We start from the raw sequence: 72,089 nt of genomic DNA, 5'->3' as shown, positions 1-72,089 counted from the left end.
GGTTTTCGGGGTGCCGTGCGCGGCTAGACTCCCAAAAAGTCCCACACATGTGGTATCCCCGTACTCAGGAGAAGCAGCAGAATATATTTAGGGGTGCAATTCCACATATAACTATGGCATGTGTGAGCAATATATCATTTAGTGACAACTTTTTGTAAACTTTTTTTTTTTTGTCATTATTCAATCACTTGGGACAAAAAAAAAATATTCAATGGGCTCAACATACCCCTCAGCAATTTCCTTGGGGTATCTACTTTCCAAAATGGGGTCATTTGGGGGGGTTTGTACTGCCCTGCCATTTTAGCACCTCAAGAAATGAGATAGGCAGTCATAAATTAAAAGCTGTGTAAATTCCAGAAAATGTACTCTAGTTTGTAGACGTTATAACTTTTGCACAAACCAATAAATATACTCTTATTGACATTTTTTTTTTACTAAAGACATGTGGCCTAAATGTATGACTAAAAATGAGTTTATTTGATTTTTCTTATAACAAAAAGTAGAAAATATCTTTTTTTTTCAACATTTTCAGTCTTTCCATTTATATCGTAAAAAATAAAAATTGCAGAGGCAATCAAATATCATCAAAAGAAAGCTCTATTTGTGGGAAGAAAAGGACGCAAATTTCGTTTGGGTACAACATTGTATGACCGCGCAATTACCAGTTAAAGCAGTGCAGTGCGAAATTTTAAAAAGACCTCTGGTCCTTAGGCTGTCAATTGGTCCGGGGCTTAAGTGGTTAAAGTGGAAAATAAAACGCTTAGGTGAGGATGATTTCATAATCCTGCCAGCGAGATCTTGGACATCTCCAAGATCCTAAATCTTTTGTGTATACTGTATGCTTTACCCACTTCAGTCCAGGAAGGATTTGCCCCCTTAGGACCAGGTCGGCAAGTGGTTAAGCACTGTGCCACAAGAAAGAGTCTAAAGTCTCATACACATGATCGGACTTTGTACAAACTTTCCCGTGGACTTTTGCACAAAGGGCGATGTCCACAAGTTTGTATTGCATACACACGATCTGACTTTTTGACAACAAACACGAACGTAGTGACGTCACAACGTACTGACGACGCTTCAAAAGAGGACGTTCAATTCTCTGCCGTCACCCTTCGTGCTCCGTCTGCTAATTTCGAGTTAGTAGACATTTGGTCGGTGCTGATTCGCGGTTTTCCGTTCCCTGCGTTTCTTGTTAGTTTCCGACCGTTTTGACTAACTAGCTATGTTGCGCAATCCTAGGAGAGAGCGTGCTATTTATGGGCTTGGAGTTGTTGCTGTGACTTTAGCCCAGTCTAGGAATAATCGGAGTAGTAGGGTGAGGAGTATTTGGGCCAAAACTTGGCTACTTAATCAAGACCAATTTAGCCATATGCCCTTATTGCGTGACCTGCGAGAGAATAATCCAAATGATTTTCGTAATTATCTCCGTATGACGGACTCCTGCTTTCAGCAACTATTGTCCTTGCTGTCCCCTTATATCATGAAGCAGGACACCTGCATGAGAGCTTCTATTTCAGCAGAACAAAGACTCATAGCCACCTTGCGTTATTTGGCGGCAGGGAGGAGTCTCCAGGATATTAAGTTTACCACTGGTATCTCTCCCCAGGCTCTGGGAGTCATTATTCCTGAGACATGTTGTGCCATCATCCAAGTCCTGCAGAAGGACTATATTCGTGTAAGTTTTTTGTTTTAATATCACCTTCCTGTTTTCCAATTCAATTTATATTTTTTGTATTCCATCCTTCCCATTTTTGTAATATGCTGTGAATGAATGTCCTCTTTGTCCTCATGCATACTGTAACCTCTTGTGGCCTACGTGCATATTTCCCCTCACTAACCTCCCCAGCATGTCACCCTGGGCCCATACACACCTAGCCTAGTACTAGGGATGCACCGAATGGGTTTTTTGGTTGCTGAAGCCGATACTGAAACAGCACCGATACCGAAATTGACTATTTTTTAAAAATATTTTTATACAGGAGATGGTCAGAGACTGGGTACATGCTACAGGAGATGGTCAGAGACTGGGTACATGCTACAGGAGGTGGTCAGAGACTGGGTACATGCTACAGGAAATGGTCAGAGACTGGGTACATGCTACAGGAGATGGTCAGAGACTGCGGACATGCTACAGGAGATCAATGCAGCCTCATCAGTGCACATCATATGCAGCCTCACTGTCCCCAGCAGCCTACCAGTGGCCATCATGTAGCCTGCCTGTGCCTCACCAGTGCATATAAACATACATATATAAAAACACATAAATAAACATACACACACACACATACACACAGAGAGGCATACAAACATGTATATATATATATATATATATATATATATATATATATATATATATATATATATAGACAGTCCTTTTAAAATTGGGAGCTGCAGCTCTGTACTTTAATCTCCATGCTGGGTACTGCACTGTAGGGGGAGGTAGAGAGCACAGCACACACTGCTAGATGCCTCTCCTTTGCTTTCACTTTCATAGTAAATGGCGTGTTCGAGCTCCTGCACAGCCGATTTCCACATCAGCTGAGGAGCCACCGCTGTGGAGAAGGAGACTTTACACTGAGACCCCACAGGCTGCCTGCAACATGGGTGAGGAGGGAGGGGAGGAGGAGAGAGTAAAAATGGAATTACACCCCCGTGATGGGCGGCACTAGGGGCGGGACCAAGGCCAGAAGCCCCCGCCCCATTTTCGCACCAGTATCGGTGAAAATTCTCTTTCGGCTTTTTGTCGAAAGGGCCATTTTCAGTCAATATGTTTCGTTGGCCGAAATTTCGGTGCATCCCTACCTAGTACTTAACACTGTATTTATTATGCTTCATTCCTTACCCTAAACACCACCTAAAATATGTGCCAATCTTATTCCTGCCCTTAAATTTATGCAGAGTGCAAGAGTCCCTTTTTTGTGTTGCACACACTTTTTTTACCACCCCCAAAAAAATCAAAAACAAAAACAAAAGAAAACAATAATAAAAATTGCAGAGTAAACCAATAAAACTACTCTCCCTGCAGATTTAGCTAAACACATACACTGTGTACCTTATTTTTTGAGTTAAGATTGCTGCATAAATACTTAAAATAATGTAGTGCAAGGGCCTGCCTGATTACCTTCAAAATGTACAAATTATACTTTGGTTATGATTAACTTATCATTATGAATGGCTCCCACCATCCCTATGCTGTGCCAGCTTCCTGGCTTTTTAACTTCCTCATATCGTTTACTCATAATTAAAAAATTTTTTGTTTACGATGTATGTCAAAATGTGTGTAGATTTTGACAATGTGCATTCTTCTTTTTGTTTTATACCACTTCTTACCTATCCACTGGCCTGACAATCTTGTAAAGATGGATAGGTTGGCCAAATTAAACTTACATTTGAATGCATTTAGTTCTCATGGAAGTGTTGACTTGTCCAAACCATCATACCCAACTCCCCTCTCCTAAGTTTTTTAGAATGTGCCACCAGAGGGGGGTGAGGGAACATATAATTGTAACTTTATATAATATAATAATTGTCATTTTAGTGGAAATAAATATTTAAATGTTACAATATTCTGTTGCCCCACAATGTTTGTGTCAAATATGTTTGCAATTTTATGTACTCGGGTATTAATTTTTTTTATTTGTTTGATTCCACAGTTTCCTTCAAACGCCCAGCAATGGCAGGATGTGGCGGCCCAGTTTGCCAGTTTATGGAATTTCCCCAACTGTGCAGGTGCCATTGATGGCAAGCATGTGAGGATAGTTCCACCGCCAAACTCGGGATCATATTATTTTAATTATAAAGGATTTTGCAGCATAGTTCTGCTGGCTGTGGTGTCAGCCAAATATGATTTTTTGTATGTTGATGTTGGGATGAATGGCCGTCACTCTGATGGAGTTGTGCTGATGCATACTGAATTTTATGACCGGCTGCAGAAAGGGACCTTACATTTGCCACCTGCTCAGGACAATATTGAGGGACTCAATTTTGTGTTGTGGCAGATGATGCCTTTTCTTTGGGGGAACATATTCTCAAACCCTTTCCAATGAGGAACCTAACTCCAGAACAAAGGGTTTTCAATTATCGGCTCTCTCGTGCCCGAAGGGTAGTTGAAAATGCCTTTGGCATTCTTTCAAGCAGATTTCATCTCTTTTTAACTGCCATAAACTTGGCAGAATATAAATTAAATCATGTGGTGTTATGCTGCTGCATTCTCCATAATTTTTTAAGGAGGAATGCTTCCAGCTATATTGCCTCAGGGCAAACTGATGAGGCTTTTTCCGGACAAGCTGAAGAGGCTGTGATGCCAGCTCTGGAAGGTGCACGTGCTGGTTTGGGCTCCCAGAATGGCCGTCTTGTCCGTGAACAATATATGGACTACTTTGTTGGCAGCAAAATGTGTTTGCTAACTTGTAAATATATTACTTATTCATAAAATAATATTTCTGTTCAACTACTGTTGTCTGTGTTTCTTATGTTTGCAAATAGCCATGATCTTTGTCCTTTTTGCCACTAGTTTAAAGCGGAGGTCCACCCTAAAGTGGACCATCCGCTCATTGGATTCCTCCCCCCCTCCGGCGCCACAATTGGCACCTTTCAGGGGGAGGGGGGTGCAGGTACCTGTACAGTACAGGTATCTGCACCCACTCCCGGGATAGCTCTCTGCGGAAAGGGGCATAGATTAACCCCTTTCCGAAAGTCCCCCGCTGCCTGCTGGGAAACACACGGATCCGAGAGGCAGCGGGTCCATCCTTATTGCGCAGCGCGACTCGCGCATGCGCAGTAGGGAACCCGGAAATGAAGCCGAAAGGCTCTACTTCCTGATTCCCATACCCAAGATGGCGGCGGCAGCACCCGAGAGACGATCGAGAGATCGGCTTCGGGTGCCGACATCGCGGGCGCGCTGGGCGGGTAAGTGTCACTATTTTAAAAGTCAGCAGCTGCAGTATTTGTAGCTGCTGGCTTTAAAAAAAAAAAAAAAAAAACGCGGACTCCCGGCGGACTCCCGCTTTAAACCAACCTGATGTGCAACATGAGGTGACAATCTCTCTTTGAGCTAACTTTTATATTGTGCTGTTTCTCAGCTACACACATTTTAGAGTACATGGTCAATGTAACTACAACAACTGAACAAATATACTGGTATTGAGCATTGACCCAGCGGGGTTGGGGGTTCCGGTGAGGTTGGGGGTACTGGCGGGGTTGGGGGTCCTGGCGGGGTTGATGTCTGAGTCTTTTCTCCCTTATGAGAATTAGACATGTGCAGAGTAAAATATTTTGTTTCGGAATTTCGTTTTCGGCTGAAAACTTAATTTATTTAGTTACTCCCGAAATTCGTTTTTATTTATTTCGTTTTTCGTTCAAAAATTGCATTCGTCCGAAAATCCACATGAATTATGTTCGAATCTGTCTTTGAAGGCTTATGGTGTCTGTCGAATGTATAAAGAAGATTCGACAGAGCTAGTATACAGCATACTTTAGAACCCCTGTTAAAGTCTATGGGACTCCAACATTCAAAATCTAAAGTGCTAATTTTAAAGACTAATTTGCAAGTTACTGTCCTAAAAAGTGTTTGGGGACCCGGGTCCTGCCCCAGGGAACATGTGTCAATGCAAAAAAAAGTTTTAAAAACGGCCTTTTTGTAATGATTAAAGTGAAACAATAAAAGTGTAATATTCCTTTAAATTTCGTAGGGGGGGGGGGTGTCTAACTGTCTATAGTATGCATGTGAAGGGGCTCATGTTTCTGGTGCTTAGAACTGTCCCTGCACAAAGTGTCATTTATGCAGGAAAAATAGTCCTTTAAAATCACTCGCAGCTATTATGAATTGTCGGCTCCGTAATACAGAGAACACTCATTGAAAGTCATTGATAAAAAATAAAAAAACATAAAAAAAAAGCATGGGGGTCCCCCAAATTCAATTACCAGGCCCTTCAGGTCTGGTATGGATATTAAGGGGAACCCCGCGTCAAATTTAAAAAAAAATTGACGTGGGGGTCCCCCTAAAAATCCATACCAGACCCTTTATCCGAGCACGCAACCTGGCAGGCCGCAGGAAAAGAGGGGGGGACGAGAGAGCGGCCCCCCCTCCCTCCTGAACCGTACCAGGCCACATGCCCTCAACATTGGGAGGATGCTTTGGGGGTCTGTGACCCCTCAAAGCACCTTGTCCCCATGTTGATGAGGACAAGGGCCTCATCCCCACAACCGTGGCCGGGGGTTGTGGAGGTCTGCGGGCGGGGGGCTTATCAGAATCTGAAAGCCCCCTTTAACAAGGGGACCCCTAGATCCCGCCCCCCCCTGTTTGAAATGGTAAGGGGGTACAAAAGTACCCCTACCATTTCACAAAGAAAGTGTAAAAAATTGAAATTAAATAAGACAAACACACGTTTGAAAAATATCTTTATTAAAAAAAAAAAAAAAAAAAAAAGATTCCAGCGGTGGTAATTGCTATCCAGCGACGGACGGTCATTTCTCCAGCGATGGCTCATCTCATCCAGCGCAGCGAATACATCCTTCTTCTGTCTCCGCGGAGGAGACACTGCAAGGATTCCGGCGGCCTGACGTTTCTTATATACGGAGGGCGGGGCCACCCGTCACCTGATCCCGCCCCCCTCTGATGCAAGGGGAAACCCGGGGTTCCCTGTGACGTATGGGTGACCCGCCACCCTCTGATGTAACGGAAACCTGCCTGTGTTACATCAGAGGGGTGTGGGTCACCCATACGTCAAAGGGAACCCCGGGTTTCCCCTTGCGTCAGAGGGGGGCGGGATCAGGTGACGGGTGGCCCCGCCCTCCGTATATAAGAAACGTCAGGCCGCCGGAATCCTTGCAGTGTCTCCTCCGCGGAGACAGAAGAAGGATGTATTCTCTGCGCTAGATGAGATGAGCCATCGCTGGAGAGATGACCGTCCGTCGCTGGATAGCAAGAGTGGATTACCGCTGCTGGAATCTTTTTTTTTTTTTTTTTTTTTTTTAATAAAGGAATTTTTCAAAAGTGTGTTTGTCTTATTTAACAATTTTTTACACTTTCTTTGTGAAATGGTAGGGGTACTTTGTACCCCCTTACCATTTCAAACAGGGGGGGGCCGGGATCTGGGGGTCCCCTTGTTAAAGGGGGCTTCCAGATTCTGATAAGCCCCCCGCCCACAGACCTCCACAACCACCGGCCACGGTTGTGAGGATGAGGCCCTTGTCCTCATCAACATGGGGACAAGGGGCTTTGAGGGGTCACAGACCCCCAAAGCATCCTCCCAATGTTGAGGGCATGTGGCCTGGTACGGTTCAGGAGGGAGGGGGGGCCGCTCTCTTGTCCCCCCCTCTTTTCCTGCGGCCTGCCAGGTTGCGTGCTCGGATAAAGGGTCTGGTATGGATTTTTAGGGGGACCCCCACGTCAATTTTTTTTTAATTAGACGCGGGGTTCCCCTTAATATCCATACCAAACCTGAAGGGTCTGGTTATGGATATTTAGGGGGAACCCCACGTCAAATTTTTTTCTTAAATTTGAGGCAGGGTTCCCCTTAATATCCATACCAGACCTGAAGGGCCTGGTAATTGAATTTGGGGGACCCCCACGCTTTATTTATTTATTTATTTATTTTTTTATCAATGACTTTCAATGAGTGTTCTCTGTATTATGGGAGCTGACAATTCATAATAGCTGCGAGTGATTTTAAAGGACTTTTTTTCCTGCATAAATGACACTTTGTGCAGGGACAGTTCTAAGCACCAGAAATATGAGCCCCTTCACAGGCATACTATAGACAACCCCCCCTACGAAATTTAAAGGAATATTACACTTTTATTGTTTCACTTTAATCATTATTAAAATTACTGCTCCCGAAAAAACGGCCGTTTTTAAAACTTTTTTTTGCATTGATACATGTCCCCTGGAGCAGGAACCCGGGTCCCCAAACACTTTTTAGGACAGTAACTTGCAGAATCTTTTCTCTCTGTCAAATCTTTTTTCTCTGTCGAATATTTTCTCTATATAATCTTGGACTAATAGAGGTAAGGTTAGGCACATTCGACCACAGGTTCTATAAACAGATTGTTATTGTCAGAGTCATGTCGAATCTCCTATTCTATATCGAACTGTTGTAACAATGAAAACGAAAATAAAGCATTTATTTATGTCGGATCTTTTGTTTTTCGGATTTTGTGCTTTCGTTATGGTTTGTCAAAACGAAAACGAAAATAGCTGAAATTCGGACGAAAATGCATTCGGACGAAAACGAATGCACATGTCTAATGAGAATCAAACAAAAGGTATACTTTAGCACACAGATATGAAACATTGCTTTGAGGTGGTGTACAATTGACTGTTAATGAAGAGATCCAAGTTGAAGACATAATTAAATTTCCCTTTTAACCATACTGAAATACATTTCAAAGACAGCTAAACAATAATGTTATGAACTTTACTCATTATGTCAAATGATCCAGACCAAAACAGTCATAACCCTGGATCAGCTAATAACATCGTATGCGCTAATGAACACCATACGAACAGTTTAACGGTTTGGTGCAAATATACGAACGGTATACGAATTCATACACATTGCTATGTATAATGGGAACGTATGACAGGTACTTACTTTTTTGGAGCGCCTTCTTTATTTTGAGGTACTGATCCGGCTCCCTCAATTTTATGTCGGACCAGCGTTTCCTCAATTGGTCTTTAGACCTTCGCACCCCAAACTTCTCCTCCAGAGTCTTCACCACTCGAGTAAGGATTTGGTCCTTGACTAAATTGGGATGCAGATATGGGCCATGCTTCCCATCATAGTCCTCCCTCCTCATAATGTCCACCATCTCCACCATTTCTTCAAAGGCCATGTTGGTGGCCTTGAATCTCCTCCTACATCGGGATTCCTCCTCACTGGATGTCTGTCTCTCCGCCATGTTTACTCCCACTGCGCAACGAAGGGAGAAGGGGTGGGGAATATTACAGAAAAAGAATGTCAGGGGCGGGCAACGCGAGCGTAGTTTCGCGTATACGCACTGTATGTTGAGCGTAACACGCGGACTATATCCGATCGGAATATATGATGATACCCTATATGCAATTGAAAAATTAAAGGAATTATTTTTTTGGCTAAATATGTGTATGGAAAGTTTATCACATACATGTATGTGTATATAATTAAAATAGTCCGGACATGAATAAAGACGATTAAAGTCAATAGTACACTAATGTTAAATATTAACAAAGCATGGCAGAATCTGTAATGTTACGGCCCAACGTCATGACGTTCGGAGAGCGGAGGTTTGCCGTATACGCCGTGTATAAAGCACGAACGTATGATGCAACGTAACGTTCAGCATAGGCAGGAGACGAACGCAAGCTGACGCAAGCTGAAGGTAGACCAGAAAGGAAATTACGTTTCTAAAACTTTTCGCTATCGCTGGTACTGTTAAATGACTTTTAAACATTAATTAAAGTACATGGGCACGATAAAAACGTCTGCTTTGTTAAAACATTCTTTTGCATTGATACATGTCCCCTGGGTCACAAAGTTTTTTTAGGACAATAGCTTGCATATTGTTGATTAAAATTATGACTTTGGAATTCTCACATAGGGTGTTCTGTGGGTTTATTACTTGTCACAAACAACCTAAATGGTTTGCTATTGGGTGATGTCAATGTTCAAGTCAAACTCATTTTCGGGTTGAACATACAGCCCGTCCCTACAGCTTAAATAAAGGCTCATATTTTGAGCAGCTTATAAGCTATACGCCACCCATTATGGTTTGTTTTTTTATTATATTTTGCAGAGATCAAAATGGCAAAGTCAAGTTTAAATTCTCACGAATTCCTTAGCCAATTTATCGAAAAATACAGGGAGCTCACTTGTCTGTGGCAAGTCAAACATAAAGACTATTGCAATAAAAGCAAGAGGATAGCAGCAATTGAGCAACTGCTGGAATTATCAAAAACTGTGTACCCCAGAGCAACCTACAGTTTAATAAAGACAAAAATTGGGCGCCTCACAAGCATGTATAACAGGGAACGAAAGAAGATAGAGGAATCCAAAAAGACTGGAGCAGCAGTTGAAGAGGTCTATGTTCCCAAGCTGTGGTATTTTAATAGCCTCCATTTTTTAAGGGATCAAACAGTACCACGTAGATCGCTCTCTACACTGCCCTCCACATCATCTGAGGCCACCGATACTGAGCCTGATCCTACACAGGATGAAGAGGAGGAGGAGCTCAGCTTGACTCAGGTATAGCATTGTTTAAAATCTTGGCTAAGAAAACAATATTTTTTCATATATATATATATATATATATATATGTGTGTGTGTGTGTGTGCGTGTGTGTGTGTGTGTGTGTGTGTATGTGTGTGTGTGTGTGTGTTGTTAATTAGATGCTAGTATGCCTAAAATAATTAGTTGTCTTAAAAAAGTGAGTTCCATATCAATAGACAAGTAGTGGCCAAAAAGGATTTGGACAAGAATGATAAATGCTGGAGTCATATTGATAGTCTTTACTAATTGGACACATTCCAAATTAAAAAAGTCATGATCTGAAAAGTGTTTGTGATGGATGACCAAACATTAAAATTATGTTTTTTTCACACATAGGCCCAGTAGCCAGACAACAGAGTGCAGAATCCCTCCCCTGCGTCCTCCCAAAAAAAGGGCCAGGAAGAGCCACCACCTGGATGTGGCCACAGCTGACTTTCTAAGTAGGGCTTCTTCCGTCATCACCACAGCACCCGATAGTGCTGAAGGGTTTGGCTGTTTTACTGCTAATAAACTCAGAGAAATTGATCCAGATCAAAGGGAGCTATGTGAGGGTATCATAATCCAGCTCTTCAGCAAGGCCAGGAAACGTGAGCTAAACAACAAATCTCATGTGTGTAATTTGGACCACACACCTTTACCTCCTCCACAACAAGCCTACCCACCTCAGCAAGCCTACCCACCTCAGCAAACCTACCCACCCCAGCAAGCCCACCCAACTCAGCAGCATGGTGGTCAGTGGCAAAATCAGCCCCAGGATGCACAACAAGGCCAGTGGTCTGGGGAGTTTAGAGGCTTCTGATTTAATAGGCTATAGTTTTGGTTTTCGGTGTATCATTTGCTCTTTTGGTTTATAATTTTTCATTTAGAATTGTGATGACAGAAAATATGTCTAAAATTATTTTCGAATTTGATTTATGTTGTGAATGCATAATAAAATAAAAATAGCCAAAAAAAATAATTGTTTTTTGATATCATTAGCACACAAGTCCTATGTAAAATATGTTTGTTAGTACTTCGTCAGTATCACCAGCAAATCATATTTATTATTATTAAGCCATTAAAAATTAAGACAATGTACGCTGCATTTAGAAAATTCTAAATTTGACACGTCACGAATGTGCTAACTAAATTACGAACGCTAGTTTTACAAGACCGACCTCTTCGTGCTGGTCCTTACTTCCAAGCATGCGTGTTTGTACTTCGGACTAAAGTCCGATGGTTTTGTGTACACACGATCAGACTTTGCTCCATCGGACTTCTGTTGTCAAAAAGTTTGTCTGTTCGCACAGCCAACAAAAGTCCGATGAAAACTAAAAAACTTTGTCCGATGGAGCGTACACACGGTCGGATGTTGCTCCAAAACAGCTAATTTGCATGTTTGTTGTCAAAAAGTCTGATCGTGTGTTCGGGCCTTTACAGATACATACAAACTTCTGTACAATAGTTTAGGGGATGCTAAAAATCTGTTTTGTATCTTAATGCAGACTTCTGGGAAAATCAGTAAGCCAATCACACCAGCAGGAAATTGCATTTCTGAGGGTAGCTATATTACATTTTACAGAAAATTACAGCATTGCACATTGAAAAGCAAAGTTCATTTGGTATAGTATAGGCTAGTGTGTGTGTGTGTGTGTGTGTGTGTGTGTGTGTGTGTGTGTGTGTGTGTGTGTGTGTGTGTGTATATGTGTGTATGTATATATATATATATATATATATATATATATATATATATACACACAGTGCCTTGAAAAAGTATTCATACTCCTTGAAATTTTCCAAATTTTGTCATGTTACAATCAAAAACGTAAATGTATTTTATTGGGATTTTATTTGATAGACCAACACACAGTGGCACAGAATTATGAAGTGGAGGGAAAATGGTAAATGTTTTTCAATTTTTTTTTTTTACAAATAATTCCTAAAAAGTGTGTCGTGTATTTGTATTCAGCCCCCTTTACTCTGATACCCCTAACTAAAATCTAGTGGAACCAATTGCCTTCAGAAGTCCTCTAATTAGTAAATAGAGCCCACCTGTGTGAAATTTATTCTCAGTATAAATACAGCTGTTCTGTGATTTGTTAGAGAACCTTAGTGAACAAACAGCACCATGAAGGCCAAGGAACACACCAGACAGGTCAGTTGTGGTTAACTGGCCGAGTGCTATACAGGTCCAAGGGAGAGGAACGCCTGTTTGAATGGACCCAGTTCTTGAAGGTCTGCCATGACACGCTCGCCATGATGAGTGAAGACTGTGTTTGTCTGTATTTCAGCAGTATCCTGTGGCGAGGTCTGGTAAGTGAGAAGATCCTAAGTATTATACTCATGGACTTCTCCATTTTGAGTAGATTGTGCTATACCTGTTGTCTCCACTAAATGCTATGATAGAACATGTTAAGGTTACATTAACATACTTCAGCTCCTGTCAGCACTGAAGTGCCAGATTGTAAGTTACTCTGGACCATAAGCTAAAGTAGGGATCTCCTACCTTCAGATATTGAGCCCCCCTGGAGAGCACCTTCCCCCCACCCCGTTTCGATCATACCACGACCTGATCCTACCACGCTATCCGATCGGCTCACGCCATTCGATCGGACCGCGCTTAGCGCGCGTGCGCAGGAAGTTTGCTTTTTTTGTAAAACAGGAGGTGGGAGGCGATCTTAGGACATCATGGGCATGGCCTAAGCAGCCAACATGCACAGGGCACAGTGCAGGGGCAGGGCTCCTTTCCTATGAAGTTTGTTTGATCTGCAACAAACAGGTTGACTGATGGAATAGAGACACAGAGCGTATCTGAGCACGTAAGCTATATGTTTGGTGGACACAGGCATATTTAAAAGGCAAAATCTACTCAGCATCAGGCTGAGAAAATTATTAGTGGCATAATACTAATTGCTGGACTAGTGCTCAGCAGTAGATGCGTGTGTCAGTACCTCTGCTTTGTGCTTAGGACTATGTCTTCCCGTAATACAAGGGGAAATTCTTCAGGGAGAAGTGCAAGGGAACTGAGGTCAGGGTCTGAGGATCCTAGTCATGCCTCCACAGTACTTTCTTCCCTTGAAAGACCTGAAATGACAAACCAAGCTGAGCCATCTAGGCCTTCTGGTGTCACAACTGCTTCCAACCTTCTAGCCTCTGCATAAGTCACTAAGGACAATTTGGCTTCAGCATTAGCTGTATTGGAAGGGAAGATAGCTAATATGATCGCATCTTCTTCCCAGTCTGGGACAAAACGCAGTAGATTCCACTCTCTTGCCACTGACCCTCTGGCTTTGGAGCAATAATAGGCAGGAGATAGTGTGTTACCTTTGGGGGGATCAGGAAGAAAGACAGTCTCCTCCTCTGAGGGCTCAGACTCAGAAGAGCCTGTCCCGGCCTCACAATCCTAAAGGTTACTGGTCCAGTCCCTCATGGAATTGGTCCACTCTGGGTTTAAGATGCCTCCAGCAGAGACAGCTGAGGCTTCTTTTTCCTCCCTGGGCTCTCTGAAACCCCTTCAGAATCCTCATGCTTCTCCTGTACATTCCTTACAGGAACAGCTAATGTATGCAGACTGGGATCACCCAGACGCACATTTTCTTCCTCCTAAAAGGTTTTCTATTCTTTACCCTCAAAAATTCATAAAAAAGTGAGGTTTGCCGGCAGTTGATGCAGCTATCTCCTGCGTTAATAAAAGTCTAACCTGCCCGGTGGACAATGTTCAGGTGTTTAAGGATCCAGCTGACAAAGGACTAGAATCCTTATTTAAAGCCTCCTTTTCCATGGTTGGAATAGTGGCACAACCTGCTATAGCAGCAATAGGTATCTGCCAGGCTCTTAAGGATGAGGTTAAGCAGGTCATTAAAGATGTACCTGCTTGAGGGGAAGAGGTTCATGACCTGTCTGAATTGCCCAGGGCCTTGTGTTTTGCGGTTGATGCTATCAAAGATTATATTCATCAGGCATCCCACCTAGCCCTCCTATTAGTGTACATGCGTAGAATTCTGTGGCTAAAACACTGGTCAGCTGAATCGCCATGTAAGAAGCTATTGGCTGGTTTTACCGTTCATGGACAACGGTTGTTTGGGGAGGATCTGGATAAGTATATCCAAAAAATTTCAAGTGGTAAAAGTACCCTTCTACCGATTAAAAGGACTAGTAAGCGTTCTTCATATAAAAGAGCCTCCTCTCCAGTATCAGGGCCATCAGTCTCCAGGCAATTGCAATAGCCTCCACCATCAGGGTCAAAAGGTAGGCCTCAAAGCCAAGCACAGGCCCCAAAAAAGTTCTGGGGGCAAAAGCATGCGAAGCAGAAAGCCTCCTTGGGGGCACCCCCAGGCTTTCTTCACTCCTTTTTCTATATGTATATGTTGTTCATTTCAAGCCCGTTGTTTGCCTCTCTTATATAATTCCACACATGCTCTTACGTATAACGTGATTCATTCTATGGTTTCATTCACTCCACTTCAAACCACTTCACCACATATTAATATATACGTGGTTTATCTCATTTTATGATTATTACGTTATATCTTTATAGATCAGCATTCTTGCTGCTGTATGTTTATATAAATTATGATTATTTCTTTTATATATATATATATATATATATATATATATATATATATATATATATATATATATACCTAAGGTCAAAATATGGATGTCTACATATACTTGGTCCATCATCATGTACACCTGTAACTGTTTTACATATTACACTTGATTAATTTTTTGTTTCTTTTGTGTTCCTTTTTATCCCATATTTAATCATTTAATTGATTATTACATTACATTATTTTCACATATCATTGTCTTTTTTACTTATATCAATCTTTTTTACTTAATAAATGATAAATTGTATTTCTTAGTTTTCACTTTTGGATTGCACATTTTTTACACATGGAAAAAATGTGTATGTATGTGGACCCTGACAACCACAGCCCAGGGCTGTTGAGAAGAGGCCCTTGTCCCTATCAACATGGGGACAAGGTGCTTTGGGGGTAGCAGAGCCTCCCCTGCCCCAAAACACCCACTCTCCTTGTTAAGGGCATGTGGCCTGTTATGGTTCAGGAAGGATGGGGGGGCACTTGCTTGTCCTCCCCCCTTTCTTGACCTGCTGGGCTGCACGCTCAGATAAGGGTCTGGTATGGATTTTGCTGGGCCCTATGCCTTTTTTTTTACATTTTGGCTTGGGGTTCACCTTAAAAATTCATACCAGACCCAAATGGCTTTTTTTTTTACTCAGCTGTCAGTGAGGAAATTAATTGACAGCTTATGACTTATTGGTTGTTAAGGATGCCCTGGCTGGCTTCCTGGCCCTGCCCCTTAACAACCAGCGTACACTGCGCCCTGATTGGGCAAAGCTTTGCCTAATCAGTGCTCAAAATGCACAGTGCAGCGCTCGGTGCACTGCAGGGTGTTCTTTGGGGGTGAACACCCGGCGAGCACCCTGCAAATTCGGGTGTTTAGCGAATGGCTGAACAGGCAAATGTTCAACTTGAACTCACACTTGGGCCGAACCGTTCAACCATCCCTAGCAGCCAGGCACTATAGCATTGTGTCCTAGGAGCAACCGAGTACCGGTAGACCTGCTTGCCTTATGGGAAAGGAGGCTGCTATGGCCAAATCACACAGAAGCTATAGTGCCTGACCACCTGCATTAGAGGTAAGCGTGATATCAGAAAACTCTGATCACTCAAAGCATCTTCTTAGTCAGTAGTGATGAGCCGAACAGCCCCCGGTTCGGTTCGTGGCAGACCATGCGAACATACGAAAAATTTGTGCAAACACATGAAATCCATTAAAATCTATGGGACTCAAACGTGAAAAATCAAAAGTGCTCATTAAGAAAGGCTACATGAATTGCAAAACAGCCAGAAGGCCAAACGCTGTGCTAAAAAAAGGATATGAACGTCCAAAAAAAATCTAATCAATAAAGCAGCCAGCACCTTGAGTTTAGAATACAAAAACCCCTAAAATAATGAAAATAAAAAATTTGTGCAGCACTAAACAAAACAATAAATAATTGAAATCAGATAATAAAATCTCAACTTACAAAAGACATTAAAAAATGTGAGCCACTGGAATGAATAAACATGTAATATCTATATAAATACAATTTGTTAGATTAGCACAGAATAGCACAAAAAAAGGCTAAATATGCTGAAATCACACTAGAAACAAATGTAAGTGATATAAATTGTACGTGATTAGCTGTAAAAAAGGAGAAAAAAATAAATAAAATGTATTGAATTTCAAAAAGTTGGTAAAAATAAACTAAAAGTGGAAAGCTAAGGCAAGAAAGTCAGTGAAAATGAAATCCCTTCTCCAAGCAGCAAGACACCCAAAAGTGGACAAATAATCTCCTTACCGACTCCAAAGACCAACAAACTGGTCTCATCAAGCCCAGGGAATTTGGTCTCTCAAAAACCTATGGTGGTGTATAGTTGATCCTGGATCAGTAATACTCAAAAGACATAAACCATAAAGAATCCCGTAGTGTAGTATTTGAGAAAAAATTTAATAAGCTCAAACAAATTGCACTTACAGAAAGAATCTTGTTATGCACAGTGTACCATTAGCGGCATCTCATGACACTCTCCCTGCTCGCTGTCCGCCGTAAACCAAAACCTATGAAGAGGAAAACGTGATGACATCAGTACACAAGCTTCTCCCTACGCAGCGTTTTGTCACAAAAGGACGTCATCTGGGGATTGGCTGATGTGTTTGAGTCGTTTTTTAATATGTCTTTTCTAAGTTGAGATTTTATTATCTGATTTCAATTATTTATTGTTTGTTTAGCGCTGAACTCATTTTAAATTTTAAAGGCTAATATGCAATTTATTGTTATAAAAAGTGTCATTTTTTCGGGGGGGGGGGGGGGGCAGTGATTTTAATAATGCTTAAAGTTAAACAATAAAATATAAATATTCCTTTAAATATCGTGCCTGGAGGGGTGTCTATAGTATGCCTGTAAAGTGGCACATTTTTCCTGTGTATATAACAGTCCCTTGACAAAATGTGACATTTCTAAAGGAATAAAAGTAATTTAAAACTGTTTGCAGCTGTGATGTAATGTTGCCCCCCCCCCCCCCCCCCAGCCCATTACCAGGCCCTTTGGGTCTGGTATGGATATTAAGGTGAAACCTGCACCCAAATAAAATAAAAAAAAAGGCGTGGGGCCCTACACCAACAAAAGTGTGATAACAACTTTTAATCACCCACATTTTCCTTAGGGACGGATGGGATTTTATTTCATGATTCCTACCCTGTGGATGGTATTTACTAATTATACACAATTTTGATGAGTATATATTTTTTCTATGTGTGACCTATTTTTCATACATTTATGTTCCGCAGTTCTTTCACCCCCTAGTGGATGCTGTTCATCGTGCCTGCTTTGTTTTGGTTGCCCCTTGTCTTCTCCTTCCCGGGAGTTTCGATTCACACCAGACGCTGCCCCCTGCCACCCATAGGTTTGACCAGGTGACATGGGGGCGTACAGTCTTGTGCGTATCTACGCCACACTCATGCCGCACCAGTGACGTCTTCAGTGAGTGCCGGTTAGCTACCATGGCATTTTTCATCCAGCTGATGTTGGTGGCCAGATGGCTCCCGCTCATCATCATACTCACGTGACGTTGGCGCATGTCTACCCTATTTGGCCAGCCGGCTTGGGCATCCCCCTTCACAGCTGACTAGATGACCGGTTTGCACTGCCTGCCTCATATCACGCATAGACTTGATATCCACTATTTAGGGGTACTTATATATATATACTATGGTTTCTTCATATATTTCCTTTTTTCACCATTGTTTCAATTATACTCATGCTGATCTTCTATGGTCATCATTGTATATGGTCACTTGCCCATCCCTCATTTCTCTTGGTCTATATATTTTCTTCACTTTGTATTGCTTTACTCTTATGCAACCTTCTTTGCACATCTTTTAGTTGGTTGTTTCATTGACTCCATCTGTGCACTGTCACGTCACTCTTTTTTCACTTTTCTTTTTCCATGCATTTAATTTCTTTGGTGCTTGGCAGTGCTACCATGTTTATCATGAAAAATACCTTCTATTTATCTTATACTGTAGATTCTACTTGCCGTTACTGGCATAATACTTCAATTACTCTATTTGTCTGCTGGCTGGGGGCTTCTCATTGTGGGCCAGGTGCTCTGGGTGGACTTTCTGTGCCTCAGCTCCCAGGGGAGGCTTGATGTGGCGACCCATGCATACGGGACAACTCATGCTCGGCATTCCTATGGGGTGTAAGTTCTGTGGACTTGACCATCTTTTTTCTATATAAATTTATATATAATATGTCTCATACTGTGGGCTTTTTAATTTAGAACACCTGCTATTATTCATTATTTACAGACATTATACATTCGCTCCTGATGAGTCGGTCAACCGATGAAATGCGTTGAGCTATTGAGGATTGCATCCCTCACATTTCCATCATTTTTTACAACCCTGTTATGATAATTAAGCTCTATATCATGTTTACTCGGATGTCATGTCTGTACATGTATTGAACACTCATTTGTCACATATAAATGCTCCCTGACATTCATGTATAACTAATAATAAAATTTCTACTCTTACATTGTTTTTGAGCCTGCCTCATTTAAAGACCCATACTCGTTTTTGTCTTTTGTTTTTAACTATGGGTGTACTGTGTTGACCACCAGAAAAGTATGGGCAAACAAACTATGGGTGCACAGCACTTTATACACAGCCTGAAGTATATTAGAAACAGTACACCAGGAACGGCCTATAGTCAGATATAGCTAAACTGGATACAGTATATATATATGTGTGTGTGTGTGTGTATGTGTGTTTATGTATGTGTATATGTGTATATATATATATATATATATATATATATATATGTGTGCGTATGTATGTATGTATGTATGTATGTATGTATGTAGATGTGCCGACAGAGGCTCCGTCCCAAGCGATGATCTCCCTAGCCACAGCTCTCCCCGGGACCTTCTAGCAGCCGCACCGGCAATCATAGCAAGGATAGTGGCCCCCGCAGGCACGGGGGTCTAGGAAGCAATCCCCCTAGCCGCCGAGCCACCTCACTTCCCTCGATTCCCTCGATCCCACACCGCGGCCTGCCCGCCAGCCGCTCCGAACAGGCGCTCAGGCAACACCGCGGCTCCGGCCTAGTCCGGTGCACTTACCGCTCCACCTGTCAGCTTGCCCCAGGCACCTACGCCGATCGCCCCCCCCCCCCCCGCGCATCCCGACCTACACAAGCACCAGGAGCCGGGACTTGGGATAGGATAGCCCGGCCATCTTGGTCCACCCTTCCCCTCTCTGATATCACTCATTTACTTTACCAGGACCCCCCCCCCCCCGCAGCAGATCCTAAAGAGACCCGGTATCCCCTTCTTATCTGTCTAAAGTGGGCAACACCGCAGCCACCATTGGTTGCCTCCAATGTTCTAGTTAGCTAGACTAGCTAGACCGGTGGCAGCGGCTGAGCCCCAGCCCACACAAACTCACCTCCCGGCTTACCCTACCTCCATCCTCCCAGAAGGCCGAAGGGCCTCTCCATATCAAGAACTCCGCTGTAGCAACTGGACCACTCCCCAGAGGCTCCAGGTGATACAGCAAGCCAGGACCACCACAACCGGACCACCTCATAGCCAATCAGGGCCACAGCAACCAGTTAAGCTTTCTGACCAAATATCACCCCCCCCCCCCCACCGCCTCAGGGGGTCAGGAAGGGTTTTTTTTCCCCACTGGTGCGATTGGCCGGCACAGCTAGGGGTTTTTCACCTTCCTCTGGATCAACGGGAGGGTAGTAGGTATTTTTATTTTTTTTTTATATTTTTTTATTGAGAGGATAAGACATTACATCTCAAAACATTCGATACATGTAAGAAGGAGAATATTAATAGATGAGACACATGAAATCTTTGAATCCAGTTGCTGTAGGTGTTTTAAAAAAAAAAAAAATGTCTGACCTCTCAAGATTTATCCTTATATAGATATCCTTAATAAAATATGTTGATAGGCAAGAGAACTGAAAAAAAAAAGAACTCAAATGAAAAGATAACATAAACTTAAACTTAAACAATTTTCCTGGTGTTGATCCAAGGTGACCATTGAGAATACAATCTATAGGATTTCCCTTCTGTTGAAGCAAGAATCTGCTCATACTTGAAAGTCTCATCTACTTTTTTAACGAGCTCACTAACGTTAGGAGAGGTAGGAGTTTTCCAATTCCTAGCAATTAGGAGCCTAGCCATGGAGAGAATTTGAACCGTTATCATTCTAAGAGGTGGAGGAAATTGGTCAATATTTAAATTCAGAACTGCTATTTCTGGAGTGGCTTTTCTAATAAAGCCTGTAGTTTTTGAAATTAATGAAAAAAACTCCCCTCCAAAAACTTCTTAAATGAGGGCATTCCCATATCATGTGAATCAGTGTGCCAACCTTCCCACACCCCCGCCAACAATCATGAGAAGTATCCTTCGTGAACTTCGCCGTAATGTAGGGGGTATAGTACCACCTAAGCAGAATTTTCTGGGTTTTCTCCCAGTGAGAAATGGATCTGATGAAGCGACAGTTACTACGTATCGCTATCTTCCACTGATTTGCGGAGAAGGATTGAGCCAGATCCCTTTCCCACTTCAGAAGGGGTGACACCTTACTAAATTGGCCTTTTTCCTGCAACAAATTGTAAAAAAGGGAGATCCCCCCCTTTACATTCGTCCCAGCAGACCAAAATGACCATGCCCAATGTGGTATTTTAATTGAGGATCCCCTGTGCTGGTTCAGAAAGGAAGCGATACGTAAATATGTGAACAAAGCTGATGGTGGCAACGAAAATTTGCCTATCAGGGTTTCAAAAGGAAGTATTCTGTCCTTCTCCCACAGGTCTGAAACCCGAGAGATTCCCCTTTGTTCCCAAATTTCTATATCTAAGTCCTCCATAACAGCACATAAAGAGGAGATGGGAGCATGTATTTCTGTTAGATTCTGATGATCTGTTACGCTTTGTAAAAAGTAATTCCATACATCCAGTACTAATTGGATAGTGGGATGTTTCGATTTAAATGTAGTGTCAGCGAAAGAGGAGGCCAACAATGTAGCGTATAGGGAGTTAGGATTTAGCCATGATTGCTCTATCGCTACCCATTGTTTCTCTGAATTATTTGGGAACCAAAACTGCAGTTGATCTAATAGACATGCCACATAATAATCTTTCAAAATAGGAAACCCCATGCCACCCATCTCCCTCCTCCTGGAAAGAACAGTCTTGGGGCATCTGGGTTTTCTTCCTTGCCATACAAAAAAGGAGAGTTGAGCTTGGGCTGAAGAAAAGAAGGACAGGGGGATTTTTATAGGCAGGGCCCTGAACAAGTATAAAAATTTTGGAAGAATTAACATTTTGTAAACTGCCAACCTGCCCATCCAGGTGAGATTGTATTTTTTTAGTCTATCCAATTCCTGATGGAGGGAGGACAGGAGCGGCATGAAGTTCGCCTTAAATAACCCGGAAATAGGAGACATAATTTTAACCCCTAAGTATTGAATTGGTCGGTTTGTCCACGGATATGGAAAATGTAACACTAAGTGTCGTCAAGTTTTTTCCTTGATGTTGATCGCCAGCACGCTAGATTTGGATGCGTTTACTTTATAGTATGAGATTTTGTTAAATTGTTCCAAAGTATCATGGACCGCTGGTAGCGAAGTATTTGGACGGGATAGTGATAGAATTACATCGTCCGCAAACAGAGTGACGGAATGGGACTGCTTTAATATCGGAATACCCGATATAAATGGGTTATTACAAATTGTTTCGGCTAAGGGTTCCATTATAAGTGCAAATATTAGGGGGGATAACGGGCACCCCTGTCGGGTCCCATTAGTGATGTTAAAACTGTCAGAGAACATGCCTTCTGTATAGACCATAGCTGAAGGAGAAGTATAAAGGGCTGTGATGGCCGATTTTATATTTCCCTCCATACCAAATTTATCTAACACTTGACCCAGGTACCCCCAATGGACCCTATCGAAGGCCTTCTCCGCGTCTAGAGTTAGAAGCAGAGAAGGATCCCCCGAGAGCTCCGCCACGTGAATCAAGTTCACAATTCTCCTAGTTGCATCTGGCACCTGCCGGCCCTGAATAAAGCCCACTTGATCATTTTTAATTAAAGTTGGTAAATTTTTCGTCAATCTATTGGCTAGGATTTTTGCAAAAATCTTTACGTCTACGTTTAACAGGGAAATAGGCCTAAAGTTCTGAGGGATATCTGCTGATTTTCCTGGTTTAGGTAGAGTTATAATCGTGGCAGCTAGCATTTCTGGAGGGAATGATGAGTTCGAGGAGGCTTTCTCGAAAGTATTTAGTAAGTGTTGACCTAAGATATGATGAAAACTACGGTAATATTCAGATGAAAACCCGTCTGGACCCGGGGATTTATTGGACGGTAATGCCAAAATAGTTTTTTGAAGTTCAATTAGTGATATGGGATCGTTTAACAACTTTAATTGGTCTTGATCAAGTTGAGGGAGTGTTATTTTGTTTAGAAATCTATCAATCATTTCTGCAGTTGGCTGTGGGATAGAGTTATCGTCCTTTAAATTATATAAAGTATTATAATAATCCCTAAATGCGTTAGCTATATCTTTTGGGTTGGACAGCCTAGCTCCGCTAATCGGGTGTTGGATGAAGGGAATTCGTTGTTTAATGTTTTTTTCTTTCGTTTGCTTGGCTAAGAGCTTCCCTGCTCTGTTCCGTTGCTGATAGAAACGGGCTTTCCAATTCTTTAATGCATTATCATGTTTGGAAATCAACAACAATCTTAGTTCATGTCTGAGGCCATCTAATTGTGAACCCGTAACTCTGTCTGGGACCTGTTTATTAGTAGCCTCCAGTTTTTCAATTTGGGTGAGAAGACAGTCAATTTTGTGGTTATGCTGTTTTTTGGCTATGCATCCTAATTTTATGAGAACCCCTCTTATAAAAGCCTTATGTGAGTTCCAAATTATAAAAGGGTCTGGAACAGACCCGGTGTTGCGTGCAAAAAACTCTCGAAGCTCAGAATCAATTTCCTGTGCAAATTTCGGATGTGAGAATAAAGATGTATAATTTCTCCATCTATTTGCTCTAGTTTCCACCTGTCTTCCCTCCACCATCACAGAAACCGGAGCATGATCCGACCACGAAATATTATGAATGTAAGACATGCTAATTTTTTGTAGAAGAAATTTATCTACTAAAAACAGGTCTATTCTGGAGTAAGAGTTATGCACACTAGAAAAGTAGGAATAATCACGTTCTGTAGAATGTTGGCATCGCCACACATCAAACAAACCTTCTGAGGCCATGAAATGCGCAAGGGTAACCCTACATCTGGTTTTGTTGGGACGGGTAGAGACGTCCAAGGTTTGGTTCGGAATTGTGTTGAAATCACCGCAAAATAGAAGGAAACCCCTGCGCATTGCTGCCACTTTTTTGTTCACTTTGTTAAGGAAGGACAGTTGCTTGTCATTCGGAACATATACATTTACTATGGTATATAGTGTACCGTCAATCTCACCTACTAAAATAATATATCTGCCTGCATTGTCCACTTCAGCCTGAATGCAATTAAATTGTATCGTATCCCTAAACAGGATTGCTACACCTCTATGCTTTTTCTGAGCATTAGAGAAGAAAGTAGTTGGAAAATGTCTATTGCTCAGTAGCGGGTGCTTAGATTCCAAAAAGTGGGTTTCTTGTAGACATAAAATGTCACTATGTAGTTTCGTAGCTTCTCTCCATAGTAGGCTCCTCTTATGAGGACTATTCAGGCCTCTCACATTAAATGATGTTACCTTGAATCCCATGATGTAACTTATGTAAATCCTTGGATCAGAATCAGATGAATTTCGCGAACTATTGCAGCAAAAACAATAAATGCAAAACGAGGACTGGAACAACGTCTATCTTCAAATAAGAGAAAAAAAAAAAAAACCTTGACTCTTAGTAAAACAGTCCCAGTTGTTAGGAGATTTCTGTGCAATAAAATGTAGCTGTGCTAAATAAGCCTTTTGAGTGCTTAAGACACTAAAACAATAAAAAAAAAAAAGGTGATTCAATGGAATCAGTAGGGAAAACAACCCTTAAACAAAAGAGGGCAAAAGAGAACTAAACATTAGTCCGCCGATTACCGGAGCTCCATGTTCTATGTGGAATGTGTTTACCTGGTTGGTCAGTCTGATATTTGCCTCGGCCAGGCAGGAGATCCCATCCGGGGAGAAGGGGTACCTGAGTGAGAACTTTCTTCTGTGTCCAAGATGCGCCATTCGCGTAGAAGTCGAATTCCTTCCTCCACTGATTTGATAGGGATAGAACTTTCGCCGGATACGCCCATTTGTATGGGATACGGTGGTTCCTCAGTGGTTTTGTTATAGTCGCCGTATTCCTGCGTCTTTGCATCGTAAATGCCGATAAGTCTGGAAAAAAGGAAAGGCCTAACGCAGATGGAGGCATATTATCTGGATTACAAATGCACAGAAGAAACTTCTCTTTGGCTTGATAGAAGTGGATCCTTCCAATCGTATCTCTCGACAAGTGTTCCGGAATGTGTTTAGGTTTAGGAAGCCTATGGATTCTGTCTATAGTAAGATCTGTTAGGGACGCTTCCGGTAGAGCCTCCTGCAGGATTTTTTGAAAATATGGAAGGAGATCTGGTGATTTGACCGATTCTGGTATGCCTCTGATTTTGACATTGTTTCTCCTCGAGCGATCCTCGAGGTCGGCCATTTTTTCTTTCAAGGAAAGCAAATCATCTTCCCTGTCGTTGTGGGCATCTATGACTTTGTTTATGGTACCCGCAAATTCTCCCATCTTATGTTCGATATGGGACACTCTGGTATTTACTGCTTGTACTTCTGCTTTAAAGTGATTAGTGAGAGATAAAATGTCCGCATGTAGCGTGCTGCGAAGGGACACGAGCATATCCTTGAGTGTGGTGTCAATAACCGGTTGATTGTTTGTGGGGAATTCTAAGATGGAGTCCTGTAATTCTCTGGTGTCGTTTAGAGAGGTATTGCCCAGGCCCTCCTCCTCCTCCCCTTGTACATGCGGCTGTTTTGCTTTAATCGGGCTAGATGTGGAAGAGGCTGATGGGGAGTGCTGGTTACCTCTGGGTGAGTGATCCGCCTGGAGTTGTAGATGAAGGAGCCTCGGAGAGCTGTCTGTAGCGTGTCTGCCTCCTTGCCTGGACCCCAGCCGACCGGCGCCATCTTGGGCCTGCACATCGCGAGGCTGGCGGTAAAAGTCCGTCATACGGCTGAGTCTCTTGGCCTCCTTCCTTCTCTTAGACATGTTCCTCACGTCTGCCCGGCCTCGGGGGAACAAAAACCTCTGTGTAAAACCACTCAGGTGCGCTGTAGTTAGCTCCGGTATACAGGTGGCGGACAGAGCTCTCTCACACTGCGGCCATACTCCTCGGCTGCCGGCCACGCCCCCCCGAGGGTAGTAGGTTTAGCAGGCCCATAGCCCCCCACCACCCCCTCCGTGACTATTTCACACCCTCTTTAGGACAACCGTTCAGCTTCACCAGCAGGTTCTCTTCTGGGTGGGGATTTTCGCCTCAAGCAAAAGTAGCTGGGACAGCCAGTAACTCACGACCCAAATATAAAAACTCCTTCCGCACAGGCAACCCAAGATCAACTTGCGCGCTTACTAATAGCCATAGCACGGCGGCAAGTCTGATAACTAGCTCGACATCAGGTTAAAACCCTGATCAGGATCATCACCTTAGGCCCCCAGTACTATCAACCTCATCCTCGGACCATGTGCCACTTCAAATACTCAGCAGAAGTTCTCCACAGACTAAGGAATACTACCACAACATTTCCATCCTCCATACAAAAAATCCTTCAAAAAGAACAACTACTAAAGATCGGATGACAAGCAACCATCAAACACAGTAAGAGATCTACTCAACCACAACAATTAGCATGCGCCTTGATTAACACCAGGTCTGCAGCCAAACACAGACTGGAAGTACATGACTTCATCACTGAGAACAACATAGATTGCCTCTTCATCTCTGAAAGCTGGCTAACCCCTGACTGCAACACCATCCTCACTGAATTGGTGCCGAAGAACTAAAGGATCCTAACCGAGCATCGGAAAGGAAAAAAAGGAGGAGGCCTAGCAGTGATCTTCAAATCTCACCTGGTGCTCACCAAACCAACTTCACAGAACCCAGTGCCTTTTATAGAGACACTGACGCTACATCTTCAATCAACATCCCATGACACCACTCACATTCTACTATGCTACAGACCTCCGGGACCAAAGTCCAATCTTCTTTCACCCCTCACGGAATTCATTGCAATACACACCTTAAAATTCAAAAACATCCTGGCACTCAGAGGTTTTAACCTCTGGGCAAACGATCCCCAAGACCCTATCGCGATCGACTGCATCAAGCAACTGGAAGAACTGGGTCTCCAGCAACTGATAAAGACTCCCACACATGGGTCAGGATACACCCTGGACCCATCTTCAAACAAAATATTGACACAAACATACTCGACAACATGACATTGCCATGGACGGATCACCACGCCATCAAATTCAAAATCTCCTCCAACATCACCCACGAAATATAGCAACAACGATGCAGTGGACCAGATCGCAGAAGAAACTACTCCGCAACCTTCAAAATCACTTTATCCAAGAAGATATCTACAATGAATTTAAGCCATTCATCGGAGCGAACACTCAACTCCCTGAACAAGGCATTACTACAATCGGCAGACTCAGTAGCCCCTAAACGCAGGACTCTCACCAGGAAAAAAAACTCAGGGTGGTTTAATGGCTCCCTCTCTCTACTAAAAGCAAGAACGCAGAAGAGCGGAAAGAACATGGAGAAGAAATCCCACAGAGGAAAACCACTCAAACTACAAAGGACTCACGGAGAATTATCACAAAGCAATCTTCAAAGCTAAAAAGTATAATTTCTCATATACGATCTCTACGGCCTTAAACTGCCCTCGGGAACTTTTTAAAATAATCACTCAATCACTGAACGCCGTATGCCTAGAGCCCCCATCAAACAAAACCCAAGATAACTGCAACAAACTGTCTGATTTTTTCATCGACAAAATCAAAATCATCAGGAAAACAATTTATCAGAAGAAAACAGCAAATCTCAGCCATCAAAACCAAAAAGAGAATATCTAAACCAACATCCCACAACCACCGAAGTTTTTACTGACCCCAATTACCACGAACACCACTAAAAACATCATCAATAAACTCCTCGATGGTACATCACCAATTGACATTATCCCCACAACTACTACTACAACTACTGAAAGAATGTTTCGACATTGTCACTCCCACTATAACGCACCTCAAAAATCGGTCATTCCAAGAAGGGATCGTCCCTGGTGCCCTCAAACAAGGCATTGTCAAACCCCTGCTAAAGAAACCTAACCTCGACCCTGAGGACCCAAACAACCGTAGGCCAATAACAAGCCTCAACACCATTTCCAAGATCAAGGAGAAAGCTGTAGTACAACAGTTACAACGCCACCTGGATACACACAAACTCCTGGACCCACTGCAATCAGGCTTCCGCCCGGGCCATGGAGCAGAAACAGCTCTCCTCAAGATATGGCACGACGCCCTGGAGGCTGCAGGTGACGGAGAATCATGTCTCCTGGTACTGTTAGACCTCAGCGCAGAGCTTGATACAGTAGACCACAATGCTCTACTCATCCGCCTCACAGAAGTTGCAGGAGTCAAAGGCTCAGATCTTCAATGGTTCGCGTCCTTCCTAGGAAATGGTTCACAGACAGTAAAACTAGGAGAATTCTCCTCTGAATCCTGAGCAGTTGCCTGCGGAGTACCTCAAGGATCACCCTTGTCGCCAGTCCTCTTCAACATATACATCCGCCCTCTCCTCCAAATCATCAGATTTTCAGACCTCTGCTTCCACTCGTACGCTGACGACACGCAACTTTACTTCCGTATCACCGGACAAAGAGACCATCACCAACAACTAGAACATTGCCTCAATTCAATAGAAGCCTGGATGACCACCAACTCCCTCAAACTCAAGTAATCAAAAACACAGCTTCTTATCCTACACTCAAGCCATAATTCCATAACCAAGACCTCCTGGACACCACCCGCCATCTTTGGGCAAACCATCTCCCCAAAGACCAAGGCCCAGAGTCTCAGAGTCATTTTTGACTCACAAATGTCAATGGAAGCACAAATGGAGCAGTAGTCAGTGGTGCTCATCATCTGCTACGCCTGCTACGTAGACTCATCCCTTTTATCCCAAAGAATGACAAAGCAGTGGTAGTTGGAACAGTCATTAATTCACGACTTGACTACACAAATGCACTTTACATAGGATTACCCCAATATCAACTTGCGCGACTACAACTTATCCAAAACACAGCGGCAAGACTGATAACAGGAAAAAAAAAAATGGAAATCAATCTCCCCTTCCCTGAGGAACCTACATTGGCTAACTGTAAAGAAGCGGATCACATTCAAGACCCACTACCTCACCCACAAATGCGTGCATAAAGACGCTCCTCAATACCTAATTGAGAAAAGAAATCATTACACACAAAACTGCTGTCTTCGATCATCTAACAAAAACCTCCTCCTCGTTCCCAAAGCCCGGTGCAAATCGAAGGGGGATCAGAGATTCGCTGTCCAAGGACCTCGGCTATGGAACGCTCTACCAACCAACATCTGCCTGGAAGAAAACCACCAGGCCTTTAAGAAAAAACGCAAGACCTTCCTCTTCTATTTGATGGACAACTAAGCTCTTTGCAGCGCCTTGAGGCGATTCAGTTCACGTTGTGCGCTATACAAATATTTCATTCATTCATTCATTCATATATGTATATTAAATACACTGCAGCTAACTGAATAATCTGCCTGCTTGCCTGCCTGCTCAATCTAAATGAGACTCTCTCTCCGTCCATGGCATCAAAACACTACATGAGGCAGTCTTATATATTGTGGGGCGTGGACTTAGTCCCCCTGAGCCATGGTTGACGAAAGGCTCCAAGATTGGCTCTCTTACCTGAGGGTGCTGTGATTGGCCAAAGCATGCAGGTCTTGGTGCATGTTCTGGCCAATCATCATACAGCAATGCACTGCGTTCCTGCAGTGCATTATTGGCCATTATGCGCCACTTGAATTTGGTGCGAACGGCGCATAATGTTCAGTTTTCGAAGAAAGGGGGAACAGCCAATGTTCGAGTCAAACTCATGTTCCACCCGAAAGCTCATCCCTATTAGTTAGTAAGCCACCAGGTGAAAACAGTGCTCTCCACAACCTGATAATTAAAATATGCTCTACTTCAATTCTGACCTTCTATGATATGAGGCCATATAAAGCTTTTAACCCCCAGCAGGGATGATAAGCATGCCTGGGTTCACTCCATCAGATTTTTCTTATAAACTTTCAAATGGTGCTCAAAATTGTCAGAACATACATAAAAGAAAAAAGGAATAGTGCTCACTGTGTTTATTAAAAAAAAATCATGTTTTATGTTTTGTTTGTGTGATTGGCTTATTGATTTTCACAGCAGTCTGCGCTAAGATACAAGTCAGATTTTTAGGCATCTTTTGCAATAGGGAATTTCCCACCAAAATAAAATTCCTAAGTGTTATTCGCTCTTAAAGGGATGCAGACATTGCATCTTTTCTGATCAGAGCACAATGAGAGTGCGCCAAGTGATTATAGTGAATCAAACCCATCGTTGCAGAATCAGTATCCAAAGTACGTAGTGGAACAAACAAAATTTTTTCTTCAAAGCAGAAACCGGTAGGAATCTGCAACAAAGTTTTATAAAATCCTGGCAATGTTAATTGATCACCAAGAGTGGGTTGTTTGTTTCTCAGCAAAAGTGGGATTACGCTTTAAAAATTCACAGGCATCCAGTGTGGAAGACAAGATTACAGAGCTACACGGTTTTCCACCAAGCACCAGAGGCAGCAGATAAAATGGAAGCAGTTTGTATTTTTTTTTTCTTTTTGATAACATTATTCTTTTTTATATTATAATTAAATTGTTGCCTGTAAAGAATATACACCATTCTTCTGTGTTGCAGATCAGTTATGGAGCTACAGACTCCTCTCTTATGGACAGACAACTTTATCCTCATGTTTTACGAACAGTTCAGAATGATCATGCTCATTGTTTGGCAATAATAAAGTTGTTGAAACATTTTGGTTGGACGTGGGTCGGGATATTCAGAACAAAAGATGACGCTGGAGAGAAAGAAACTGAAATATTAACAAACTACATGAATAGTGAAGGGATTTGTGTTGCGTTTACAGTTTCATTTGGACTTGACTTATTTAATGATGATGGGTTAGGAAGACATATTGAAGCTAATACTCTTATTATAAAAAAATCCACTGCTAAGGTGATTGTTGTATGTGGATCTTATGTTTATATCAATTTAGTTTTTTGTATCTATAAAGATGTTGTGTATGATAAAACATTTATTTTTCCTCCAGTTTGGGTTTCCAGCTCTTCGGTAAATATATTGCCAATGGTTGGAATTAATGGGAGCTTGGCCGTGGAACTTTACCCTTTAACACTTCCAGATAAAGAAAATCTTTTTGATGGCATTGACAAGATGAATAGCACAAGTAATTCTTCTTCAGGCTCCCGGTATTTTTTAACAATTGCAAAGTGTTTGTCTGCAAACAGAGAAAAGAAGAAGATATTTTGCAAAATGATCAAAATTGGTTCTCAAATTTCAGAAACATTTCCAAACATAAACAGTTTTCTGAATCAAGGTGTCTCACCGCGAATTTATTACGCAGTAGAAGCCTTGGCTAAAGCACTTCATAATAGGCATCTATTTCTTAAAGATAATTCTGATTATAAGAACCATCATTATTATAAACATCAGGTAGAGTACACTGTGTGTCTTGGATTTAGGGAAATGTATAACATTATACTTGAAATGAGCAAGCTTGGGGTGAAGTAACTTGACTTGCCTGCACAGAGTCCTGACCTGAACCTGATAGAACACCTTTGGGAAGAATTAGAGTGGAGCCAAGCCTTCTTATCCAACATCAATGGCTGACATCACAAATGCGCTTCTGGAAGAATGGTCAAATATTCCCATAGACACACTCCTAAAACTTGTGGACAGCCTTCCTAAAAGAGTTGAAGCTGTTATAGTTGCAAAGGGTGGGTCAGCTCAATATTGAACCCTACGAACTAAGACTGGGATGCCATTAAAGTTCATGTGTGTGTGTGTGTGTGTGTGTGTGAAGGCAGGCGTCCCAATATGTTATGTTTGATTTCATATATATATATATATATATATATATATATATATATATATATATATATATATACACACACACACACACAATAGTTATATCTTTTCATGTGACAACACCGAAGAAATGACAATTTGCTACAATGTAAAGTAGTGAGTGTACAGCTTGTATAACAGTGTAATTTTGCTGTCCCCTCAAAATAGCTCAACACACATAGCTCATTCATGTTACAACGTCTCAGGTTTGAATGGGGAGCAAGTGTGTTAAATTTGGTGTTATCGCTCTCACTCTTTCATACTGGTCACTGGAGGTTTAACATGGCACCTCATGGCAAAGAACACTCTGAGGATCTTAAAAAAAAGAATTGTTGCTCTACATAAAGATGGCCTAGGCTATAAGAAGATTGGCAAGATCCTGAAACTGAGCTGCAGCGTGATGGCCAAGACCATACAGCAGTTTAACAGGACAGGTTCCATTTAGAACAGGCCTCGCCATGGTAAACCAAAAAAAGTTGAGTGCACATGCTCAGCGTCATATCCTGAGGTCGTCTTTGGGAAATATGTGTATAATTGCTGCCAGCATTGCTGCAGAGGTTAAAGGGGTTGGGGGGTCAGCCTGTCAGTGCTCAGACCATATGACATACACTGCATCAAAATGGTCTGCATGGCTGTCATCCCAGAAGAGGAAACTTCTAAAGATGATGCACAAGAAAGCCCGCAACCAGTTTGCTGAAGACAAGCAGACTAAGGACATGGATTACTGGAACCATGTCCTGTGGTCTGATGAGACCAAGATAAACGTATCTGGTTCAGATGGTGACAAGTGTGTGTGGCGGCAACCAGGTGAGGAGTACAAAGACAAGTGTGTCTTGCCTACAGTCAAGCATGGTGGTGGGAGTGTCATGGTCTGGGGCTGCTTGAGTGCTGCCGGCACTGGGGAGCTACAGATCATTGAGGGAACCATGAATGCCAACATGTACTGTGACATACTGAAGCAGAGCATGATCCCCTCTCTTTGGAGACTGGGCCACAGGGCAGAATTCCAACATGATAACGACCCCAAACACACCTCCAAGACGACCACTGCCTTGCTAAAGAATCTGAGAGTAAAGGTGATGGACTGGCCAAGCATGTCTCCAGACCTAAACCCTATTGAGCATCTGTGGGGCCTCCTCAAACGGAAGTTGGAGGAGCGCAAGGTCTCTAACATTCACCAGCTCCATGATGTCGTAATGGAGGAGTGGAAGAGGACTCCTGTGGCAACCTGTGAAGCTCTGGTGACCTCCATACCCAAGAGGGTTAAGGCAGTGCTGGAAAATAATGGTGGTCACACAAAATATTGACACTTTGGGCCCAATTTGAACATTTTCACTTAGGGGTGTACTCACTTTTGTTGCCAGTGGTTTAGGCATTAATGGCTGTGTGTTGAGTTATTTTGAAGGGAAAGCAAATTTACACTGTTATACAAGCTGTACACTCACTACTTTACATTGTAGCAAAGTGTCATTTCTTCAATGTTGTCACATGAAAAGATATAATATAATATTTACAAAAATGTGAGGGGTGTTCTCACTTTTGTGAGATACTGTATATACACACACACACACATATATATATATATATATATATATATATATATATATATATATATAGTGGTTTGTGAGGTGGTCGGTGTACAGATATCAAAAAACATAAAAATATATAATACACAAAACCTATTGAGTGAACTTCTCCAAGATACTTATTAGATAAACATGCACAAAATATAAATAACAGCAAAATGCCCAAATCCTCCCTAACCCCAAACATCCCATGAACCCACTCCCTCCCTAACTCAGATACCACACCCCACAGCCTACATAACCAACTAAATCCCCTCCCAACCATATATCCTACCTAATGCACCTAAATCCCCCAGGTAAGAGCTGGTGACCCTCCCAAAAGGGGTCGCCCCTCCCTGTTATACACCTTCACCACAAGTATAGGCACAACCTAAAGGAGCCAGCACCCTACCTTAAAACCTCAGTGGGTGATTGGAGTGCTGAGTTCCTCAGGGAACGATCCAACGTAATCCAGGCCAGAAACATTAAATCCTTTAGTGCCCAAAGACACAGAGGCAATGGCCAGTCCAGGGCTAGTGGGTCTGCTTAAGTCACAATATCCTCAGCATAAAGATGAAACTAATTGAATATAGATGTTTCCGGACATATATTGGTAAAGCAGTGTCAGGTACCAAGAGATCACAGAACATACAGGCAGCTCAAGTAGATATCACATCATATGTTGAGTATACTGATGCTGGACTACAAAAACAATCACAAGGATAAAGCTGGAGTGAAGATTGCAAAGACAGTCCATACATCCTATCTAAGTACTAAAGATAGGAGACTCACCAAGCATATGAGATCTGGCCTGCAGTGTAGGGATGATCCCATAGGATCACTAGCTACCAAGCACCTGAAGCTGATGTAACCGAATATTTTTTATTTTTTTTTAATGTGAGATCCCTTCAAGACTGTCTATGCTGATGCTGAGTGACTATCCTGTTATGCTGAGTGACTATCCTCTTCCTCCTCAATTTTCATGCTGATAGCTTGTAAGAACATTTTTGGTTCTGGGCACCACCACCAGTGGCTAAGGCACAATTTTTCAGCCCCTGTTTAACAGGGGCGTGTAATTACAATTTTTGATGCAATACTTTGCAGCAGGGCTCATTCCTGCACTCCAACTAGAGTATCTGTGAGGGGTTTCAGTGTTGTGGCACCAGTGGCTAAGGCCCAATTTTTCTGCCCCTGTTTAACAGGGGGATGTAATTACAATTTTTGATGCAATATTTTGCAGCAGGGCTCATTTCTGCGCTCCAGCTAGAGTATCTGTGAGGGGTTGCAATGTCGTAGCACCAGTGCCTAAGGCCCAATTTTTCTGCCCCTGTTCAACAGGGGCATGTAATTACAATTCTTGATCTAATATTTCACAACAGAGCCCGTTCCTCCACCCACCAAGAGTAACTGTGAGGCCTTACAGTGTTGTGGCAACACCACCACACCGTCCACCACCAAAATCCCAATTTTTCTGACCCTGTTCAACAGGGGCATGTAATTACAATTCTTGATATAATATTTCACAGCAGGGCTTGTTCCTGCGCCCACCAATAGTAACTGTGAGGGCTTACAGTGTTGTGGCAGCACCAACACCTAAGGTCCACATTTATGCAGAGTATATAGGTCAGGCCCCTACTTTTAAACATCCAACTTACAAATGACTGATGATTTAAACAGAAGGAGACAACAGGAAGTGAGAGGAAATCTACCCCTAGGAAGGGAAATTCTCTCCTGTAAGAGTTCCTTGTTTCACTAAAAACCCCAAATTTTCAAAATCCAATTGTCATTGGCATAGAAAGTGAGGTGAAATCTTCTGAACAGGTGCGCTCAGACAGAAAAACAAATGTTACAGTGGTGATAACCCTTCCCTATGTTTTCCAAAAAGCTTAAAAATAGATTTTTTGGCTGGAGCTACACTTTAAAAATGTACCAGTTCAAAATTACAAACAGATTCTACTTAAGAACAAACATACAGTCCCTGTCTTGTTTGGACCGCCTGTTTTAAATGACTTTTATTCCTTTAGAAATTTCATTTTGTGCAGGGAGAGTTCTAAACACAGGAAACACGTGCCACTTTACAGACATACTATAGACACCACCAAGCATGATATTTAAAGGAATATTTCACTTTTATTTTTTCACTTTAAGTATCATTAAAATCACTGCTCCCGAAAAAACGGCCGTTTTTAAAACTTTCTTTTGCATTAATACATGTCCCCTGGGGCAGGACCCAGGTCCCCAAACCCTTTTTAGGACAATAACTTGCATATTAGCCTTTAAAATTTGCACTTTTTATTTCTCACGTTCGAGTTCCAAGGACTTTAATAGGGTTCGAAAGTTTGCGCAAACTATCAGTCCGTTCGCAAGTTCTGGTGTGAACCGGGGGGTGTTAGGCTCATCCTTACCTCTAAGCTAGTGAATCTGGGAGGGTGAATTCTGACACAAATCGTAAAGTTCTGAGATTTCAGATTCATAAACTGGCCGTTTCTTTGTCAGTCAATGACAGATTCTCAGTGTGTGGAGATGATCGGGGGAGATCACCGCTGTTCACAGTTTCATAAACAAACACCAAAGTGAATCAGAGAATGATAAGATTAACTCATTTCATTTTTATTTCTTTACAGACTTGCTTAACTGCTTAATAATATGTATTTTTTTTTTCTTTCTAAATATTTAAGATACACTACCTTTTAAAGAAAATTAAATATTCATTTGATTTAAAAGATCCAATGCAATTCTTTAATGAATATGGAGAATTTGTTTATCCCTACAGAATAGTAAATTGGATATTGGGAGATGGAGATATAATGAATTATAATGAAGTAGGAAAATTTACACCCTGGGCTTCGGAAGATCAGCAGCTTCATATCCACCTAAAAGACATTGAATGGAAATTTACTAAGAAGGTGGGACCATAATATATATTTGAATTATAATAAGGACTAAAAGAAATCAAAAAGAGAAAACACGTTTTAAGTCTCCAAAGATCTTCTTAGACAGAAGGCATATTGGGCACTGTCAACCATTTGCACACAGGTTTCAAACTACTGGGAGTATATTGGTTTGAATCCCAGTACAAATTAGTGTTTGTAAGGTTTTGTTGAGATTCGTGGAGCTTATATTGGTGATACCATGACAAAAATTAAGCAACATGATTTCCCATTAGAGCGCTGGGTGCATTTTTCTATGGAAATCATTTGGTTTACACATTGTCATAGTAAGGAACATGAGCATCACCAGTCCCTGGCACGTGCACTCAATGCTATAACTGGAATCATTTTGTTTAAACATTGCTGCTATTGGAATGTGTAAACCAAATGAGTCCCCACTAGTATGCTGGGTGTGGACTGACAGTAAACTCAGTGCTCGGGCAGGAAATAAATTTGTTTACTATGGGATTGGTGCTTATGTGGCTGCTATTATGAGTGATCGGTATGGCCAGGTCTGTATATGCCCCTACCCAAGAACGCTGTTGAGGGGAGACAAGGAACTAGGATAGTACACTAGAATGCATGATAAGGTAAGTCTGCATGGAAATGTAGGTATGATTTTTTTTTTTTTTTTATTTAACCACTTAACCCCCGGACCAATTGTCAGCCTAAGGACCAGAGGTCTTTTTACAATTTCGCACTGCACTGCTTTAACTGGTAATTGCGCGGTCATGCAATGTTGTACCCAAACTAAATTTGCGTCTTTTCTTCCCACAAATAGAGCTTTCTTTTGATGGTATTTGATTGCCTCTGCGATATTTATTAAGGAAAAAGACTGAAAATTTAAAATAAATATATATTTTCTACTTTTTGTTATAAGAAAAAAAGAATAAAGGCCAAAATGTATTCAGCCACATGTCTTTAGTAAAAAAAATGTCAATAAGCGTATATTTATTGGTTTGCGCAAAAGTTATAGCGTCTTCAAACTAGAGTATATTTTCTGGAATTTACACAGCTTTTAATTTATGACTGCCTATCTCATTTCTTGAGGTGCTAAAATGGCAGGGCAGTACAAGCCCCCTCAAATGACCCCATTTTGGAAAGTAGACACCCAAAGGAAATTGCCGAGGGGCATGTTGAGCCCATTGAATATTTTTTTTTTGTCCCAAGTGATTGAATAATGACACAAAAAAAAAAGTTTACAAAAAGTTGTCACTAAATGATATATTGCTCACACATGTCATAGTTATATGTGGAATTGCACCCCAAAATATATTCTGCTGCTTCTCTTGAGTACGGGGATACCACATATGTGGGACTTTTTGGGAGTCTAGCTGCATACAGCACCCTGAAAACCAATCACTGCCTTCAGGATTTCTAAGGGTGCAAATTTTTGATTTCACTCCTCACTACCCATCACAGTTTTGAAGGCTATAAAATGCCAAAATAACACAACCCCCCCTCAAATGACCCCACTTTGGAAAGTAGACACCCCAAGGAAATTGATGAGGGGCATGTTGAGCCCATTGAATATTTTTTTATTTTTTTTTGTCCCAAGTTAATGAATAATGACACACAAAAAAAAAAGTTTACAAAAAGTTGTCACTTAATGATATATTGCTCACACATGCCATAATTATATGTGGAATTGCACCCCAAAATATATTCTGCTGCTTCTCCTGAGAATGGGGATACCACATATGTGGGATTTTTTGGGAGTCTAGCTGCGTACGGGACCCCGAAAACCAATCACTGCCTTCAGGATTTCTAAGGGTGCAAATTTTTGATTTCACTCCTCACTACCTATCACAGTTCCGAAGGCTATAAAATGAAAAAATAGCACAAAACCCCCCCAAATGACCCCATTTTGGAAAGTAGATACCCCAAGCTATTTACTGAGAGGCATGTTGAGTCCATGAACTATTTTATATTTTGCCACAAGTTGCGGGAATATTACAAACTTTTTTTTTTTTTTTTGCACAAAGTTGTCACTAAATGATATATTGCTCACACATGCTATGGCCATAAGTGAAATTACACCCCAAAATAAATTCTGCTGCTTCTCCCGAGTACGGGGATACCACATATGTGGGACTTTTTGGGAGCCTAGCCACGTACGGGACCCCAAAAAACCAAGCACCGCCTTCAGGATTTAAATCTAAAACGCTTCCAAAAAAAACTGTTAGCGATCGCAGGGATCAGGCCTGACTCTGCGAACGCTGCAGTTATGTGTTTAGTGTTTTGTAAGTGACAGTGATCGATTGATACTGCACTTGGATGGGCTGGGCGGAGGGGCAAAACGCAGGTGCTAGCAGGTATCTGGGCTGATCCCGCTAACAATGCGTTTTTTTGGAACTCTAAACTGCTGGGGACGCTAGTATAGATCTGATCACATCAGATATTGATCTGTTCAGATACTATACCACTACGGGAGGTGTATGCTTTGCACGTGGGTGTTAGCGGTACTGGCACTAACCTAGCGCTGCCTGGGGCGACGCAGACCCTGACCCTAAAACCTAATTGATATCACCCGCCGGGTGATCGGGGGTTAAACCTTTATTGGGTAATAAATGGTGGGTGCCCTGGGGCTATAAAAAGCAAACTAACTAACCAGAGTCACCCGTAACACTTATACGGTGATCACTGGTGAAAGGGTTAACTAGGGGCAATCAGGGGGTTAAAATCTTTATTAGGTAGTATATGGGGGTCCCTGACGCTATATAAAAACCTGACGCGGAACCTAAATAACTAGCTGGCTAACCAGCGTCACCAGTGGCACTTATACGGTGATCGCTGGTGAAAGGGTTAACTCTAGGGGCAATCAGGGGGTTAAAATATTTATTAGGTAGTATATGGGGGTACCTAACGCTATAAAAACCTGACGGTGAACATAAAAAATAACTAGCTACCTAGCAGCACCAGTGACACTAATGCAGCGATCAGAAAAACGATTGCTTAGTGACACTGGCAAAAGAGGTGAAAAGGTTAACTCTAGGGGCAATCAGGGGGTAAACCTTTATTGGGGGGTAGGGGGCTACCCTGGACCTAACACTAACTGCCCTGACAGTTTTTACTGTCACAACTGACACTAAATGCAGTGATCAGTAAATAAATGATCACTGCAATCAGTGACACTGTGACTGGGAAGGGGGGGGCGGGGGGATCGGGGGGCGATCGGGGGGGGGTGATCGGGGGGTAATTTGTGTGCCTATGTGTACCTACATGTCAGTGTAGTGTTTGGTGCACTTACTATGTGTTCTCCTCGCAGCCTGGTCAAAAAGACCGCCCCGAGGAGAAGGCATCACTTCCTCCCTGCCTGTGTTTACACTACACAGGCGGGGGAAGCTTCTCATTCGCCAGGAGCGATCGAGAGGGGATGGCCAGAAACCAATGGCCATCCCCTCATCCCGGATCGCTCCTGAAGCGAAACGGACCGCCGCAGCCAGCGGCAGGGGGTCCGATTGGACCCCCCACCCGCTGGAAGGCAAGCACGTACATGTACGTGCTTGTGCCTGTCGGTGCCATTGTGCCGACGTACATTGCCATGCGGCGGTTCTTAAGTGGTTAATACATTTTAACTGTGCCTTCTTAAATTCTAAGATTTGGGTGATGTTCTGTGTAGAGACACATACTAAATTTACTAAAACTGGAGAGTGCAAAATCTGGTGCAGTTCTGCACAGAATCCAATCAGCTTCCAGTTTTTTGTCAAAGCTTAATTGAATAAGCAGAAGTTAGAAGCTAATTGGATCCTATGCACAACTGCACCAGATTTTGGATGCTTAAATTGACCCCACTGTGTTAAAATGTGCTTTTAAATTTGGTGTTGGTATATACCTATCCATGGCAGTGGTCAGCATCCAATGCCTTTTATTTGACAATCACCCTACAAATTGCCACAATTGAATAACAAGATTCTTCCCCTTTAGTCTTTAAAACGGCTTGATGCAAAGTTTACAAAGTTGAACTTTGAGCAAGATTCTGGAAACTGTTTGGGGACTGATCCTGGACAGATTCCCTTATTCCTATTTATGACTAGGAATGGGTGAGCGTTCCGGCCCGAGCAGGTAGGGCCAAACTTTCATTGTTCAGACGTTCGACAAACATTTGAACAAACTGGATGTTCGACCGTTTGCTTGGCCCCCTGAACCGACCCACAATGCATTGTGGCGTTGAACAGTGCATTGCAAGCCCTGATTGACTGAAGCAGTGAAATCTTCAGCCAATTGGGTCATAGAGCACTGTCAGAGTCATGATTGGACACTGTCATCATGACTTTATCCAATCAGGGCTCATTCCCGCCGAACAGTATAAAGGTATTCTTTCAATGGCAGCCATTTTCAGTGTTATTTCACAGTGGCGAGAGATAGAACAGGGCTCTTAGTTAGTGTGCTATACTGTGCTATTTTGCTTTAATTGTCAGTGTAAAATATTAGTTTAGTGTCAGTCTAGGGATAATGTGAGTGTAGTGAGAAGGACCATCATTCAGCTTTTCATTGGGTGCAGCTAGAGTAGGGACAGCTCAGATAGCTTCAGTGTAGTGATGGTTGAACACCATCTATTTGATTGTGCTACTGCCATTTTAACACCATATCGTATCGAGTGAGCTATTGCAAGTTTAACGCCATATCGTATTGCATGCGCTACTGCCAGTTTAACACCATATCATTTTGCATGCGTTACTGCCAGTTTAACGGCATATAATTTTGCATGCGTTACTGCCAGTTTAACGCCATATCGCTTTGCGTGCGTTACTGCCTGTTTAACGCCATATAGTTTTGCGTGCATTACTGCCAGTTTAATGCCATATCATTTGCGTGTGTTACTGCCAGTTTAACATCATATCGTTTTGCGTGCATTACTGCCATTTTAACGCTATATAGTTCTGTGCATCACTGTATGTTTGGCGCATTATATTGCAGTATATTATAGTGTATCTGTGGAGTGTGTCTGTATAGTGTGAGTACTCAAATTAAAGTGCACCAAACACCTCTTTACATTGATTAAAGTGCATCTACATACAGATTTCAACTTCTTCTTTACATTTGCCTATAAGCACCGCCCCCTCCCAATAATGTCTGGGAGGACAACAAGGAGAGGCAGACGTTCCCTTGGCACTGTAAGGGGGCCAGCAACAAATGTGTCCACAGGCAAAGGTGGACGTGGTGGTCGGTCCTGAGGCATGGCATCATTTCCTCTGTTTAGTGAGTTTGCCCATGCTATTCAGCATGGTTTCAAAATGGGCATTCAGTGCTGCAGGAGGTTTAGTTAGTGATCATAGAACCCGTCTGTTCACAGACTCCATGTACCGTTTCACTTTTATAAAAATGAATTAGTCCTGGATTACCAGCTATGAAGCCCCTGATGCCAATGTCACTGATTAAGTCTTTTTGTATGTGGAATCTCTGCAGGACTTCTTTGCCTATCTTTGAGGGTGTTCAATCATTTCATCTGGAAGTATGTTTTTGGTATAGGTTTCATGGGCACAATTAACACCCAAAGACCAATTTTTCTGCACCTGTCTGACAGGTGCATATCATTGCATTTTTTTGCAGCAAGGCAAATTTGTTGCTTTCATCGAGATTATCTCTATAGGGTTACTGTGGGAAGGTGCCACCCACACACATAGACCAATTTTAACACACCCGTTACTTCTAAAGTCAAAGTGACACCAGAATGTATGCAAAAAATCTCTAATCTTGTTCCTAGTGCACTACATTGTGGCCTCATCATACACACTGGCTCCCCAGCTGTTGTTGAGCAAAATAAAGGCAGCTTGCAGGAAAAATTTCATTTTTTTTTGGCTTTATAAATTCAATTATTGCTGTAGCAGATTCTAGACATGGTACAGATCTGCCACTTTACAGTTAGACTAAGGGGGTCCCACTGGAACTATATTGGAAGGAATTTTTAATTTACAGGCTTTCACTTTAAAAATTTAAAATTTATTGATCTGTGTCCCCCAGGGCAGGACCGGACCCCTATAACCATTGTATGCCTAATTACTTGCATTTAAGCCTTCAAAATGGGCACTTTTGATATTTGATATTCGGGTCCCATTGACTTTAATGGGGTCCGGTGTTCGGGTCCGAATGTTCGCTGTGTTTGGAAGTTCTGGTCCGAACCAAACAGGGTTCCATTCGGCCCATCCCTATTTATGACATGCAGGTTGCTGCAATGAGCTACATCTTTGGAACCATCTGTAAGCCAACTAAGAACATCTCTGGCTTCATGTTGATAGTGTTAGAAGCAACAAACTATCAATGCCTGACCACACTATTTTGCAAATATTTTCAAAAATACATTTTACCAACTTTCTGTTTGCTGTACATATACAGGTGCATCTCATAAAATTAGAACATTATCAAAAAGTTAATTTATTTCATTAATTCAATTCAAAAAGTGAAGCTCATATTTTATATACTGTAGATGCATTACATACATGTAATATATTTCAAGCATTTCCTTCTTTTAACTATGATAATTACAGCTTACAGCTAGTGAAAACCCAAAATTAAGTATTGTGGAAAATCAGAAAATTACATACAATAAAAAAAGGAATTTTAATAAAGAAATGTTGGCTTAATGAAAAGTATGTTCATGTACAGTATAGAATGCACTTAATACTTTGTCAGGGCTTCTTTTGCATGAATTACTGCATCAATGTGGTGTGGCACTGAAGCAATCAGCCTGTGGCACTGCTGAGGTGTTATGGTAGTCCAGGTTTCTTTGATAGTTGCTTTCAGTTCATCTGCTTTGATGGGTCTGGTGTCTCTCATCTTCCTCTTGACAATACCCCACAGATTCTCTATGGGGTTTAGGTCAGGTGAGTTTGCTGGTCAATCAAGCACAATGATACCATGATCATTAACCACTTAAGCCCCGGATCATTTTTCTGGCTTAAGACCAGAGCACTTTTTGCGATTCAGCTCTGCGTCGCTTTAACTGACAATTGTGCGGTCGTGCGATGTGGCTCCCAAACAAAATTGATGTCCTTTTTCTCCCACAAATAGAGATTTCTTTTGGTGGTATTTGTTCACCTCTGTGGTTTTTATTTTTTGCGCTATAAACAAAAAAAGAGCGACAGTTTTGTAAAAAAAACACATTATTGTTTACTTTTTGCTATAATAAATATCCCTAAAAAATATATAAAAAAAAAGTGTTTTCCTTAGTTTAGGCGGATACCTATTCTTCTACATATTTTTGGTAAAATAAATCGCAATAATTGATTATTGATTGGTTGGAGCAAAAGCTATAGCATTTACAAAATAGGAGATAGTTTTATGGCATTTTTATTAATATATTTTTTTTAACTAGTAATGGTGGCGATCAGCGATTTTTATTGTGACTGCGACATTATGACGGACATAATTGGGATCATTGTCATTTATACAGCAATTCAATGCTATATACAGTGGTGTGAAAAAGTGTTTGCCCCCTTCCTCATTTCCTGTTCCTTTGCATGTTTGTCACACTTAAGTGTTTCGGAACATCAAACCAATTTAAACAATAGTCAAGGACAACACAAGTAAACACAAAATGCAATTTGTAAATGAAGGTGTTTATTATTAAAGGTGAAAAAAAATTCAAACCATGATGGCCCTGTGTGAAAAAGTGATTGCCCCCCTTGTTAAAACATACTATAACTGTGGTTGTCCACACCTGAGTTCAATTTCTATAGCCACACCCAGGCCTGATTATTGCCACACCTGTTCACAATCAAGGCATCACTTAAATAGGAGCTGCTTGACACAGTAAGGTCCACCAGAAGATCCTTAAAAGCTACACATCATGCCGAGACCCAAAGAAATTCAGGAACAATTGAGAAAGAAAGTAATTGAGATCTATCAGTCTGGAAAGGGTTATAAAGCCATTTCCAAAGCTTTGGGAATCCAGCGAACCACAGTGAGAGCCATTATCCACAAATGGCGAAGACATGGAACAGTGGTGAACCTTCCCAGGAGTGGCCGGCCTCCCAAAATTACCCCAAGAGCGCAGCGACGACTCATCCAAGAGGTCACAAAAGACCCCACAACAACGTCCAAGGAACTGCAGGCCTCACTTGCCTCAGTTAAGGTCAGCGTTCATGCCTCCACCATCAGGAAAAGACTGGGCAAAAATGGCCTGCATGGCAGAGTTCCAAGGAGAAAACCACTGCTGAGCAAAAAGAACATCAAAGCTCGTCTCAATTTCTCCACAACACATCTTGATGATCCCCAAGACTTTTGGGACAACATTCTGTGGACCGATGAGACAAAAGTGGAACTCTTTGGAAGGTGTGTGTCCAAGTATATCTGGCGTAGAAGGAACACTGCATTTCATAAAAAGAACATTATACCAACAGTAAAATATGGTGGTGGTAGTGTGATGGTCTGGGGCTGTTTTGCTGCTTCAGGACCTGGAAGACTTGCCGTGATAAAAGGAACTATGAATTCTGCTGTCTACCAAGAGATCCTGAAGGAGAATGTCCGACCATCTGTTTGTGTACTCAAGCTGAAACGAACTTGGGTTCTGCAGCAGGACAATGATCCTAAACACACCAGCAAGTCCACCACCGAATGGCTGAAGAAAAACAAAATTAAGACTTTGGAGTGGCCTAGCCAAAGTCCTGACCTGAATCCTATTGAGATGTTGTGGTATGACCTTAAAAAGGCCGTTCATGCTCGAAAACCCTCTAATGTAACTGAATTAGGACAATTCTGCAAAGATGAGTGGGCCAAAATTCCTCCAGGACGCTGTAAAAGCCTCATTGCACGTTATCGCAAACGCTTGGTTGCAGTTGTTGCTGCTAAGGGTGGCCCAACCAGTTATTAGGTTTAGGGGGCAATCACTTTTTCACACAGGGCCATGATGGTTTGTATTTTTTTTCACCTTTAATAATAAACACCTTCATTTACAAATTGCATTTTGTGTTTACTTGTGTTGTCCTTGACTATTGTTTAAATTGGTTTGATGTTCCGAAACACTTAAGTGTGACAAACATGCAAAGGAACAGGAAATGAGGAAGGGGGGCAAACACTTTTTCACACCACTGTAAATGCACTGATTCCTGTGTAAATGACACTGGCACTGAAGGGGTTAACCAGGAGGTGGCAGTGTAGGGGTTAAGTGTATCCTAGGGACTTGTTTCTAACTGTGGGGGGGGGGGGGCGTGGCTGTGTTTTACAGATCACTGATCTCTGTTCCAATCACAGGGAGCAGAGATCAGTGTCACTTGTTGCTAGACAGAATGGGGAGAAGCTGTTTACATCGGCATCTCCCCGTTCTTCCTCGCCGTGAGATGATCGCGAGTATCCCCACGGCGATTGAGTCCGCGGGACCTGCGGTCGGACTCACGTGGGTCCCGACCGGCAGCGCGCACGTGATGGCACGGCGGCAAATTCAAAGGGATGTAATTGTACGCCCATTTGCTTGTCCACGCCATTCTGCGCTGGGTGGGAAGAGGTTAAACCAGGTATTGGTAGTTTTGGAAGTTTGGGCAAGTACCCAGTCCTGCTGGAAAATGAAATCAGCATCTCCATAAAGCAGGACAGGAGAGGGAAGCAGTGGGCTGACTTTGGACTTGATAAAAAACAGCGTACCAACACCAGCAAATTAAATGGCTCCCCAAATCATCACTGACTGTGCAAACCTTGCACTGGACCCCATGCGACTTGGGTTCTGTGCCTCTCCACTCTTCCTCCAGACTCCTTTAGACTCTGGGACCTTGATTTCCAAATGAAGTGCAACATTTTTCAAGAAAGAGATGTTTGAAATAAATCATTCTCTGTGTTATGCATCTATATAAAATATAAGAGTTTCACTTTTTTAATTGAATTACTGAAATAAATTAACTTTTTGATGATATTCTTATTGTATGAGATGTACCTGTAAATATGAGGCATTGAAAATGGTACCTCTATAGGGTTACAGTGTGAAGGCGTCTCCGACACCCAAAGACCATTTTTTCCACACCTGTTTGGCAGGTGCATATTATTTCAATTTTGGACAACAAGGCCAATTCTTGCTTTCATCAAGAGTACCTCAGAGGGTTACTGTGTGAAGGTGCCATGGACACCTAAAGACCAATTTTTCTGCATCTGTTTGACAGGTGCATATCTTTAACATTTTTGACAGCAAGGCAATTCTTGCTTTCATCAAGAGTACCTCTATAAGGTTACGGTGTGAAGGCTCCACCGACACCCAAAGACCAATTTTTCTACATCTGTTACTCCTATCCAAAGCCTGTGGAAGAGACACCATAATTTATCAAAAAAAATCTCTAATCCTGTTCCCAGTTCACTACATTGCAGACTCATTGTACAGTTTGGCTGCCCAAGCCGGTGTTTACAAAATAAAGAGAGCTTGCAGGGAAAATGTCATTACTTTAGCTTTATAAATGCAATTATTGATGTAACATCTTTTATACACAGTACAGATGCACCACTTTATAGGTAGACTAAGGGGACCCCCCCAGGCACTATATTAAAAGGAATTTTTCATTATTATTTTTTTTGTTATTTCTAATTTTTATGCTTTCATTTTAAACATCAGTAAATCACTGCTCATTTTTCTAAATTACATTTTTTAAAATTTTTTTCATTGATACATGTCTACCAGGACAGTACCCGGACCCCCATAACCATTGTATGCCCAATTACTTGCAAAAAAACCTGCAAAATGGGCACTTTTGATATTTACATTTCAGATCCAATAGACCTCAAAGGGGTTAATTTTTCAGTTCCAAACGTTTGCGATGTGTGAAAGTTCTGATACAAACCAAACAGGGGGGTCACTTGGCCTATGCCTACTCTTCCCCTCCCCTCCCCTCCCTGCTTGTCAGCTCCATCCACTCCCCAGCCCTCTCCTCCTGCTGCTATTATAACTATAGTATAAGCATTCTATGTAACTATGTAGCATGTCATCCCCTCTGTTAAATAACAATATTTGTCCCAGAGTCTGTGCTGTATAAAAAAGAGGCCGATTTCTATCTTATATCAGAGCATCTCCTGGCGCTCACGTGACTATTTGACTGTCCCTTCTCTCTCCTATCTGGCCGACGTCAGTGGGAGTTCTCTGCCCCTCCCTCTACAGCTGTCAGTCAGGGAGAGGAGAAAGCTAAGGAGTCACGTGAGCACCAGGAGACGTTCTGATATAAGGTAGAAATCTGCATTTTTTTATATAGCACAGACACTGGAGCACATAATGTTATTTAGCAGAGGGGATTGTTTATACTATAGTGGCTTAACAACCACTTTAAGTTTTTTTATTTTTAATACATGCAAGAGTTCAGCTCCAGCATGACATTAATTATTTAGTAAAACACCCCATTTAGGTTTGTATTTTATATCTATGTAGATGCTGTTTTTCAGGTTCCGGTCTCTCGATGCTCAGAACCCTGTGCCCCTGGTTACAGAAAAATGTTTGGACATTCACTTTATAAATGCTGCTACATGTGTGTCAAATGTCCAGAAGGAGAAATATCCAACACATCTGGTAGATATAATATTTTCTGTGGGGTTTTGTGGTAGTAACTAGTGACTTTTCTCCACCAGTGATCAGCCAAATCCAAATGTACAATTCACTTCATTGATTTAATTGAACTATATATTTGAGAGAAAAAAATCCATTGAAAGTATACAAAGCATATTTCATGATTCTCCTCAGTTACCCAGACTCATAGTAGTTTGCCTTCCAATACAGCTGCCAAAGTGGCCTATTCCACCGGCTCCTTGCCTCCAGTTACTCCCTCCGTAGCCCCACCATCATGCACGGAGGAGTCCCCAGAATTATTCAACCACAGTGTCGGTTACATGTTGCTGGAGGATGCACAGCAATTTGAAGGCTCCGATGTTGGTTCCCAGGTGCAGCAGTGCTCCCTAAATGCCTATGATGCCTAAAAGCAATTTCAAGGATTGCTCCATGGAAATGAGGTTAAGAAATTTGAAGTTTCATTTCAGATTTCAATTTTAGCATAGGCAAAGGCCTCTTATATTTCTCAAAGTCTTTGCAAACGAATGAACAAATATATAATAAATTGCAATGTCTCTATCTATAGAATAGGCAGCTGCATTTTTCTTATCTTTCACTTGGCGATCCTGCCTGTAACACACTTCTTTTCCTAGGGTAACAATACTAACTCACTGTACTGTGGAGGAGCAGTATTGTCACCCTAAGAAAGGAAAAGTATTAGAACTACAAAACATCATCTCATCATCATCTCCATTACATAACTAGGTGTTCTGAGGTCCACAGAGGAAACTGGGCTGAACTGATAACAAATTTTGACATTAGATCAGCAAAAGCAGAAGTTAGATGCTCACTGGATTTCTGACCAAATCAATTGGTATTTTCCTATAATTGCAGCATACTGGAAACACAACACAGGGTAATTTGCATGTATACAATGTGTGTATGTATTATTATTATTATTCCTATATAAAATGCTTTAATCCTGAATAAACAACAATTTATAAGTAGCTGTGATTTATCGTACACATAAAAATAAAGAATAGGGAAGAATGTTCTTAATTTAGGGATGCTTCATTAACAATGTGGGATGGTAACTGTCATTAGACAAATGCATAGCCTAATCAGCGGGGTTTTGGTATAAGCTGGTAGTCACACATTATTTATTTTACCACCACTGAACCTGTGTAGTTCTCCATTGGCTGTCATACATATGATGGCACACCACATATCCCAAACTTCTGCTCTGTGTATGCACCCATGCACTTCATTACTGGCCACCAATGCAAACCATAGTTAATACCTTTAGGAACTTTATTAGGAATCGGGAATTTTACCCCAGTAAAACACTGTATCATTCTTGTAACTACATTGTGTAATCATTTGCACCAGGTTTGTACGTTATAAACCTTTAGAGTTCAAAGGTAAAATCTTTGTGGTAGAAATCAAAGCCCATTTGAGATAATTCTCCCAATACTTTAATAAATTAGTCCAATGTGCTTTTTTTGTATACCTACAGACAGTAAGAACTGCGTTAAATGTCCTGATGATGAATGGCCAAATGAGAACACAGATCAATGTATTCCCAAATCGGTGGAATTTCTCTCCTACACTGATGATACAATTGTTGCAGTATTTTCGTCTCTCTCCATCTTATGTTGCGTTCTGACTGGTTTAATATTGGGGATATTTATATATTACCAGGACACCCCCATTGTTAAAGCTAATAACCGGAACCTGAGCTATCTTCTCCTGGTCTCCATCATGTTGAGCTTCCTCTGTGTCTTCTTGTTCCTCGGCCGTCCAGTAGATGTAACCTGCATGCTGCGTGTGACCTCTTTCGGTGTCATCTTCTCAGTTGCTGTCTCTTCTCTACTTGCCAAAAGTATCATGGTGTGTATTGCTTTTAAATCCACCAAACCTGGGAGTCCTTGGAAAAAATGGATGGGCGGTGCATTGCCCAATTCTATAATGTCAACATGTTCATTAGTTCAAGTAATAATCTGTATCGCTTGGTTGTCTATTTCTCCACCTTTCCAGGATCGAGACACTCATTCTTATGAGGGAAAGATCATCATTCAATGTAATGAGGGTTCGGTTATCGGCTTCTACTCTGTCCTGGGATATATGGGGCTTATGGCAGCTGTGAGTTTCATTATAGCTTTTTTAGCCAGGACATTACCGGACAGTTTTAATGAGGCCAAGTACATCACCTTCAGCATGCTGGTGTTCTGCAGTGTCTGGATTGCCATGATCCCGGCCTATCTGAGCACTAAAGGGAAATATATGGTGTCTGTGGAGATTTTTGCCATAATGGCATCAAGTGCTGGACTTCTTGGCTGTATATTTTTCCCAAAATGTTACATAATTCTGTTTAGACCTGACCTGAATACAAAAGTAGGGTTGCTTGGGAATAGAACAAAATAATTCCCTACCATATTGTAAACATAATAAAATCTCCTCAATTTGACAGTATACTACACAAGGATATAAAAAATGTATGCAATATAATTCCACAAATGAATCTTTGAAACATTGGTGTTTTATTTAGCTTTTTGTTACATTACATATGTTGTATGACTGAATGTTTGATTTGGTATATTTTAAATGATGTACCTTTCATTTTCCCTCATATTCATGCATTGGAATAGTTTGTGAGATATGTTTTATCACAATGCACTGCATTGTCTTAAAAGCCTTTGCAATAGTCAAAATGCAAAAAAAAAAAAAAAAAAAAAAACTTCCATTCCTTGCATTCCCTCTTCCCATACCCCAAATTCTTCAAAATATATTTCAGCTATAGCTCAGGTAAGATTCAATAGAAGTTGACTAGTGGCAGAACAGCAAATATCATAGACCCAAAAAGGGAGAGAAGAGGCTGGTTTTATCCAGCAATAAAAAAAAATAGATTCAGTGGCAGAAAAGTATTTTCGCAGCTTTGATAGGGCTCACTTTCAGAGACACAAGACAGGAGATTTCCTGCAATAAAACGTATAGCTTTGCAGCTGAGACACAGCTGCCCAAAAAAATTCCAGTGACAGGATAAAATACTTTTAGCTATTGGAGACCATACATTTGGAAACACAAGGCAAGAGGAAGGAAGAGAGGTAGTAATGTTGGCAGCAATTACATTTTAATTCATACAGCTTCAAATTTAAACATTTGTTTTGTGTCAGCCGCAATGGGTATACAGAAATCGTTTCTAATCCAGGCTTGTTTAGTTTATCCTGCTGTGCTGAATGTCCTCTCGTAAATCACACTTGTAGCAGGGCAAGCCAATACCTTCAAAACACATTAAGGTAGCTCCAGCCAGTGATCATCCTGGACACTTTGTGATATTAGGGATCCTCTTAACTTAATAGTGTTTAATATCAGTTTTGGAACCAATATTGTAGGCAATCATAAGGTTCAGTAGAGAAATTAAAATGTATTTTGCTGTGTGCCACTACAAATCAATGGCTCCAAATGTGAATAAGAAAAGAATTAATAGAGTAATTGAGTATGAGTATCTGTATCAATGTACACAGTAAGTAGCAAACAGATCAATGCACACAATTAGTGATAACTGGTAAACAAATCAGTGCCTGTATACAATGTGATCACAACTATCAGTGCCAATAGTATACATATAAGTGACTGATGTGAATAAAACACACATAAAAGTCCAGGTGCAAGCAATGCTTAATGTGATGTGATATATACCTTTCTAAGTCCCGGCGTTGATTTTAAGTGACTGGTGTCTACTCTTGCCATGACACCTCAGTGCTCTGAAGCCTCTCACCTTACTACTGTAATTGTAAACAGCATTGAATAGATGGCTTTCTCTGGAGGTCTGTGTTTTTCCACCTGCCTCTAGGGGTCCTTGTTTGGGTAACCGGGGTAATTTAGGGAACTCTATGGTGGGTAATGGCTCCTCCCAGGTGATCATGGGGTTCCTTCCTTAAATACTCTGTGGTGGTAGTGTGTAAGGAAGCAGTTGTCAATAGTGTGATATACTTTTCCAAGAGTTATCAATAAAACAGCTAGTTTTACTCACTTTTTACAGTATAAAAACCAACAAATACTCCATAAGTAGCGAGCTCATACTCCTGCATCACTTCTGGTATGCCTGACGCTCAATCCCGACATGTAGCATCATGCCCACGTGACTTCATCAGGGGATCCACTGTTAAAAGACCAACCTTGATGTCAGTCCACCTCCCTACATTTCTCCTTCATCCCTCAGGCCTCCTCCACTACTGATACTCCCTTGGCCTTCTGTTTCCTCTGTGTCCCAAGGATGAAAGTGTCAGGAACCATGAAACAGACTGAGACAGAAGTACAATCAAATCATACTTGTTAATTAATAATAAAAATAAAAAGGTAAATAGAAAAAAGCGTAGTCAAGCATAGCCAGATCGGGTAGTCAGCCAGTCCAAAGTTCATAAACCAGTCCAGAAGTCAGGGATCCAAGGAGAGCAACCGCAAGCAGGATAAGAAGCCAGGAGGGATGTCAGCAAGCCAGTCTTGAAACAAACAGCAGGTGATGGTTCCTTGTGATGTGACCAAAGTGAAGGCAATGGAGAAATGAGCTGGAAGGCTTTAAATAGGCAGGTCAGACGATTATCATCGGGAACAGCTGGTAACTGTGGAGAGAGAAGAGAGCTGGCAATTAGTTGACAGCTGAGCGGCCAGCCTAGAGGAGGAAGGGCTAAGCCAGCCCTGACAGAAAGTAGTGGACAGAGGTTCCTGATGGTCCTGGTTAGTATCCTTTTGATCTTCTGGCTGCTGTGCTTAGGAAAGAGGAGAAGCATGCAGCCTCCCTCCTGAACCTTAACAAGTCAAATGCCCTTAAAAGAGAAGCACGGGTTTAAAAAAAACAAACAAACCTCATACAACACCTAAGTGGATGTAGCATTGATCAATCTGGCCCCCGTTGTCTCTGTAGCAATCAAACATTGCTAATTGTTCAGATCTCCCTTCTGCTCTGAGCAGAGAGCCGTGACTGTCAGTCAATGGCTTTCTGCTCTGCCCCTCCCGCTCTCACTGTAGTGCTGGGCTTGGGAGGGGAGGGATTGCCTGGCAGGTTGTGGGTCCCAACTGTAAAGTCAGGATCCTTCCCCAGCCTGGACTGGCTTTAAATGGGTTATAGGAGCGCAGAATGAACTGCTTTGGCCAAACTTTTTTTTTTACACGGGGGTAACTTCTTGGAAAAGATAAATAAAAAGATAAATAAAGACACCAGACTTTGACAAGTCCTGTATTAGAAAAAATAAATAAAACCAAAAGATTCCAGCAATTTAAATTAATTGTCAATCACATCAATCAATCAGATCATGATGAATGATGTGCACCGACTTCGTCCAAAAAAAAAAAAAAAAAAAACACCTACCAGCTGAAATGTCTATACCTCTTTTTCTATTCACTAGATTTTTATTGGTAGATTTTCATAAACATACCTAGGTAACAATGTGAACATTGTTCGTCGCACAGCGAGTTGGTGTACATACAGGAATAACATTATAAACAAAGTTGTGAACTGTTGTCAAACCACCTAATGCCCCATACACACGAGCGGATTTTCCATCGGAAAAAACTTGAATGTTTTTTCCGATGGAATTCTGCTCAAGCTTGGCTTGCATACACACGGTCACATAAAAGTTCGCTGAACTTTCGACCGTCAAAAACGCGGTCATGTACAACATGATGACCAGCCGAGAAAATTAAGTTCAATGCTTCTGAGCTTGCATCAAGTTGTTTCTGAGCATGCGTAGGAATTTTGCACGTCGGAATTTGTACAGACGATCAAAATTTCCGTTCAGAACTTTTTCCAACCGAAAAATTGAGAACCTGCTCTCAAACTTTTGCTGATGGGAATTCGGCCAGCAAAAGTTAGATGGAGCATACACACGGACGCATTTTCCAACCAAAAGCTCTTATCGGCCTTTTGCTGACCGATTTTACGATTGTGTGTATGGGGCATTAGACTCATACAACCTTATTATCGTCACAAAAATAACTGTCAAGGTTGTGGTGTTCCTCTCCTTCTCATACACCCCTAAAAGGAACACTTTTGTGTCACAGCAGGAGAGAAGAACCTTTTGTATTTACTTATTATGAGATTTGACGCTCATAAGGTGTGTAATGTATAACTTCTTCTTGCACGTAAAATAAACCAAACCTGAGTGGACTATTCATATTGCTCGGACAAGAAAGAAATAAGGATGAGATGTGAGTGTTATATGAACCTCGCTGATCTAGACTATTGTAACCAGGGTTTCCATACTTCTCAAGTTTTGGTAGCTTGATCATTGCTGGCGGCCATTATAATCTTATAGCTGTAGTGAAGATTCACTAAGTTGATAGTGTTTGCAAAGGTTGGAATCTGGTCAGTTTTCCAAAGTCTTGTTAGATATAAGCCCTGTACACTCGATCGGATTTTCCAATGGGAAATGTGTGATGACAGGCTGTTGGCGAAAAATCTGACTGTGTATATACTTCATCGGATAAATGTTGGATAGCAGGTTTTAAAATTTTCCACGAACAAATGTCTGTTGTTGGATTTTCCTGGTGTGTGTACACAAGTCCATCAAACAAATGTCCAAAGTACAAACACGCATGCTCGGAAGCAAGGATGAGCTGGAAGCGGTCGTGTTGTAAACTAGCGTTCGTAATGGAGAATTAACATTTGTGACGTGGATAATTATGAAATCTCAAAATGCAGAGGACATTCTCTTCTTCCAAATGGGATAATAATGATGCTGATGGAGTTATTGCAAACACATTTTTAAAGGCTTTTTTTCTTCTAATGATTTCAAGAATAATATTATTAAGCTTTTTTTTTTTGGCCAAGTTACCACAAAACCATTATCCCATAGTTTTTTAAGATCAAAGAATCAAAGATACAACTATGTTGGTGTCCCTTGTCAATTTTACATTGTATTTTTTTAAATGTAACTTCCTACTTCCAAACATTTGAAGTAAAACACATAGGCAAGTATTATTCTGTATAAATAATATAACAGTGCAGCACAATTCAAGAAACAACCATAAAAAAATCATTAAAAAAAACATCATAAAAAGTCCTCAAGATATAAAAGAGAATCCTAGTAGGTGCATGTGACAACAGCACAAATCATATTCAGTGCAGTGAAAAACAGAAGATCCGGAGATTTTGATCCCTCCACCACAGGTAAAGATGGCCTCTCACCTCATGTATTCGATCTGAAATAGGTCACACAGCAGTAAGCAGATCACCAGGTAATATACACCCACTCTAGTCACCGTCCTTGGATCCACACTCGATATTAGTTAATCCACCGCAAAAATAAAAGAAAGGAGAAGTGATCTAATGCTCTCTGTCTTCAAACTTTTATTAATGAATAAAAAGTAAAGAGATATACTCACATTCGGCCGCACTCAGATCCGAGTGCTGGCGCATTAAAATGCAATAATAACAAGCCAACAAGATGGCCGTGGTTGACGTAATGCGTGACACCTGACCACCATACACGTTACATCCGTAGGTGGGACTTCCTCAGTGTGTGGCAGGATACATGCAGATGACTCTTGTTGTTTATATATATCACGGCTCATATCACATGAAGAAAACCTCATTACAAACAAAAGGGAAACCATTAACTGAGACGGAATAGTTGACAAAGATAAAGTGCTTCACATATATAAAATATCTCAATAAGACTGGCACTATATTAAAATATATATATAGGGAATAATAAGATCCTCATGAATATATATATATATATATATATATATATATATATATATATATATATATATATATATATATATATATAATAAAAAGAGACATATCATAATTAAAAGGGCACTCCACCAGAAAAAAAAAAAATTGACATCAACCACGACCATCTTAATATATCAAACACACTAGACAGACAGTAATTAAGAAATGGTGTTGCGCTCCAGCTAAATAAATCTAATTAAACTAAAATAAACTAACATGTACTCAAGTACCAACCAAACAAAAATAAAATAAAGTAAAATGTGGAACTGTATATTTAAATAAGCTCAGACAATGTGCATAAATTCCAAAGTGCAATACCACAGGTCAGATTGTGCACTTAACATAAAAAACTTGACATAAAAAACTTGGTAAAAAAGATCTTCTATTGATGATAGTGAGATAGTGTTGAGTGCACACATATATAAATGATATGGTACGGAGAACAAAAAAAAAAAAAAAAAAAAAAAAAAATGTGTCGTTATACAAGTGTAATACAAATCAAAAATTGCACAAAATGCTAATAGTCCATGTGCAGTGTACCATGTGTATGAACAAAATACTAATAGTCCATAAACAGTGAAATGTGTTTTTGAACAAAAGCTCCAAAAAAAATATATATAAGGTGAACTACAATTATACAGAGAGCATGTCCATTTGGTGGTAAAATATGTCCATTTAGTGATAAACAAAGCAGTATCCTGCGTGCTCCAAAAACAAGAAGTGAATTCCACCAGTGCTCCTATGCGTATTGTATCCTCACACTAGGTGCAGTAATTACCTTACCTTACTGCTGTAAGGTAAACAGCATTTCCAAAGTAACGCTTGTTGTCCAGTAATGCAGGTACAATAGGTGATGTAATCCTAGACTCTCATTCACCGTGGACACGTTGTAGCATGCAGGAAAAACAAGGGGAACACTCCAATGGTGAAGTATGTATTCACAATTTATTGGGTATAAAACGAAGATGTAGGTACTCACATTTAAAACAATAATAAAAAGCACAGCTAAACGAAAGCGTGTCACGCTCGTGCTTCCGGACGTCACTTCCGGTGTCCTTACTGGCCAATTGTGTTCCTACACAGCGATTCCCTGATGAAGTCATTTGACGATACGCGTAGGAACACAATTGGCCAGTAAGGACACCGGAAGTGACGTCCGGAAGCACGAGCGTGACACGCGTTCGTTTAGCTGTGCTTTTTATTATTGTTTTAAATGTGAGTACCTACATCTTCGTTTTATACCCAATAAATTGTGAATACATACTTCACCATTGGAGTGTTCCCCTTGTTTTTCCTGCATGCTACAACGTGTCCACGGTGAATGAGAGTCTAGGATTACATCACCTATTGTACCTGCATTACTGGACAACAAGCGTTACTTTGGAAATGCTGTTTACCTTACAGCAGTAAGGTAAGGTAATTACTGCACCTAGTGTGAGGATACAATACGCATAGGAGCACTGGTGGAATTCACTTCTTGTTTTTGGAGCACGCAGGATACTGCTTTGTTTATCACTAAATGGACATATTTTACCACCAAATGGACATGCTCTCTGTATAATTGTAGTTCACCTTATATATATATTTTTTGGAGCTTTTGTTCAAAAACACATTTCACTGTTTATGGACTATTAGTATTTTGTTCATACACATGGTACACTGCACATGGACTATTAGCATTTTGTGCAATTTTTGATTTGTATTACACTTGTATAACGACACATTTTTTTTTTTTTTTTTTTTTTTTTTGTTCTCCGTACCATATAATTTATATATGTGTGCACTCAACACTATCTCACTATCATCAATAGAAGATCTTTTTTACCAAGTTTTTTTTTACCAAGTTTTTTATGTCAAGTTTTTTATGTTAAGTGCACAATCTGACCTGTGGTATTGCACTTTGGAATTTATGCACATTGTCTGAGCTTATTTAAATATACAGTTCCACATTTTACTTTATTTTATTTTTGTTTGGTTGGTACTTGAGTACATGTTAGTTTATTTTAGTTTAATTAGATTTATTTAGCTGGAGCGCAACACCATTTCTTAATTACTATCACTTAATTTGGGGAGGGTTTACACCCCTGCTGGTGTTTTGCTGCAACCACACTAGTTCTAGGACACATTGATAGGCGCGAGAATACTTTCACTTCCACACTAGACAGACAATTCGATAACATTAAAAATAATACAAATATCATAGAAATCTATAAAAATTAAAAAAATATAAAAAATATTTATTATTAAAAATACATCCTATCTATTGGAAATAAAACAGTTAAGGTCAAAGTCAACATTCATTCCTGAAGGTGACATCACCTTATTCTCATAAATCCAAAAAAATTCCCTGCGACTCAACTGATGGATGTAGTGACCTCCTCTCCAGTGTCTAGGGACCTTCTCAATACCCCAGAACTTTAAACATTTTTAAACATTTAAACATTGGTGACATTCTAAAGTGCCTGAAAACTATGAGTTTTATTTCCCCTTTTGATATTGCTAATGTGCTCACCTACCCGTACATGTAATGCTCTTGAAGAACGACCAACTTACTGTAAACAGTCACATTCAAGCATGTACACCACTCTAACTGATGCACATGTAATTAGGCCCTCAACCTGGTACTGTTTATGTGTAATGGTTGAAATAAAATCTTAATATTATTGTTCTTAGCATTCTTGCAGGTGGCACACCTGCCAAATGCATAAAAGCCAGATAAAAAGTTACAACCTATTCTCCACTAATTTAGGTGGATCCACAACTCCTGGTGCTAAACTGTCATGAAGTGGTGCTTTACGATAAATAAACTCAGGTCGATTCGGAAGCACTGGACCTAGTATCCAATCATACTTCAAAATCGGCCAATGTTTAGCTACAATTTTTTCAAACTTCTTGTATTGAATACTATAATCCATAACCATTTTAAATCCAGAAGTATTATCCTGAACACCAGGATTCACAATCATATCTGCCCAGGGCCAGACTTTCCATAGGGCTTGACAGGGCTCAAGCCCATGGGCCCCGTCCAATAGGGGATCCCGCGAGCCCTGCCTCTTAATTCTTTACACTAGGCATCCGCGCTATAGCAGGCTACAGCGAGGACAGCAATTGCTGGGAGGGTGTCCCTGGACATCCTCCTCTTGTTTACTTCCCCGATGCGTGCCGCGGGCGCGCATCGGGGAAGTTCCCTCGGACACAGCCAATCACAGATCATGCTAAATGGCCAATCACAGCGGCCATTTAGCACTGATCTGAGTATCCATGAGATCATCTCTCATCGCCAGCTCTCCCTCTCACAGAGACAGCCTGTGAGGAGGGAGAGCGATGTGCAGATCATGAGTAAAAAAAAAAAAAACAGGGGAAAATAAAGTGCTGTCACTAGTGCCATGATAATCTGTCCCCAGTGCCACCTGTCCCCAGTGCCATCTGTCCCCAGTGCCACCTGTCCCCAGTGCCACCTGTCCCTAGTGCCACCTGTCCCCAGTGCCATCTATCCCCAGTGCCACGTATAAGTGCCATCTGTCATCAGTGCCACTGCCACATATAAGTGCCATCTGTCATCAGAGTCACGTGCCATCAGTGCCACCTGTCCCCAGTGCCACCTGTCCCCAGTGCCACCTATAAGTGCCATCTGTCAGTGCCACTGCCCCGTATAAGTGCCATCTGTCATCACTGTCATGTTTCATCAGTGCCACCTGTCCCCAGTGCCACGTATAAGTGCCATCTGTCATCAGTGCCACTGCCATGTATAAGTGTCATCTGTCATCAGTGCCACTGCCATGTATAAGTGCCATCTGTCCCCAGTGCCATCTGTCCCCAGTGCCACGTATAAGTGCCATCTGTCAGTGCCACTGCCACGTATAAGTTCCATCTGTCATCAGTGTCATGTGTCATCAGTGCCACCTGTCCCCAGTGCCACGTATAAGTGCCATCTGTCATCAGTGCCACTGCCATGTATAAGTGCCATCTGTCATCAGTGCCACTGCCACGTATAAGTGTCATCAGTATCAGTATTTATTGGAAAAAAGCTTTTCAAGCTTCAATCAGTCATAGATTATTACCTTTTTAGCATTTAACACTGTCTACGGTACCAGTCACCTTTTAAACGTAGCTTGGCACTTCAAATAACGATTGGATCGATTATATTGTTATGGCACCAGATGGCGACAAATTAATATAGAAGGTAAGGCCCGAAAGTGACTCAATCCCAGGGGCCCCCAGCACCCTAAGTCCTGCCCTGTATCTGCCACAATCGTACTTCTGTCAGTGAGCCTTACCCTCTCTATTTCTGAATTAATTGCAGAGTGTGTGTATCCTTTCTGTTTAAACCGAGTCGCTAAAACCTGGGACTGCGATAAAAAACTCGTCCTCCGACATACAGTTACGTCGGAGCTGAATAAATTGTCCTTTAGGGATGTTGTGCATTAAACAAAGAAAATAAATAAAATTAGACATGCTATCTGCCAATAGAACTTAACCAAAAAGTGCATTCTGTGCATCCAAAAAATATAGAAAATATACCAAATCAAATTATTATTCAACCAAAAAAATTATGTGAAAGCAATAACTCCAAGGCCAATAATAAATAACATGTTATCTCCTCTGATTCCGCAACATGTCTGGTTGACAAACGGACATTCAGAAACAAACTGAAAAGCATGAAATGAAAAGCATGAATCAACACTCACCAAACTTCTACTAACACGAAATTAGCAGAAGGAGCCCAAAGGGTGTCTCAAAAGAGCTGAAAAACCATGTAGTACGTCAGTAAGTTGGTGTTTGTTGGCCAACAATTCCTTGCCGTTTGTATGGAAGACAAGTTTGGGCCAATGCCTTTCGGAAAAAATTCACGGTTTTGTTGGCCAACAATCTGATCATGTGTACGATACTTTATTCTGATGACCAAAAGTATGAGTTGTAACATGCCTGAATTGTTTGGGGATTTTTTTGATGGTTAAGTTTAGTACTGTAAGCTCAGGTTAGGGGTGTACTGGGCTGTTGGTTACGTCTGATATGATTTTAAAAATGGATTTCCAATAGTCCTAGAAATGGCTGCATGACCAAAATATATGAATCATGTTACCTTTGGCTGCTTTACATCTCCAACAGGTGCCAGGAGTTTGGGGGCTAAAGGATTATATTTTAGTAAGTGACATATACCATCTAAGCAATAGTTTTTGGGTGAGTTCCCAAAGAGCAAAGCATTTTGTAGCTTTATAGATGGTTTGTAAGGCTTTTTGCCATTGTTTGTCAGAGTAGAAATGTGCTAGGTCTGCCTCCCATCAGATGTGTGGTAGTGTTTTAGTGAATGTGTTCTTTTGGTGAAGGAGATTATAAAAGTGGGAAATGCCTTTTATTTTGGAGGTAGGATTTGTTAAGAATTCCCATGTTGTTGGGGGTATGACATAAAGGGGAAGTGGTATTGCTTGTAGGCAGTGTTGTATTTGTATGTATGCGAAGAATTCTGATGAGGGAAGATTAAATTCCTTTTGCAGGAGGGAAAAGGATTTGGGTTGTGTCCCTTGTATCAGGTTTTTTTAAAAAGTTAACTCTGTTATGGGAGCAGTGTGTCAGTGATAGGTCTGGCGCTAAGTGGTGACAAGATTCTATTGGTATTTGGTTGGAAGGGGTAGTGGGAGAGTAGTCAGAGAGTTGTATCATTTCTTCCATGCTTGGACCGGTGCTTTCATGGTTGGAGAGATGGTGGACCTGATGATAGTTCCCAGAGGAGTGCTTAATAACCAAGTCTTAAGGACTAGCCTCGATTTGAGATTTTGGTGTTTAGAACAGTTTTTTTTTTTTTTGCTACAAAATTACTTAGAACCCCCAAACATTATATATTTGTTTGTTTTTTTCTAACACCCTAGAGAAATATTATTTTTTCACATCGTATTTGCACAGCGGTCTTACAAGCACACTTTTTTTGGGAAAAAATTCACTTTTTTGAATTAGAGTAAAGTTAGCTCAATTTTTTTTATATTGTGAAAAATAATGTTACGCCAAGTAAATTAATACCCAACATGATTGCTTCAAAACTACACCCACTTGTGGAATGGCGTCAAACTTTTACCCTTAAAAAATCTCCATAGGAGAAAAATTCTACAGGTTGCATGTTCTGACCTATAGAGGAGGTCTAGGGCTAGAGTTATTGCTCTCGCTATAAAGATCGCAGTGATAACTCACATGTGTGGTTTGACCACCATTTTCATATGCAGTCGCTACTCACGTATGCGTTTGCTTCTGTTTGTGAACTTTAAAAAAAAGGTTTCTTATTTATTTTACTTGATTTTATTCCTTTTTTCACTGTTTAAAAAAAAAATAAAAAATTGGGTCACAATGTAAAGGATTGTAAACATCCCTTGTAATGGCAAAAAGCATGACAGGTCCTCTTAAATATGAAATCTGGTATCTGGGGTCAAAAAGTCCTCAGATTTCACATTTGGACTAAAATGCAATAAAAAAAAAAATAATTTGTCATTTGAAAAAATTACATTGAAATAAATAGCCCTTTAAGACATATGGGTGGAAGTGACGTTATGATGTCACTTCCGCCCTGCTATGGTATGGAGACGGGTGGGGGACATCTTCCCCTCACTCATCTCCATACCCAGCCACAAATCCCAAATTGCCTCTGCTGCTGCCGATGGATCTGGTAAGTGGCGGAGGGCACAGGAGAGTGGTGGGCCCTCTCCCGCCACCAATGGTGATCTTGTTGTGAATCCACCACAGAGCCCACCATTATCATAAACGCGACAGGCTCGTAAAGAGATGGATACCTTGGTTGTGGCAGCAGCTGCTGCCGTTACCGAAATATCCATTTTCAAAATGCCGATGTATATGTACAGGAGCCGTTTGGCAAGTGATTCGGACAGTGGAGGCAGATGTTTTCTATTTGACCCTATAGAGTGTTTGGGTTTGGAACCAGTCTGGTAGTTGGCTGAGAATATCTTCTAGATAGTAGTCTTCAAAAATCGATGGACCCTGTTCCACCCACTAATTTGTGTTTTATGAGTTTTGAGTGTGCACATCTGGGTCTTTTACCTTTCCGGAGATACTTGTTAAAAACAGTTTGGAGGGATCGAAAGAATGAGATGGGAATGGGGAGAGTTCTGAATAGGTACAGTATTTGTGGAAGGCATGTCATTTTAAATGCTGCAAGTCTCCCTGACCATGAAAGTTCTTGTTTCGCTATTTGTTGGGATTCTGTTTGTATTCTGTAGAGGAGAGGTTTAAAGTTGGTGGAGTAGAGGCTTTTACTGATTTTGTTAGTTGGACCTCTAGGTAGGCGATGTTCTCATCTGCCCATATGAAGGGGTGTTGTAGTTGGAGCAATTTTTTGGTCCTGGAGTCTACTTTTAGGTCAAGAATAAATGATTTGGTCATATTCACTTTATAATAAGAAACCTTACTGAACCAGTTCAGAGTTTTTTGTACTTCTGCCAGGGAAGAAGCCAGGTTTGTTAGGATTAAGATCACATGGTCCACAAAAGGCTGATTGTCAGGGCTGGCTTAGCCCTTCCTTCTCTGGGCTGGCTGCTCAGCTGTTGGCTAATTGCCAGCTCTCTTCTCTCTCCAAAGTTACCAGCTGTTCCTGATGATGCTCGTCTGACCTGCCTACTTAAAGCCATCCAGCTCACTTCACCTCTGCCTTTGCCTTGGTCACATCACAAGAAACCATCTCCTGCAGTTTGTTTAAAGATTGGCTTGCTGACATGCCTTCTGGCTCCTTATCCTGCTTGCTGTTGCTCTACTTGGATCCCTAACTTCTGGCCTGGCTGACTACCCTTTCTGGTTTTTGAACTCTGGCCTGGCTGACTACTCTATCTGGTTAATGGACTCTGGCTTTGCTTTGACTACGCTTTTTCTATTTACCTTTTTATTTTTATTAATAAACAAGTGTGATTTAATTGTACTTCTGTCTCAGTCTGATTCATGGTTTCTGACACTGATTTTGTGGGATGTTTTACCTATTGTTAGGCCTGAGATTGAGGGGTTCATTCTGATGTGTTCTGCCTGCGGTTCCATGAGTAGGTTGAATATAACTGGGGATAGCGGGCAATATTGGCGGGTGCCGTTTGTTATGGGAAATGGTTGAGAAACCATGTCTGCTGTGAATAATTTAGCCAATGGGGTGGAATATAGTGCCATGATAGCTCCAAGGATATATCATCCTGAACCCAAATTTTTGGAGCACCGATTTGAGGTAGGACCAGTGTACCCTGTCGAACACCTTCTCTGCATCCAGAGGTAGAAGCAGAGAAGGCATTCCGCTGGATTACACATGGTGAATCAGATTAATCATTCTTCTAGTGGCATATTGTGCCTGCCTGCCTTTAGTAAAACTGGTCTGATCTCTGTGTATGAGGGTGGGAATAATATCTAGCAATTGTGCTGTGATAGTTTTGGTGTAAATTTTTAGGTCTAGATTGAGTAGTGATATTGGGCATACATTTTGGGGTGTATTTGGCTCCTTCCCTGGTTTCGATAGTGTTATTAATGTATTCAGAGATTTGTTTGAGAATGTAGAAGAAGAGACAGCACTGTTGAATACATTTTTTAAGTGTGCAGTTAATTGCTTGGAGAACTGCTTATAGTATCCCCCTGTCAGTCCGTCTGGGCCTGGTGCTTTCCCTGTAGGCAGCAAGCTAATCATTGCAAGAATTTCCCGTTCTGTGAACGAATCATTCAAGCTTAATAACTGGTTTTCAGTCAAAGATGGGAGATTGATTTGTTGTAGAAATTGGTTAATGTCATCACTGGAGGGTAGGGGTGTCAGGGTGTTATTGTTTAGTTTATACAAGTCACTATAGTAATTACTGAATATTTTGGCAATGTCCTGGGGGTTGGTCAGTAAGTATTTTGTGTGAGGGTGGTAAAGGTTGGATATTTTGGGCTTGGATCTTTTCCCTTTGATATGTTGTGCAAATCTTTTCCCTGCTTAGAAGTGGAATACGTAGCAGCTTTGAACTTTCATTGAAGGAGGTCATAGGAGTGAAAGAGGAGTGTCTTGAGTTCATGTCTAATGCCGCATACACATGATCAAACTATCCGGTGGAAAAGTCTGGCGGACAATCCCCCCTAGGTCAATATGAGACCCTTATCCAAGCACGCTACCTGGCCAGTCAGGAAAGGGGGGGGACGAGCGAGCGCCTCCCCTCCTGAGCCATACCAGGCCACATGCCCTCAACATGGGGGGTGCTTTCGGGAATGGGGGCCCACGAGGCCCCCCACCCCAAAACACCTTGTCCCCATGTTGATGAGGACAAGGGCCTCTTTCCAACAACCCTGGCCATTGGTTGTTGGGGTCTGCGGGAGGGGGCTTATCGGAATCTGGGAGCCCCCTTTATCAGCACAGCCCCCCAAGGATGCCCACACTGGACCACCAGGGACACCACCAGACTACCAGGGATACCCAGCACAAGGTATGCCACCCTAGACCACCAGGGATGCCAATCAGTGCCCACAATGGATGCCAATCAGTGCCCACAATAGGCATCACTGATTGGCATGCATTATTGTTTGGCACTGATTGGCATCCATTAGTACAGTATAAAACAATACAATGCCACCTATCAGTGCCCATCCATGCCGTCTATCAGTGCCCATCCTTGCCGCCTATCAGTGCCTATCCATGCCCATCTGTGTCGCCTATCCATGCCCATCTGTGCCACCTATCCATGCCCATCTGTACCGCCTATCCATGCCAATCCGTACAGCCTATCCATGCCCATCCGTACCGCCTATTCATGCCAATCTGTGCCAGCTGTCTGTGCCCACCCGTGTCGTCCATCAGTGCCACCTATAAGTGCCACATATCAGTGTCCATCAATGCCACCTCATCAGTGCCACTTCATTGGTGCCACCTCATCGGTGCCCATCAGTGTCGCCTTATCAGTGCCCCTCAGTGTAGCCCCATCAGCGCCCATCAGTGAAGGAGAAAACTTACTTATTTACAAAGTTTTGAAACTGAAACAAAAAAACATATTTTTTTTCAAGATTTTCTGTATTTTTTTATTTGTTTAGCAAAAAATAAAAAGCGTAGATGTGATCAAATACCACCAAAATAAAGCTCTATTTGTGGGGAAAAAAATGATAAAAATGTCATTTGGGTACAGTGTAGCATGACCGCGCAATTGTCATTCAAAATGCGACAGCACTGAAAACTGAACGTGTCAATCTCGCCGGCGACATTAACTTCCTTCGCTAGTCCCGGCTACCTGGAGCCGCATTCAAAATGAACGGACTTTCCTCCATGTGTGGGCAAGTCCGTTCATTTCAAAAGTATGGCGGATCGGAAATTTGGCGGACTTTCCGGCAGTTTGTCAGCCAGACTAAGTCCGCCGGATAGTCTGATCATGTGTACGCGGCATTAGGGACATTAGATGTGCTGTTTTTGAGGGATGGGGATTGTCTTTATGTTGTTGACATGGGAATTTATATATAGGCAACTCCTATCATAGAGAACCAACATGATGGATTACTCAGTGATTTGCAACAACAGAAACTCATATTAAGAACCTGGAGGAGAAATACATGACACTGAGGATAATTCATGTCAAACAGGTATATATTACACATATCTCATGCAAGAAAATATCATAATAATCAAAATGTCCTCAGAGAAAAAAGAACTATACTTAATGTAGCATTCAGACTTACACAAGATAGCTTCACCTACTCCACCTAACAAGGGAGAATTGATATGCCCATGACAAAAAAGGAGGAAAGATGGATGAGTAGATGCAGGGATGCTAATACACCGCAGCCCTTAGGTGAGAACAATAACCAATATAATATTCCAAAATACTTTCATTCATCCAACAATATATTAATATAACAAAATGAGAGTCCCTTATACTAACCTCTCCTATATAATATATAATGGCACAATATCATTAGCTGGCAGGGTTCCAACCCCAAGAGGATAATATATATATATATATATATATATATATATATATAGGACCCCCCAAAAAAATCCACAAAATAGCTCATATTAGAAAACTGAGAATATCCCCAAACACCAAAAAAAAAGACTTCCCTGAGAGAGAACAAAAAATTGCCAGAGGGCTGGGAAAGAATTCCCTGAAAAAAAATATTGCCAGAAGGCTGGGAAAGAATTCCCAGAGAGAGAAAAAAAATTGCCAGAAGGCTGGGTAAGAATTCCATGAAAGAGAAAAAAAAGGAGGGAAAGAGATTGATCATAAGGTTTTATTCCATTGACATTCCACATCACTCAATTTCATTAAACTTTTCCCAATTCTATTTACAAAACAAAATTATATTTTACAATATATACATTCCAATTTCATTCTATATACAATATCTCAGATTTATTATACCAACAAGTGAAGATAAAGGGTATCAATACTGGAGAGTAGCACAAGAATAAGGGGAGATAAGGGGTATCCATGCTGAGGAGTAATATAGGAATAAAGGGCTCATCTACACCCTCCATACTCCCAATTGGTCTTACAAAAATGGTCTAAAGCTTAAGGAGTCATTTAAACCCAGTGTGTGTGTAGCATTTAACCTAAAGATCCAAAAATTGCTTCACGCTGAAGCAATTTCTGATCAAAATTTCCACCCCGAGCGGCCTCCCTTATTTTTTCAAGAACAGTGGAACGGACCATTGAGGTATCATTTTTATGCTTCAATGCAGCATGCCGCCCAATCAGTGTATACAATAGATTTTTTTCTAATAGAGTATATATGGTCGTACATTCTCCTCCAGAAATTTCTTAAAATGTTTTACCAATGTAAAATGAACTATATTGGCAAAATACTGTGTATATGACCCCTTGGTTTGACAATCTGCACAAAACTTCATGTTGTGGATTTCTCCATTAGGTAGAGTATATGTAGAACCCTCAAGTATCCAGTCACAGTAATTGCATTTGTTGCATTTATACATCCCTTCTCTCTCTTCCAAGCTACCCAAATTCCCCTGGAAGTGACTATGCACTAAATTGTCCTTAAGGGAACAACACTTCTTATAAGTAATTTGTGGGTATCTCCCAAGATACTTGTTAAGAATACGATCACCCGTCAACAGATGCCAATATTGATGGCTTGCCTTACACATTCATGATTACTCGAGTAGGTTGTTATCACCCTTACAGCATCTGTTTGTTGTCTCCTTAATCTCTCTCCATTAAACATCAAATCCTTTCTATCTTTTTCAAGGGTCTTTTTAAAAGGCCTTTTTTAGGACTGCTTGCTATATCCTCTCTTAGCTAACCTTAATCTTAACAGATTGAATTCCAATCTGAAAGATATCTCTGTGGAGCAGTTTAGTCTCAGAAGCAAATACTGCGAATAGGGGATGCTTCTAATTAATGGTAGGTGCTGAGAGCTAGCCTCATGGAGAATAATATTCCTGGCAGTCTCCTATCTAAATAATGTAATGTAATGTAGTATAACTGGTCACCTCCAAAAAGGTCAAGGATCATTTATCATAGTTCATAGTGAACTTAATGTTATCGCCCAGCCTACGCATAAATTCCTCCAACTCATCAACAGTTCCCCTCCATACCATAAAAATATTGTCAATGTACCTGTGCCAACATATAATGTTGGCCCGATACATCAACATAGAATCATCTGAAAATACAGTATGCTCCCATCCTCCAGGTACAGGTTGGCGTACGATGGGGCACAACATGTCTCCATCGCCACCCCTTGCACCTGGAGGTAGGGGGAGCCATGAAAGGAGAACACATTCTTAGTCAGGATATGTCATAAGAACTGTATAATGAAAGTATTGTGTGGTCTGGCCGATAAATCCCCTTCATTCAAAAAACCTTCCACAACAGAGAGCCCCAGAGAGTGTGGTATACAATGCAATAGAGCACCTCTACATCTATTGAAACTAGAGGCTCTCTGTTGGAATTATCTTATTATACAACAATCTTAATAAGGCCAAAGTATCCTGCAGATATGATGGAAGTGATACAACATATGGTCTAAGAAATACATCAATGAAGCGACTATCTTTTTCTTTTTTTTTTTTCAAATATATTTTTATTGAGTAAAGAATAGAACATAACAAGGCATTACGTACACCATGAAACAAGGTGTATACGGTACACATGAATGTTTATAATAGAAAATACAATATTTTGAACAACCTTGGGAGGGGTAACAATCAAACCCTTGTTACTTATCATCCTGATGGCGGTGATAGAGCTATTGGGAGATGGGTGGGTTTTGTTGTGTAGTGAGTGAATACAGAAGAGGGCAGAAGGTCAGCTTGACCACCCAAGAGTAACTGATGAAAAAACATGAGTTGTTACCGTTGTTAAAGCAGTTACCTAAGGAGACTGGTTTAGTATAGTAATTTGTCGGTCTAAGCTTAGGGAACCGTTATTTATATGCTTTACACAGGTTGTTATCTGAGGCCTTAACTGATGCGTGTGTCCAGCACAATCTTTTTCACTTTTTGCTCCAATGCGAGTGATAATCGGGGGTCATGGAGGTTTTAATACATTTTTGTGCGTTTTCGGCAGAGCATAAAAGGATAGAATTCGTGGATGGATATTCCATAAAACCTCAAATATGTCTTTATCAATAATTCCACTATTATATGCTTCAGTAATGATTATATCATAATCGTTATTAACTGGTTCCTGACTGGCGCATGCCTATGTATGTCAGCAGCATGGCACGGCTGGGCAAATGGGCATACCTTTAAATGGGCATCCCTTTAAATTCGCCATCATGTGCGCACTGGCCGGGACCTCCATGAGTCGGGTTGCGGGTCCCGCAGACTCGATCGCCACAGGGATACCCGTGATCGCCTAATGGAGAGGAAGAACGGGGAGATGCTAATGTAAACAAGCATCTACCCATTCTGCCTAGTGACAGTGTCACTGATCTCTGCTCCCTGTGATCGGGAGCAGAGATCAGTGATGTGTCACACATAGCCATGCCCCCCACAGTCAGAAACACTCCCCAGGACATACTTAACCCTTACACTGCCCCCCTAGTGGTTAACCTATTCACTGCCAGTGTCATTTTGACAGGAATCAGTGCATTTGTATAGCACTGATTGCTGTATAAATGACAATGGTCCCAAAAATGTGTCAAAAATGTCTGATGTGTCCACCATAATGTTGCAGTCTTGATAGAAATCGCCACCATTACTAATAAAAAAAAATATTCAGAAAAATGCCATAAAACTATCTCCTATATTTTAAAAGCTATAACTTTTGCACAAACCAATCAATAAACTCTTATTGCAATTTTTTTTTACCAAAAATATGTAGAAGAATACGTATCGGCCTAAATTGAGGAAAAAAATATATTTTTATATATTTTTGTGGTATATTTATTATAGCAAAATGTAAAAAATAATGAGTTTTTTTTCAAAATTGTCGCTTTTTTTGTTTATAGCGCAAAAAATAAAAACCACAGGGGTGATCAAATACCACCAAAATAAAGCTCTATTTGTGTCAAAAAAAGACGTCAATTTTGTTTGGGAGCCACTTTAAATGACCGCACGATTGTCAGTTAAAGCGAAGCAGTGCCAAATCGCAAAATGTGCTCTGGTCAGGAAGGGGGTAAAATCTTCTGGGGCTAAAGTGGTTACATTTATGGATATTCTCAATAAAAATTGGAGAATACCATTCCCTATTTTGGAGAATATCAAGACACATTTGTCTGTATTTATCTGTATCCATCACCACTACATCTCCACTTTTATCTGCCATTTTGATGGTAATCTCCTTATTATTCTGCGACAGGGTGATGGCCTGATGTTGCTGAAAGGTGATATTTCTTTTGTTATTGGACTTAAAGTCCAATTTCTTCACATCCATTGTGGCCTGTTGTAAAAATGTCCATATATTCGGATTGGTTTTCTGAAATTTCGGGATCTCCTTAGGTGGAATGGCTTGAGGAGAGACACCCTCACAAGTCGGGGGACCCTCCTCAGCCAGACCACCCATGGGATCCTCGTTCTCATCTAATAAGTCCATCAGATCCTTAAGGGCCATGAAATCTTGCACTGTGAACCCCTTTCACTGTTGACGTTCCAAAATCTGTTGTTTTTCTTTTTCCTATCATCGAACATATATTTGTACGTGAGGCGTCTCACAAATAGATTCAAATCCTTCACTACCTCAAAGCTGTCAGTATGTGCAGCTGGGCAAAAACCCAAACTTAGTCCAAGTACTTCCAATTCCACATGGGATAAACTCTTAGTTGACAAATGAATTACTCGTAACTGGTCCTCTACTTGGCCTTGTACGCAAATGCATCAAGATTGTGACTGGGCAGTTGTCTGTTTGGTGGATCCTGGGTGGGAGGGAATAACTGAAAATCCTTATCCTTTGCAATTTTTCAGGATTGCACCAGAATTCCATGGAGTATTGGAACAAAGAACGCGGAAGAGAGATGGGTTTGCTTTAAGAGCATATTAAATAAGGGCATTAGCAAATGCATCCCATTGCGTAATAAATTTAAAATAGTGAGTCCAGGATGGCTTAACTACAATGTAAAAATGCATATAAAAGCAAAGGAGAAGGCCTTCAAAAAATATAAGGTTGAGGGATCATCATCAACAGTCAGATTTTATAAAGAATGCAACAAGAAATTAAAGTGTGTAATAAGGACGGCTAAGATAGAACATGAAAGACACATGAGAGGAGGAGAGCAAAAAAAAATCCCAAGGAATTCTTTAAGTATGTAAATAGTAAAAAAGGAGGACAGACCATATTAGCCCAATAAAGAATGCGGAAGGACATCTGGTTACAAAGGATGGGGAGATGGCGAAGGTATTGAATTTATTCTTCTCCTCAGTCTACACGAGGGAATCGGGGGGGATTCACTAACCAAAACTGCAGTGTTTATGCTCAAGACACATCACAGGAATCACCTCCATGGTTAACAGAGGACAGAATTAAAATTAGACGTGGGAAACTTAACATTAATAAATCACCGGGACCAGATGGCTTGCACCCGAGGGTACTTAGGGAACTCAGTTAAGTAATTGCCAGACCATTGTTCCTAATTTTTACTGACAGTCCACTGACTGGAATGGTATCAGCTGATTGGAGAAAAGCCAATTTAGCCAATATTTAAAAAGGGCCCAAAATAAATCCCTGGGAATTACAGACCAGTTAGCCTAACATCAATAGTATGTAAACTCTTGGAGGGGATGATAAGGGACTTTATGCAAGATTTTAGTAATGAGAATGGTATCATTAGCAGTAATCAGCATGGATTCATGAAGAATCATTCTGATCAAACCAATCTACTAACCTTCTTTGAGGAGATGAGTTGCCAGCTAGATAAAGGAAGGCCCGTAGACATGGTGTATCTGGATTTTGCAAAATCATTTGACACAGTTCCCTATAAACGTTTACTGTAAAAAATAAGGTCCCTTAGCATGGACTATAAGGTGAGTACATGGATTGAAAACTGGCTACAAGGGCGAGTTCAGAGGGTGGTGATAATTGGGGAGTACTCGGAATGGTCAGGGGTGGGTAGTGGGGTCCCCCAAGGTTCTGTGCTGGGACCAATCCTATTTCATTTGTTCATACACGACCTGGAGGATGGGGTAAACAGTTCAATCTCTGTATTTGCGGGTGATACTAAGCTAAGCAGGGCAATAACTTCTCCACAGGATGTGGAAACCTTGCAAAAAGATCTGAACAAATTAATGGGGTGGGCAACTACATGGCAAATGAGGTTCAATGTAGAAAAAATGTAAAACAATGCATTTGGGCAGCAAAAATACGAATGCAATCTATACACTGGGGGGAGAACCTCTGGGCAAATCTAGGATGGAAAAGGACCTGGACATCCTAGTAGATGATACACTCAGCAATGG

General features: G+C 41.3%; 1 protein-coding gene across 1 annotated transcript; it reads left to right on the top strand.

Annotated features, from left to right (window-relative positions):
- Nucleotides 1-22,570: 22,570 nt before the first annotated feature.
- LOC143975933 (vomeronasal type-2 receptor 116-like) lies at nt 22,571-50,145 on the top strand. Its single transcript, XM_077478465.1, has 5 exons — nt 22,571-22,684; nt 30,344-31,156; nt 35,814-36,041; nt 47,415-47,538; nt 49,031-50,145. The coding sequence occupies exons 1-5, from the start codon at nt 22,571-22,573 to the stop codon at nt 49,936-49,938; spliced, it is 2,187 nt and encodes a 728-aa protein (XP_077334591.1). The 3' UTR covers nt 49,939-50,145.
- Nucleotides 50,146-72,089: the final 21,944 nt, after the last annotated feature.

The sequence above is a fragment of the Lithobates pipiens genome, unplaced genomic scaffold (genome assembly GCF_037356315.1).
Source record: "Lithobates pipiens isolate NorthernLeopardFrog02 unplaced genomic scaffold, aLitPip1_a1.2 Scaffold_13, whole genome shotgun sequence".
NCBI classification, from domain to species: domain Eukaryota; kingdom Metazoa; phylum Chordata; class Amphibia; order Anura; family Ranidae; genus Lithobates; species Lithobates pipiens.
This window is presented reverse-complemented; position numbering and strand designations above follow the sequence as displayed.

Excerpts from the sequence above, each read along its gene's own strand:
- LOC143975933 (XM_077478465.1), top strand. The coding sequence starts at position 22,571 with ATGAGTTCGAGGAGGCTTTCTCGAAAGTATTTAGTAAGTGTTGACCTA. Across the intron at positions 36,042-47,414 it reads AATGGAAATTTACTAAGAAG|GTTCCGGTCTCTCGATGCTC; the intron begins GTGGGACCATAA and ends GCTGTTTTTCAG. Across the intron at positions 47,539-49,030 it reads AGAAATATCCAACACATCTG|ACAGTAAGAACTGCGTTAAA; the intron begins GTAGATATAATA and ends GTATACCTACAG.